Source organism: Leopardus geoffroyi, chromosome D1 (assembly GCF_018350155.1).
Source record: "Leopardus geoffroyi isolate Oge1 chromosome D1, O.geoffroyi_Oge1_pat1.0, whole genome shotgun sequence".
In the NCBI taxonomy this organism is placed as follows: Eukaryota; Metazoa; Chordata; class Mammalia; order Carnivora; family Felidae; genus Leopardus; species Leopardus geoffroyi.
In genome coordinates, this window is record NC_059329.1 from 100513565 (window position 1) to 100585653 (window position 72089).

At 38.2% G+C, this 72089-nt stretch overlaps 3 protein-coding genes and 2 pseudogenes across 3 annotated transcripts; 4 read left to right on the forward strand and 1 right to left on the reverse strand.

Annotated features, from left to right (window-relative positions):
- The first annotated feature begins 17849 nt into the window (after positions 1-17849).
- Positions 17850-18797, forward strand: LOC123602620 (olfactory receptor 4A47-like). Its single transcript, XM_045487078.1, has one exon. It carries the CDS (start codon positions 17850-17852, stop codon positions 18774-18776), a length of 927 nt encoding a protein of 308 aa, XP_045343034.1. The 3' UTR covers positions 18777-18797.
- A 908-nt stretch (positions 18798-19705) lies between these two features.
- On the forward strand, positions 19706-20728 carry LOC123600494 (annotated as a pseudogene).
- A 17793-nt stretch (positions 20729-38521) lies between these two features.
- LOC123600495 (olfactory receptor 4A47-like) lies at positions 38522-39466 on the reverse strand. The gene has a single exon (XM_045482533.1). The coding sequence runs from the start codon at positions 39449-39451 to the stop codon at positions 38522-38524; it is 930 nt and encodes a 309-aa protein (XP_045338489.1). The 5' UTR covers positions 39452-39466.
- A 7267-nt stretch (positions 39467-46733) lies between these two features.
- Positions 46734-52419, forward strand: LOC123600496 (annotated as a pseudogene).
- A 12174-nt stretch (positions 52420-64593) lies between these two features.
- On the forward strand, positions 64594-65523 carry LOC123600497 (olfactory receptor 4A47-like). Its single transcript, XM_045482534.1, has one exon. The coding sequence runs from the start codon at positions 64594-64596 to the stop codon at positions 65521-65523; it is 930 nt and encodes a 309-aa protein (XP_045338490.1).
- Positions 65524-72089: the final 6566 nt, after the last annotated feature.

A 72089-nucleotide genomic window follows, 5' to 3' on the forward strand; every position in this document is an offset into this window, starting at 1 on the left:
AAATGTTGCCTGGCACTTTTGCTGTAAGAAAACCATCTCTCTGAGGAAGTACATGACTTAAGTCTTTGCTGAGCATCCATGTGGCCATCTGCAAACCCCGGCACCATGACATCATCACGAGTGACAGGGATATGACTTCCTCTTTCAGGTGACATGTAGTAGAGGCTTTGTCCTTACAACCATTTAGGTCCTCTTCATGGTGTGGCTGCATGCAGGTGGCTCCAATGTCATAGACTATTCGTGTGTGATATAAACCCTTTGTTGAAACTTGTCTGCATGGACACAATTATACCCTTGGTCTTTTTTGTTGCTGTCATCAGTGGGTTCATCTGCTTGTTAAAATTTTCCTCCTGAACGTCTTCTTGGTGGTCATTATATGCTTCCTGAGGACTGGTAGCTTGGAGGGAAGACAGAACTGTGTCCATTTGTGTCTCTCATGTCACTGTGGTGGTCTTAGTATTGTGTTCTGCATATTTATATATTTGTACCCAATCACCATCTTTTCCACTGATTAAGTCGTGGCTGTGTTGTATACCATGGTGACGCCATGGTGACTCCCTTGTTAAACTTCTTAAATGTGTGTACTCAGAAATTTGGAGGTGAAAAATGCCTTGAGGAAGTTCTCGTGGAAAAAAGTAACTTTGAGAGATATCCATAACTTCATAAAATATGTTTGTCTTTTTAATGGAAGAAGAGATAAAAAGGTAATTTCTATGGTGCAGAGACACATGAACGCTATTTGTTATAAGTGTGTTTGTTGTAACATACAGACACTATGAATAAAGATCCAGGTAGGGAATTATATATCATTTAAAAAATATCCTATTTAGGTTTATGTATGTCTAATTGATTGTCAAAGTTCAATGTACTGTGAGAATTTAAAGTTAGAGTTCTTGGGGTGCATGGGTGGCTCCGTCGGTTAAGTGCCAACTTTGGCTCAGGTCGTGATCTTGCAGTTCATGATTTAGAGCCTTGCATCGGGCTCTGTGCTGGTATCTCAGACCCTGGAGCCTACTTCAGATTCTGTGTCTCCCTCTCTCTCTGCTCCTTCCTCACTTGTGCTCTCTCAAAAATAAATAAACATTAAAAAAATTAAAAAAAAAGTTAGAGTTCTTATAAAATGCAGATTATCAGGACACAACTCTGGAGATTTTAATTTAGTAGTTTTGTTTTTGGATGACATATCTACTTTTAGACAAATTACCCAGGTGTATTTTTGTATACACTCTAGGTATTGTGCTATAATTTATGTTCACATCATGAACCTAGTTCTTTAAACAATTTTTATATATATAACAATATATATATATATATATATAACAATTTATATATATATATATATATATATATATATATATATATATAACAATTTTAAATTCCAGTGTTAAGACACAGTGTTATATTAGTTTCAGGTGTATAATGTTGTGGTTCAACAATTGTATACATTACTCAATGCTTGTCACGATAAGTGTACTCTTTTTTTTTTTTTTTTCAACGTTTATTTATTTTTGGGACAGAGAGAGACAGAGCATGAACGGGGGAGGGGCAGAGAGAGAGGGAGACACAGAATCGGAAACAGGCTCCAGGCTCTGAGCCATCAGCCCAGAGCCCAACGCGGGGCTTGAACTCATGGACCGTGAGATCGTGACCTGGCTGAAGTCGGACGCTTAACCGACTGCGCCACCCAGGCGCCCCTCGATAAGTGTACTCTTAATCCCCTTCACCTGTTTCACCCCTTGTCCCACTCACCTCTCCTCTGGTAACCATCATTTCTCTGTATTAAAGAGTCCATCTTTTTTATCTCTTTTTTCCCATTACTCATTTATTTTCTTTCTCGAATTCCACATATAAGTGAAATCATATGGTTTTTGTCTTTCTCTGACTAACTTATACCACCTAGCATTATACCCTCTAACACACATACCATCTATGTGTTGCAAATGGCAAGATCTCATTCTTTTTTTATGACTGAATAATATTCCATTGTATACACATACCACATGTGTATCCATTCATATGTCAATGGACACTTCCATAATTTGGCTATTGTAAATAATGCTGCAATAAACACAGGGGTAAATACATCATTGCAAATTAGTGTTTTTGTGTTCTTCATGTAAATACCCAGTAGTGGAAATAGTACTGGGTCATATGGCAATTCTATTTTTAATTTTTTGAGGAGCCTCTATACTGTTTTCCAGAGTGGCTGCACCAGTTTGCATTCTCACCAACAGTGCACAGCATTCCCTTTTCTCCACATCCTTGCCAATGCTTGTTTCTTTTGTTTTGATTTTAGCCATTCCGATAGGTGTGAGGTTATATCTCTTCGTGGTTTCGATTTGCATTGGCCTGATGATAAGTGATGTTTAGCATCTTGTCATGTGTCTATTGGCCATCTGGATGTCTTCTTTGGACAAATGTCTGTTCATGTCTTCTGCCTATTTTTATTTGGATTATTTGTTTTTTGGGTGTTGGGTTGTGTAAGCGCTTTATATATTTTGGATACTAACCTGTTATTGGATATGTCATTTGCAAGTATCTTTTCTCATTCGGAGGTTGTCTTTTAGTTTTGTTGATCATTTATTTCTCTGTGCACAAGAGTTTTATTTTGATATTGTCCCACTAGTTGATTTTTGCTTGTTTCCCTTGCCTCAGGAGACATATGTAGAAAATGTTGCTACAGTCAATGCCAGAAAAATTACTGCCATTGCTCTCTTCTAGGGTGTTTTTTGGTTTCAGGCCTCACATTTATATCTTTAACCCATTTTGAGTTTATTTTTGTGTATGGTGTAAGAAAGTGGTCTGGTTTCATTCTTTTGCATGTAGTTTCTGCTGAGTTTCTAGCACCATTGTTGAAGAGACTCTCTTTTTTCCATTGCATATTCTTGCCTCCTTTCTTGTAGATTAATTGCCCAAATAATCATGGGTTTATTTCTGGGCTCTTTATTATGTTCTATTGATGTATGGTTGGTTGTGTGTGTGTGTGTGTGTGTGTGTGTGTGTGTGTGTGTGTGTGCCAGTATTAAACTGTTTTCATTGCTACAGCTTTGTAGTGTATCTTCATATCTGGGCTTGTGATACATCCGGGTTTGTCCCTTTTTTTTCAAGATTGCTTTTGCTAATGTGGGTCTCTTGTGGTTCTGTACAAGACTTGTTCTAGTTCTATGAAAAGTGCTGTTGGTATTTTGATACCGATTGTATTAAATGTGTAGGTTGCTTTGGGTAGTATGGACATTTAAACAATATTTCTTCTCCCCATCCATGAGCATGAAATATCTTAACATTTCTTCAATTTTTTTCATCAGTATTATGTAGTTTTAAGAGTACAGGTCTTTTACCTCCCTGGTTGAGTTTATCCCTAGGTATTTTATTATTTTTGATGCAGTTGTAAATGGGGCCGTTTCCTTAATTTCTATTTCTGCTACTTCATTATTAGTGTATAGAAATGCAACCAGTTCCTGTACATTGATTTTGTATCCTGCAACTTTAGTGAATTAGTTTATTAGTTCTAGTAGTTTTTTTAGTGGAGTCTTAAGGGTTTTCATATGTATGATGACATATCATCTGCAAATAGCGAAAGTTTTACTTCTTCCTTACCAATTTGGATCCTTTTTTTTTCTTTTTGTTTTTGACTTCTGTGCCTGTGACTTTCAGTGCTATATTGAATACAAGTGGTGAGAGTGGACATCCTTGTCTTGTTCATGATCTTAGGGGATAAGCTCTCCATTTTTCACCATAGGGTATGATGTTAGCTGTGGATTTTTCATGTAAGGCCTTTATTATGTTAAGGTATGCTCCCTTTAAATATACTTTGTTGAGGGTTTTTATCATGAATGAATGTGGCACTTTGTCAAATGCTTTTTCTGCATCTATTTAAATGATCACATGGTTTTTATCCTTTCTCCTGTTGTGATGTGTTGTGGATTGATTTATGAATGTTGAACCACTTGATCATACAGAATGATTTTCTAAGTGATTTATTTATTTATTTAATTATTGTTAGATCAGGATTGCTAATATTTTGTTGAAGATTTTTGCATCTATGGTTATCAGGGATATTGAACTGCAGATATGTTTTTTATAGTGTCTTTATCTGGTTGTGGTATGAGGGTAATGCTGGCCTCATAGAATGAATTTGAAAGCTGTCGTTCTTTTTCTGTTTTTTGGAGTCGTTTGAGAAAAATAAGTATTAACTTTTCTTTAAAAAATTTTTTTTAATGTTTATTCATTTTTGAGAGAAAGACAGAAGGCGAATGGGTGAGGGGCAGAGAGAGATCGGGAGAAACAGAATCTGAAACAGGCTCCAGGCTGAGAACTGTCAGCACAGAGCCTGACCCAGCGTTCAAACTTAGGAAGTGCGAAACCCTGACCTGGGCCGAATCAGATGCCTAATGGACTGAGCCATCCAGGAGCCCCTGTATTAACTCTTCTTTAAAGGTTTGATAGAATTCACCTGTGAAGTCACCTGGTCCTGGACTTTTGTTTGTTGGGAGTGTTTTGATTACTGATTCAACTTCACTGCTTGTAATTAGTCTGTTCAAATTTTCTATTTCCTCCTGATTTGGTTGTGGGAGGTTATATGTGTCTAGGGATTTATCCACTTTTTCTAGGTTGTCCAATTTGTTGGCATATAATTTTTCATAATATTCTCTTATAATCCTTTGTATTTCTGTGCTGTTGGTTATCATTTGTCTGCTTTCATTTCTGACAGTAGGTACTTATTGCCATTTTGTCACTTGTTTTGTGATTGTTTTTGTAATTCTTCTCTGTTCCTTTCTTCTGCTCTCTTCTGTCATGGTTTGTTGGCTTTCTTTAGTGATGTACTTGGATTTCCCTCTCTTTATTTTTTCCATCTTTATTACCAGTTTTAGATGTGTGTTTATCATTAGGTTTATATATAACATTTAGGCTTCTAGCTGTCTATATTAAGTTAATGGTCACTTAAGTTTTAACCCTTTGTAGAAAACTAAATTTTTATTCCCCTCCCAGCCATGTTTTAGGTATATGCTGTCATGCTTTAATCCTTTTTTTTTGTGTGTGAATCCATTCACTGATTTTTACAGGTATACTTAATTTACTGCTTATGGAAGTTACCTTAGTTTATAAATTTAGCTTTAAAACTGTGGCATGTATACCTAACAGATTTACGATTTAACCATTTTTAAGTTCACAGTTTGGTGGCATTAAGTTAATTCACTTTGATGAATGATGTTATAACAACATCAACACCATTCGACTCCAGTACTCTTCATCTTCCCAAACGGAAACTGGACACCTGTTAAATATTAATTTGCCATTACCCTTCCCTGAGTCCTAGGCATCCGCCATTCTACATTCTGTTAATTTGATGCCGTAAGTAACACATGTAAGTGGAAGCATACAATATTTGTCCTTTTGTGACTGCCTTATTTCACTTAGAATAATGTATTGTAGGTTAACGAATGTTTTGGCATGTGTCAGAATTTCCCTCATACTTAAGGCTGAATAATATTTCACTGTGTCCATATGTCTCATTTTTTTGATACGTGTTATCTATCTGTGGATTCTTTGGTTGCTTCTCCTTACTGATTGTTGTGAATACCACCATGGAGATGAGTAGAAATATTTGTTTGAATTCCTGATTTCCATTATTTTGGATATATACCTAAAAGTAAAATTGCTAGATCATAAAATTAATCTTTAAGTTTTTGAGTAACTACAATAACATTTTCCATAGGAGCCACATCATTTGACATTCTCACCAGTAATGCACAATTATGCCATGTTCTCCATAGTCTCTCTTACATTTGTGTGGTGTGTGTTTGTGTGTGTGTGTGTGTCTGTATCTCTTAATAGTTACCTTAATGGGTCTGAAGTGGTATTTCATTATGACTTTGAAATGCATTTCCTAATGATTAGTGACGCTGAGATCTTTTCATGTGCTTACAGGTATATCTTTATATATCTTTTTATGAGAAATGTCTATTCAAGTCCTTCATTTTTAATCAAGTTGTTTCTTTCATTGTGTTTTTAGATGTAGAAGTTCTTTATGTACTCTGGATATTAGTATCTAATCAAATATATTATTTGCAAATATTTTCTCCAATTCTGTCAATTACCTTTTTTCTCTGTTGGTGTTGCTTGATGCACAAAAGTGCATAATATGGATAAAGTACAATTTATCTATTCCTTTTTGGCCTGTGCTTTTGGTATCATACTCAAGAAATTACTGTCAAATCCAATGCCATGGTTATTATTCTATGTTTTTTAAGAACAGTGGTATAGTCTTAGCTAGGTCTTAAGTCTTTGGTCCATTTTGAGTTAAATTTTATATATGGTATATATTAGGATTCAAATTCATGACTATGTGGATATGAAGTGTCACAGCACCATTTTTTGAACTGTCTTTAACCCATGAATACTCTTGACCCCCTTGTTGAAAATCATTTGAATATGTATGCAAAGCTTTATTTCTAGGCTCTGTGTTTTATTCATTAGTTTATCTGTTTTTATGTGAACACCATATTGTTTTGATTATGATAACATTGTATTAAGTTTAGAGACAGGAGAATTTTCTGACTTTGTTCTTTTTGTTTCATTTTGCTTTGTTTTAAATATTAGCTTGGCTGTTTTATTCTCAGTTTATTCTTGGTTCTTAAGAGTCTCTCATGGTTTGCCTCCTTCCCCCTCTGTAACTTTTTTTACCCCCTTCCTCTCCCCCATGGTCTTCTGGTAAGTTTCTCAGGATCCACATAAGAGTGAAAACATATGGTATCTGTCTCTCTCAGTATGACTTATTTCGCTTAGCATAACACTCTCCAGTTCTATCCACGTTGCTACAAAAGGCCATATTTTATTCTTTCTCAATACCAAGTAGTATTCCATTGTATATATAAACCACATCTTCTTTATCCATTTGTCAGTTGATGGACATTTAGGCTCTTTCCATAAATTGGCTATTGTTGAAAGTGCTGCTATAAACATTGGGGTACAAGTGCCCCTATGCATCAGCACTCCTGTATCCTTGGGTAAATTCCTAGCAGTGCTATTGCTGGGTCATAGGGTAGGTCTATTTTTAATTTTTTGAGGAACCTCCACGCTGTTTTCCAGAGTGGCTGCACCAGTTTGCATTCCCACCAAGAGTGCAAGAGGGTTCCCGTTTCTCCACATCCTCTCCAGCATCTGTAGTCTCCTGATTTGTTCATTTTAGCCACTCTGACTGGCATGAGGTGATATCTCAGTGTGGTTTTGATTTGTATTTCCATGATGAGGAGCGATGTCAAGTATCTTTTCATGTGCCTGTTGGCCATCTGGATGTTTTCTTTAGAAAAGTGTCCATTCATGTCTTCTGCCTATTTCTTCACTGGATTAGTTGTTTTTCGGGTGTGGGGTTTGGTGAGTTTTTTATAGATTTTGGATACTAGCCCTTTATCCGATATGTCATTTGCAAATATCTTTTCCCATTCCATTGGTTGGCTTTTAGTTTTGTTGATTGTTTCCTTTGCAGTGCAGAAGCTTTTTATCTTCATGAGGTCCCAATAGTTCATTTTTGCTTTTAATTCCCTTGCCTTTGGAGATGTGTCAAGTAAGAAATTGCTGCAGCTGCGGTCAAAGAGGTTTTTTCCTGATTTCTCCTCTAGGGTTTTGATGGTTTCCTGTCTCACATTCAGGTCCTTCAGCAATTTTGAGTTTATTTTTGTGAATGGTGTAAGAAAGTGGTCTAGTTTCATCCTTCTGCATGTTGCTGTCCAGTTCTCCCAGCACCATTTGTTAAAGAGACTGTCTTTTTTCCATTGGACATTCTTTCCTGCTTTGTCAAAGATTAGTTGGCCATACTTGTGTGGGTCCAATTCTGGAGTCTCTATTCTATTCCACTAGTCTGTGTGTGTCTGTTTTTGTGCCAATACCATGCTGTCTTGATGATGACAGCTTCGTAGTAGAGGCTAAAGTCTGGGATTGTGATGCCTCCCACTTTGGTCTTCCTCTTTAATATTACTTGGCTATTTTGGGTCTTTTGTGGTTCCATATGAATTTTAGGATTGCTTGTTCTAGCTTTGAGAAGAATGCTGGTGCAATTTTGATTGGGATTGCATTGAATGTGTAGATAACTTTGGGTAGTATTGACATTTTAACAATATTTATTCTTCTAATCCATGAGCACAGAATGTTTTTCCATTTCTTTGTATCTTCTTCAATTTCTTTCATAAGCTTTCTATAGTTTCCAGTATACAGATCTTTTACATCCTTGGTTAGGTTTATTCCTAGGTACTTTATGATTCTTGGTGCAATTGTGAATAGGATCAGTTTCTTTATTTGTCTTTCTGTTGCTTCATTATTAGTGTATAAGAATGCAACTGATTTCTGTACATTGATTTTGTATCCTGCGACTTTGCCGAATTCATGTATCAATTCTAGCAGACTTTTGGTGGAGTCTATCGGATTTTCCATGTATAATATCATGTCATCTGCAAAAAGTGAAAGCTTGACTTCATCTTTGCCAATTTTGATGCCTTTGATTTCCTTTTGTTGTCTGATTGCTGATGCTAGAACTTCCAACATTATGTTAAACAACAGCGGTGAGAGTGGACATCCCTCTTGTGTTCCTGTTCTCAGGGGGAAAGCTCTCAGTTTTTCCCCATTGAGGATGATATGAGCTGTGGGCTCTTCTTAAATGGCTTTTATGATGTTTAAGTATATTCCTTCTATCCTGACTTTCTTGAGGGTTTTTATTAAGAAAGGATGCTGAATTTTGTCAAATGCTTTTTCTGCATCGATTGACAGGATCATAGGGCTCTATTCTTTTATTAATGTGATGTATCACATTGATTGATTTGCGAATATTGAACCAGCCCTGCAGCCCAGGAATGAATCCCACTTGATCACGGTGAATAATTCTTTTTGTATGCTGTTGAATTCGATTTGCTAGTATCTTGTTGAGAACTTTTGCATCCATATTCATCTTTTTTTGCATGCATCATATTTTGGCGGGGGGTGGGGGGTGGGATTCAGGATTGTTTTTATTTTCAGAGCCTGCAACAGTTGGTCAGCAATGCTAGCTAAGCTGGTACAATCTGAAGACCATCCCACCTCCCTTTCCAGGCATTCAACCAACATAATCCCTATAAACAAGATTAGAGACCAACTGAGATGTGTCTCAATGTGTGGTGAGAGAGGGAAGAGGCCTTCCTCTCTCCTCTCGTTCCCCTCCTCCCCACTTACTTTTCTAACAAGATTGTTTTTTGGCCAAATGCAACTCAAACCCAGAACAGCAACCAGCCATCTCCATTACAACTGCTTCCCTCCCCACTTCCAGAGCAGGAAGCGAGGAGAGGAGACTGGCACTTGTGTGTAAGAAAAACCTGGCTATGCCCAACAGAGCAGAGATGGTGAGGAGGCTGGTGCCTGTGGGTGGGCATAAGCAGGAACCAAATAGGCCTGTCCAGCATCCACCAACTCAGCCCCAGCTCCTTGGATAGGAGGTGTTCCTTTGAGACCCCCATTTCCATGGGGTTAGATGAGGGGGCAACTAGTGATGAGCCATCACTCCCTGTCCCTCAAATTCCAACATGATAAACTCAGAGTTTTACCTTCAAAATCCACCACGCTGCCTCCTGAGAAACACATTCTATATGGTCATCTGTATGCCAGCACCCATATCCCTCTCCTAATGCCCAGGGCTTCCAACCCATCTTTTCATCCTTGGGTGGCCCAGCCAACACTGATTTGATATTCTTTGACTCATAAAATGACTATTTTTAGAAAATTAAAAGCTATTCAAGAGTATCAGTAATAGAAGACACTTGGTGGTTTTTTTTTGTTTGTTTGTTTTGTTTTTGTTTTTTGATTTTTTGGTAGGTGGAAGTTTTAATAAGCAGTAGCACATGCAAAGTTTAGTTAGATTGGCTGCAAGAGGAGTAGATGAGTAGATCTTTGGATCCTCTCACCAAAATCTTAAAGTTTACATAGCACATGACTGGGCTCAGTCATGCACACCATCCAGATGACCTCAAATACACTTTATTCTCCAAGGCTATGGCCCTTGAACTAGCTCCCACCATAGGATTGGTGTAGAATGTACTTTCCAAAGACAAAAAGGGTGAGGAGTCTCTAAATGTCCAATTGTAGCTCACAGGTCAACCAATAGTCCTGTCCTCTTAATGACCTCCTCCAACAAGCGCTATGCTTTTTTTTAGCAGAACCTTTGCAGGCCAGAAGTCATGGTATGACATATTCAAAATGCTGAGTCCTTCCAATCAGCTGGAATTATAGTTTGGAGTTTTAAACGTTGACAGACTTGGCTGGCATAAAGGCCCAACTCCTGGAGGGAAAATAGCAAACAACTTGGGGCAGACATGTGGAAACAGCAATCAAGATCGGAGGATCCAAGATGGCGGAACAGCATGGAAGTTTTTTTTGTGTCTCGCGTCCATGAAATACAGCCAGACCAACACTAAACCATCCTACACACCTAGAAAACTGATTGGAGGATTAACACAACAATATGCACAACCTGAACCACAGAATTCAGCAGGCACCTGGTGCGGAGAAGTGAACTTGGGGAGAGAAAAGCCTGCGGCGGGCAGGGAGCCACTTTTGCAGGGGGAGAGAGGATATAACTCGATATTGGCCTGTAGTTCTCTTTTTTTGCTGGGTCTCTGTCTGGTTTAGGAATCAAAGTAATGCTGGTTTCATAGAATGAGTCTGGAAGTTTTCCTTCCCTGTTTTTTGAACAGCTTGAGAAGGATCGTTATTATCTCTGCTTTAAATGTCTGGTAGAATTCCCCAGGGAAGCCATCTGGTCCTGGACTCTTATTTGTTGGGAGATTTTTGATAACTGATTCAATTTCTTCACTGGTTATGGGTCTGTTCACGTTTGCTATTTCTTCCTGTTTTGTGTGGGTGCTTGGGACTTTGTCCATTTCTTCCAGGTTGTCCAGTTTGTTGGCATATAATTTTTCATAATATTCCCTGATAATTGCTTGTATTTCTGAGGGATTGGTGGTAATAATTCCATTTTCATTCATGATTTTATCTATTTGGGTCATCTCCTTTTTCTTTTTGAGAAGCCTGGCTAGAGGTTTGTCAATTTTGTTTATTTTTTCAAAAAAACAACTCTTGGTTTCACTGATCTGCTCTACAGTTTTTTTTTTTTAGATTCTATATTGTTTATTTCTGCTCTGATCTTTATTATTTCTCTTCTTCTGCTGGGTTTGGGGTGTCTTTGATGTTCTGCTTCTATTTCCTTTAGGTGTCCTGTTAGATTTTGTATTTGGGATTTTTCTTGTTTCTTGAGATAGGCCTGGATTGCAATGTATTTTCCTCTCAGGACTGCCTTCGCTGCATCCCAAAGAATTTGGATTGTTGTATTTTCATTTTCATTTGTTTCTGTATATTTTTAAATTTCTTCTCTAATTGCCTGGTTGACCCACTCATTCTTTTTTTTTTTTTTTTTTTTCAACGTTTATTTATTTTTGAGACAGAGAGAGACAGAGCATGAACAGAGGAGGGGCAGAGAGAGAGGGAGACACAGAATTGGAAACAGGCTCCAGGCTCTGAGCTGTCAGCCCAGAGCCCGACGCGGGGCTCGAACTCACGGACCGCGAGATCGTGACCTGGCTGAAGTCGGACGCTCAACCGACTGCGCCACCCAGGCGCCCCAACCCACTCATTCTTTAGTAGGGTGTTCTTTAACCTCCATGGTTTTGGAGGTTTTCCAGACTTTTTTCTGTGGTTGATTTCAAGTTTCATAGCATTGTAGTCTGAAAGTGTGCATGGTATGATCTCAGTTCTTTTATACTTATGAAGGGCTGCTTTGTGACCCAGTATGTGATCTATTTGGAGAATGTTCCATGTGCACTCGAGAAGAAAGTATATTCTGTTGCTTTGGGATGCAGAGTTCTAAATATATCTGTCAAGTCCATCTGATCCAATGTATCATTCAGGACCCTGGTTTCTTTACTGATCCTGTGTCTAGATGATCTATCCATTGTTGTAAGTGGAGTATTAAAGTCCCCTGCAACTACCACATTCTCATCAATAAGGTTGCTTATGTTTATGAGTAATTGTTTTATATATTTGGGGGCTCCTGTATTCGGCGCATAGACATTTATAATTGTTAGCTCTTCCTGATGGATAGACCCTGTAATTATTATATAATGCCCTTCTTCATCTCTTGTTACAGCCTTTAATTTAATGTCTACTTTGCCTGATGTAAGTATGGCTACTCCAGCTTTCTTTTGACTTCCAGTAGTATGATAGATAGTTCTCCATCCCCTCACTTTCCATCTGAAGGTGTCCTCAGGTCTAAAATGAGTCTCTTGTAGACAGCAAATAGATGGGTCTTATTTTTTTTATCCATTCTGATACCTTATGTCTTTTGGTTGGAGCATTTAGTCCATTTACATTCAGTGTTATTATAGAAAGATACGGGTTTAGAGTCATTGTGATGTCTGTAGGTTTCATGCTTGTAGTGATGTCTCTGGTACTTTGTAGTCCTTGCAACATTTCACTCACAGAGTCCCCCTTAGGATCTCTGTAGGGCTGGTTTAGTGGTGAGGAATTCCTTCAGTTTTTGTCTGTTTGGGAAAACCTTTATCTCTCCTTCTATTCTGAATGACAGACTTGCTGGATAAAGGATTCTCGGCTGCATATTTTTTCTGTTGATCACATTGAAGATTTCCTGCCATTCTTTTCTGGCCTGCCAAGTTTCAGTAGATAGGTCTGCCACTGGTCTTATGGGTCTCCCTTTATAAGTTAGAGCCTGTTTATCTTCAGAGTTTTCTCTTTATCCTTGTATTTTGCCAGTTTCACTATGATATGTCATGCAGAAGATTGATTCAAGTTATGTTTGAAGGGAGTTCTCTGTGCCTCTTGGATTTCAATGCCTTTTCCTTCCCCAGATCAGGGAAGATCTCAGCTCTGATTTGTTCAAGTACACCTTCAGCCCCTTTCTCTCTCTTTTCCTCTTCTGGAATTCCTATTATATGGATATTTTTCCATTGATTGCATCACTTAGTTCTCTAATTCTCCCCTCATACTCCTGGACTTTATTATCTCTGTTTTTCTCAGCTTCCTCTTTTTCCATAATTTTATCTTTTAATTCACCTATTCTCTCCTCTGCCTCTTCACTCTGAGCTGTGGTCGCCTCCATTTTATTTTGCACCTCATTTACAACATTTTTTAGCTCCTCATGACTATTTCTTAGTCACTTGATCTCTGTAGCAATAGATTCTCTGCTGTCCTCTATACTTTTTTCAAGTCCAGCGATTAATTTTATGACTATTATTTTATATTCATTTTCTGCTATATTGCTTAAATCATTTTTGATCAAATCATTAGCTATCGTTACTTCCTGGAGTTTCTTTTGAGGAGAATTCCTCCATTTTGTCATTTTGGATAGTCCCTGGAGTGGCAGGGAACTGCAGGGCTCTTTTCCTGTGCTGTCTGGAGTAAGTTGCGTTGGTGGGCGGGGCTGCAGTCAGACTGATATCTGCCCCCAGCCCACCGCTGGGGCCACAGTCAGACTGGTGGGTACCTTATCTTCCCCTCTCCCAGGGGCAGGACTCACTGTGGAGTGGTGTGGCCCCTGTCTGGGTTACTTGCACACTGCCAGGCTTGTGGTGCTGCTGTGATGTGATCTGGCTAAGGGCATATTAGCTGGGGTGGATCCGCAAGGTGCAAAGGGGTGGGAGGGGTAGGCTCAGCTCGCTTTGTGATTGGTAGTTCCCTGTGGGAAGGGCCCTACAGCACTGGGAGGGAGGCAGACCCATCGGAGGGATGGATCCACAGAAGCACAGCATTGGCTATTTGCACGGTGCAAGTAAGTTCCATGATGGAACTGGTTCCCTTTGGGATTTTGACTGGGGGATGGGAGAGGGAGCTGGTGCTGGCCACTGCCTTTGTTCCCCACCGAGCTGAGCTCTGTCTTCTGGGGCTCAACAACTCTCCCTCCTGGTGTCCTCTTGCCCTCCCACTCTCTGAGCAGAGCTGTTGACTTTTAACATTCCAGATGTTAAGTCCCACTGGCTGTCAGAACTCACGCAGTCTGGCCCCAATGCTTTTGCAAGCCAGACTTGGGGGCTCTGCCTTGCCCAGTGGGCTGCCCCTCCACCGCCCTGGCTCCCCTCTGCCAGTCCATGAAGGACACACCGCTCTCCACCCTTCCTACCCTCTTCCATGGCCCTCTTGTCTACGCTTGGCTCTGGAGAGTCCATTCTGGTAGTCTTCTGGCCATTTTCTGGATTATTTAGGCTGATGTGGGTGGAAGCTAAGCGATCAGCAGGACGAGGTGAGCCCAGCATCCTCCTATGCCTCCATCTTTCTCTCTCTTCAGCATTTTATAGTTTTTAAGTGTACAAAAGTTTTTGCCTCCTTATATAAGTTTATTCTTAAATATTCTTTTTGATGCTGTTGTAAAAGGAATTGTATTTCCTCTCTGAGTTGTTCTTTGGTAGGATAGAATTTCAATGTTTTTTCATGATACAAGTAACTTTGCAACAAATTGGGTATAGAAGGCATGTACATCAACATAATAAAGGCCATATGTGACAGATCCATAGCTAACAGGACACTCAACAGTGAAGTTTGAAAGCTTTCCCACTACAATCAGAAAGTTGATGAGAGTGCCCACACTTACCATTCCTTTTCAAAAGGCCCTGGAATAAAAATCTGTGTGAAGTTTTTACCATTTTCTATACATAGGTCATGCCATCAATGAAGTGAGAACAAATTGCTTATAATTAATGTTTACTTAATTTTACTACCTGTAGGTGTTTCCAATGGTAGCTCCCTTCTGTCCTGTGGATCTCAGCTTAAGCATCATCTTTGAAGAAAGACCTTCCCTGGTCACCTTCTCCATAGTAGAATTCTCCCTGAGTACCCTGTTTGCTGTCTTATTAGCACTGATGAAGACTGTAATTAGTTTCCTAAATTGTCCTATTACGTACTGCCTGATTCTGTTATGAGAATAGAAGGTCCATGCAGGAAGGACCTGTTGCATAATTTGCCCCCCTATTTCATTAATTGCTGTGTCCACTCTCATAGCATGGTTTCTGGAAGTAACCAGGAGCCCCAAATTAAGGAAAATAATAATTGGATAAATAGTTTTTCTGTCTAAATCTGTGAATAAATATCTACAATATCTACCACAGTTCAAGGTAGAATAAATTGAATATTAAATACAAGGAAAGAAAAACTTGCTATGGCAAGTGGGGAAATACATGATAAATTAATCTTCCCTAAAACAAAATGGGCTGAAATTTTATTTTTGACTGGCAGTAGTTTTACAATGGTTCTAAAGCTATTTTTTTTGTTATTATTACATCTTCCTAATTATCTAATTTCGCAAAATAGGATCTTTATATAGATATTTTTGAAAGTTTTTGCAAAAATTCCCAGTGAATTTAATTAAGCAAGAATCAGTCTTGGACACTTCCCAACTCTAGGACTTAATGAAGAATGTGGTTAGAAAGGATAAAATGTCCAATGATCTTTGCCCTACTGGGAAGAAGATACTATACTCTTAAATTGATACACATTTTTAAAGAAGGTTTCCATTAGGATTAAAGAATTGCCTACAGAGAAGTACAAGAATGCTTCTTAAAATATCAAGTCAGCTAATGTGACCAAAGCAACAGTATAAAATGAGGATACCTAAGCCTTTGAATGGTATTTTTCTGTTTAGAAATCAGAGGGAAAGAAGTTACTTGAGAAAAATCTGCCTGGGAAATGACTGGTAGCTATTTTTCTTATGTAAGGATAGGAATTTCTTGTCTTTTTAATAAATTATCCTAATGTGATAAATTTTTGCTTTTCTATATGGCCCTGGGAATTCCAAGGAAACGATCTGCAGTGCAAATAAAATCAACCTTCTGAATATTCAGGAGACCCCATGGAGAAAATGGATAGACAGTCAAATGAAATAAAGTATGTCCTCAAGTAATAATGCAGCTTTTTTGCTTTCTCTTGTCAGATTGGATGACAGATGAAATCCAGGTTGCTGTGAATGAGTAAAAGGTGTTCCTTCAGATTGCAGACTTGCCTTCCCAAGGTAAGACTAATAGTAAATAGTGGAAACCAGCCTTGCGATTGTGTGACTATCTTTAATAAGAAAAAGTGAGAACACTTTGAGTGCAAGCAAACTTTGATTCTAATTCTAGTTTTATCACTTAAAAATGGGTGACCCTGGGAAAATGATTAGATGACCTGAGCCTTAGTCTTTTCACCTATGAAATGGAGATTATAGTTCCTGTTACTGTAAAATGAACTGTGATTCATTAAGTTGTGACTGTGTGATTAGAATCCACTGTAGGTGTTGTGAGCGGTGGAGTGATAGATCAGATTCAGATTTAGAAAGGATCATTTGGTCTGAGTGAGGAGAATAAATTGATGGAGGCCAGAATGAAAGGGGAAGGACCTGGCAGGAGGTTAATGTAGTAGGGTAGAAGTTGTGGGGAGTGGGGGTGGGGGGAGGGAAATGATCTTATTTGTGATATGTGTGTGTATGTGTGTGTGTGTGTGTGTGTGTGTGTGTGTGTGTGTGTACACACACATTTTGTGTTTTGGTTTTAGCGAGAGAGCATAAGTGGAGGAGAGGGGCAGAGGGAGAGAGAGGGAATCTCTATCAGACCCCATGCTCAGTGCTGAGCCCAACTTGTGGCTTGATATCGTGATCCTGGGATCATGACCTGAGCCAAAATCAAGAGGATCAACTGACTGAGCCTCTCAGGTGCCCATAATGTGATATGTTTTAAAGGGCTTCATAAGACTTGTTAAAGGTATCAGTATGTGATACGAGAGCAAGAAAAAGAATTGTGATATTTCTTGTCTGAGCAATGACACGGAAGGTGGTACTATTTAATGAGGTGGGGTACGCCTATATTTATTGCTGAAAATTAAAAATTTAGTTTCATAAGCACTGAACTGATATTAACTTGGAGCTGTCCAAATTTGCAGATGTTACATATATAAAGTTTAAAAATTAAGGGAGAGACACAACACTGAAGTGTTTCCTCATTTATTGGTCAGGAGAAGGAGGCATATCCAAGCAAAAATGCTAAGAAAGAGGTCTCAGTGAAGGAAGAAACAACCCAGGGCAGTGACCTTCCATTCCTAATTTGAACTACTCATTTTGAATATGTCAGTTACCTTAAATGGGTCTCAAGTATTTCACTTTTGGGACTTTATAAACTATGTGCCTTTTCATGAAATTCCCTTGGCTTGTTTTTGTTGTTCTCCCACTTTTCCTTTAAAACTCAGCTAAAGTATTGCTTCCTCTGGGAAGCCTTCTATGATTCCTGTTTGGTTGATAAATTTTTACTCCAGGATCTTCCCATTGTGCAGCCATTTTTATTTTTATTTCTTTAATTTTTTAATGTATGTTTATTTTTGAGAGGGAGAGAGAGAGAGAGAGAGAGAGAGAGAGAGAGAGAGATTGAGAGAGAGTGTAAGCAAACAGGGGAAGGGCAGAGAGAGAGAGGGAGAGACAGAATCTGAAGCAGGGTCCAGGCTCTGAGCCATCAGCACAGAGCCCAGTGCAGGGCTAAAACCCGCAAACCGTGAGATCATGACCTGAGCTGAAGTTGGACACTTAGCCAACTGAGCCACCCAGGCACCCCTGTTCAGCTATTTTTATAATGGCACTTATTACCTTGTGATTATTATGTATGATATCACTGAGTATAGGAAACCATAGCTTATTCAACTTGGAAATCACAACATTGGTGAAGCATGTGACACAAACAACTATTTCCACATTCTTTTAATTGTTTGAATGAATAAAAGATTGATCTTCTAATGCATTTAAAAGTTTCCCCCCTTGTTTTGTAGATCACCTGCTTCTAATATGAGAAGTCAGTTCCTATGCAGACTAGATGGAACCAAGGAGCAATGTCACTTACTTTTTCCTCTTGGGTCTCACACAGGATCCAAAGGGACAGAAGGTCCTTTTGGTTATGTTCTTACACTTCTATATTTTGACCATGGTGGGCAATTTGCTCATTGTCATGACTATAACTGTCAGTAGGACCCTGGACTCACCTATGTACTTTTTTCTTGCTAGCTTATCGTTTATGGATGTCATTTACTCCTCTACTATTTCCCCTAGATTGATTTCAGACTTGTTGTTTGGGAAAAACACCATATCCTTTCCATCTTGTATGACCCAGCTGTTTACAGAGCACTTTTTTGGTGGATCAGAGGTCTTCCTTCTGCTGGTGATGGCCTATGACCGCTATGTGGCCATCTGTAAGCCCTTGCATTATTTGGTTATCATGAGACAGTGGGTGTGTGTTGTACTCCTGGTAGGGTCCTGGGTTGGAGGTTTTCTGCATTCAGCCATTCAAGTTAGCACTATTTATAGACTCCCATTCTGTGGTCCCAATGTCATTGATCATTTTTTGTGTGACATGTACCCCTTACTGAAACTGGTCTGTACTGACACCCATGTTATTGGCCTGTTAGTGGTGGCCAACGGAGGACTGATCTGCACAATTGTGTTTGTGCTCTTGCTCATCTCTTATGGTGTCATCTTGCACTCTCTAAAGAACCTTAGTCCGGAAGGGAGGCGGAAAGCCCTCCAGACCTGTGGTTCCCACATCACTGTGGTGGTCTTCTTCTTTGTGCCCTGTATTTTCATGTACGTGAGACCTGCTAAGACCTTCCCTATTGACAAATCATTGAGTGTGTTCTATACAGTCATAACCCCCATGCTGAACCCCCTGATCTACACTCTGAGAAATTCTGAGATGACGAATGCTATGAGGAAGCTCTGGAAGAGAAATATATCTCTTAGTAGATAAGTATATAACCCACCATGAAGAGACTTATTTTTCATTGGACCCCCTTTTTGAAGAATGCAGAAGTCTTAAAATGATTCTGATTTCCCTTTTTTCAAAGAACTTAAGTTAATTATAATTAAAGAAAGAACTGGATGATTGTGCTATAATAACAGTTTCCCTTGTTGCTAGAATGTAAGGTCCATAACATCTTGTAGATCTCTTCACTTAGAAATGTGTAATGCCTTTCTAGTAAAGAATCAATAATAGGTAATGAATAGTGAGGGATTATTTATATGATTACACTAATTCTTAATTAAAAAAATTTAAAAACATTTTTTTCTGAGACAGTATTATTTTTAGTAAGACTCTGTTAGTTAACTTCATTCTTTTTATATTATTTAAAACATTAATTCCGTATAGACTTTTCTTTATTAATTTTTGGTTGCCTTATATAAAATATTGGTTAATACTTTTAGTTTACATAAGAAAAATTGAAGTGTAATAGGTAGTAAATAGTAGTAATGAAAACCTTACAAAATGAGATAAAGTGTAGAATAAATTTCCTATTTATCTCTCGAATAGTTTCCAATCCTTTTCCCCAGAGGCAGTTTCTTTAGACTCATTAGGTAATAATCTTTACAAATGCACGTGTATTTAAATGTTTATATGCGAGTTTTTCTCTGTGTATGTAAATATTTCCTTTACTGTAGAATTTCTTTTTATAAATAAACTTTTAAGTTTGTAATAGTTTTATTGATTTATTTTTAGTGTTGTAATTGAAGTATAGTTGACATAGAATATTACACTAGTTTCAGGCGTATAACATTATGATTCAAGAATTATGTACAGTATGGCAGTGGGTGGGTTTGGGGAGGAAGGGAGGTGTTGAGCATTCCCTTGGAGAGCCCTCATTTTTGCAGGCCCCCAGGCTTGGGGCGCCTCTGTTTCCCATGGCAGGGCGCCTGGCTTTCACTTGGCATTGTTGCACCCACACCGTAGGGTGGTGTGGAGATGATGGGCCACAGACCCGCTGGCTTGACCCTGGGACCTTGACTGAGCTTCCAAGGCCCTCCTGATGGGTTAGGAACTGGGCCAGGTGTTGGGCCGGGCGCTAGGGTGTGGGGGATGCCCCGGTGCCTCCTACTGTGTGAGTTCTATCGGGGGATGGAGTACTGTGGACCTCAAGGAGGTGTATGGCTGGTGCCCCAAGGCAACTTGGAGACCTCCCTTGGAGCCGGTCGCAAGCAGGGAGCCCAGGTGGAGAGCCAACTCTGAGGGCGTCTTTCCAGAGCAGTGCGCTACCCCGCCTGTGGCCCTGAAGCTTGACCAGGAAAAGCGGGAGCAAAACCCCGAGGAATCCCAGGAGGAAAGACCTGGAACAGTTCGCCAAGCTCCTGAAGCGGAAGAGGATCACTCTGGGATATACTCAGGCCGCAAAAGACCCTCTGCCATTTCTAGGCTCTGCCGCTCAGTTTCCAGAATGTGTATACGCCATGGCGCTGCTGCAGAATTGGGTGGAGGAAGCTGACAACCAGGAAATCTACAGCAGACTTGCAAAGCAGGGACCCTGCGCACGCCCCAGAGAGCAGGGGAGCAAGTATGGAGGAGAGAGTGAGAGGAAGCCTGGAGGACACGTTCCTGCAGTGCTGGAAACCCAGCCAGCAGCACAGTGGCCACAGGGCCCAGCAGCTCGGGCTACAGCAGGATGTGGTCCCCGTGTGGTTCTGCAACCATGGCCAGAAAGGCAACAGATCAAGCAGTGACTGTTTCCAACGAGACACCGCTGAGGCTGCTGGGTCCCCTTTTTCAGGGGCACCAGGATCCTTTCTTCTGGCACCAGGACCCCATTTTGGTACTCCAGGCTCTGGGGGGCCCCCCTTCACTACACTGTACTCCCTGGTCTCCTTCCCTGAAGGTGAAGCCTTTCCCTGGGGTCTGTCACCACTCTGGGCTCTCCCATGCATTCAAACTGATGCTGGCCCTTCCCAGGAATGGGGAGCAGAGGAAGGGGGAGAGCTATGGAAAGAGAGCCAGAGCCTTGGGATAAAGTTCTTCACTAAGAACAGATTTGGGAACACAAAGGGTGTGGGGGCAGGGAGTTGGGGGAGACTAGCTGGAGTGAAGGGGAAGTTCAAGGATACTCTTGTTTTTAATCCCCACATCACTCACCACTTTGTTCTTAAAGAAGCCTGGGACACAGTGGAAGAAAAGTGGATGTTATGAAATGCCCATGTAAAAGTGTAACTTCCATCTCTTACCCTCCGGTGCTACTACAGTATTATTGACTGTACTTCCTACGCTGTACTGTTCATTCTTGTGAGCTACTTATTTTATTATGGCCACTTTGTACCTTTTATCCCCTTCACCCATTGTGCCTATCCCTCCACCCTTCTCAGCTCTGGCAACCACCAGTTTGTTCTCTGTATTTATGAGTCTGTTTTTGTTTTTTGTGTTTGTTTTGTTGATTAAATTCTACACGTAAGTGAAATCATATGCAACATCTTGAAGATGTTCCACACCAGTCCATATAAATCCCTTAGTTTTTCTTGTACTCCATATTACTCACTTATAAGTATATATGAAAATAAACGTATTCATTCCTGTTCATGTCATTACCAACCTTTGTCTATGACACAGAGTTATTTTTTTGTTTATTTATTTTGAGAGAGAGACAGAAAGCATGAGCAGAGGAGGGTCAGAGAGAGAGACACAGAATCCGAAGCAGGCTTCAGGCTCTGAACTGTCAGCAGAGAGCCCGGTGTGGGACTCAAACCCATGACCTGTGAGATCATGACCTGAGCCGAAGTCAGACGCTTAACCAACTGAGCCACTCAGTTGCCCCCAGAGAATTTTATAATAGTTATTTTTTGGTAAATCTAAGCAGGTATGAGTTTGTATGAGAGGAATTGTTAGTATACATATTTGAATCAATGGTCATATAGTTAATTGTCAACATTCATAGTTATTGCCCAGCTGTCAACCTTGAGAGGGTACAAACAGCCTGCTGCTCCCAGTCTATGAGCATTCTTCTGTCCACTTCAACAACCAGTCCCTGATAAGGATTCATGGCATAAGGCAACCTGAATGCATTGCAGTCATTCTCGTATCATTGAGTTTGACTATCTTTCCCTTTGTTTAATATGATTTCTCTCTTTTTCTGTGAATCCTCTTAATGTCTTTTATCTATTTCTTATAATTGCTGATCTTCTCCATACTGATGTTAGTGTGTACACTGAGGAAATGCTCTCTCTTACTGTTGTTTACGTAATTGTTATTTTTCTGACTTGTGATATGGTTTCGACACTTGTATAATATGTAGAATGCCTTTGGCTGTAAGAAATGTTTTTATTCATTTAATACTTATTTTTAATTTTTATATCTTAAAAAGACTTTCCTTACTTCGATTATATCAAAATATTCTCCAACAAATTTTTGGCACTTAATTAAGTATTTTTGAGGCTGTATATCTTACATTAAGGCTTTTGCTCCTTCTTGAATTTATTTAGATGTGGTCATTAAAGAGGTATGGATTTAATTGGTTTTGTAAATTGCAGGGTTTTAAAAATAGTTATGTCATTTCCTTTTTGCCATTGACTTGAAATCCTATTATGTTCTAAAGTCCCATATACACTTGGATTCCACTTAAGACTCCGAGTGCTGAGAACTGTTATCCCTGAGCAGGCCTTGACATTTAACAGGTCATCTCTCCTGCCCTTGGGTACTGCTTCCGTTTTCCGCCTGTGTGACTTATCCCTTCTAGAAGTCTGCTGTTCTTCCTCCATGACCCGTAAAATGCTGCCTGGCACTTTTGCTGTAAGAAAACCATCTCTCTGAGGAAGTACATGACTTAAGTCTTTGCTGAGCATCCATATGGCCGTCTGCAAACCCCGGCACCATGACATCATGAAGAGTGACAGGGATATGGTTTCCTCTTTCAGGTGGCATGTGCTAGAGACTTTGTCCCAGCAGCCATTCAGGTCCTCTTCACAGTGTGACTGTGTGTGTGTGGCCCCAATGTCATGGACCATTTGTGTGTGATGTAAACCCATTTTTGAAAGTTGTCTGCATGGACCCAATCATACTCTTGGTCTCTTTGTTGCTGTCGACAGTGGGTTCGTTGACCTGTTAACATTTTCTTCTTGATGGTCTCATAGGTGGTCATCTTCTACTATTCTCTGAGGACCTATATCTTTGAGGGGAGACACAAAGCTGTGTCCAACTGTGTCTCTCACACCACTGTGGTGTTCTTAGTATTGTGTCTGCATGTTTATATATTTGTAACCAATCACCACCTTCTCCACTGATCAAGTTGTGGCTATGTTGTATACCACAGTAACTCCATTGTTAACTTCTTAAACCCGAGCACTCAGGAATCTGGAGGTAAAAAATGCCATGAGGAAGTTCTGGGGGAAAAAAGTAACTTTGAGGGATATCCCTACCTTAATAAAATAAATTTGTCTTTTAAATGGAAAAGGGAAAAGAAGATAATTTCTGTGGTGCAGAGGCACATGAACACTATTTGTCCCAAGTCTGTTTATTTTGTTATATAGGTACTGTGAGGAAAGGTCCAGGCAGGAAATTATTTGTCACTGTAAAAATATCCTATTTAGATTTATGAATTGTCCAATGGATTGTAGAAGTTCAATGTACTGTCAGAATTAGAGTTCTTACAAAATGCAGATTATCAGGACAGAGCTCTGGAGATTTAAATGTATTAGCTTTGTTGTTGAGTGACATACAGACTTTCTAAAGAAGTGTATGTAAAGCCAATGAGTTCTGCATGTATTCTTGCTATTGTGCTGTACTTTGTGTTGACATCATGCACCTTTTAATGAAGTCAACTTAGTTTTTACATTTAGTTTTTTAAAAAATTTTTTAGATGTTTATTTATTTTGAAGGAGAGAGAGAAAGTGAGCAGCAGAGAGGCAGAGAGAGAGGGAGACAGAATCTGAAGCAGGCTCCAGGCTCTGAGCTGTCAGCACAGATCCCGATGCGGGGCTTGAACTCAACGAGCTGTGAGATCATGACCTGAGCTGAAGTCAGACACTTAACTGACTGAGCCACCCAGGTGCCCCTTTACATTTAGTTTTTAACTGTAGTAAAATACAAATAACATAACTTGCAGTTTTAGCCATTTGTAAGTGCATAGTTCAGTGACATTGAGTTAATTCACATTGTCATGATGGTTAATTAAGTGAATTCATGTTTGTTATGCTAATACCAGCATTATTCATCTCCAAAGCTTTTTCATGTTCCCAAATGCAAATTCCACTCATTAAGCTTGAATTCCACATTCCCTCTCTCTGGGCATTAGGCAAATACCATTTTATTTTCGTCCTGTATGAGTTTGGCTACTTTAAGTACCCTACCTGTGTGGGATCATATAATATTTGTCTTCTTGTGATAGTCTTATTTCACTTAGTGTAGTGAATTGTAGGTTGATGTATGTTTTAGCATGTGTCAGAATTTCCTTCATTTTTAAGAGTGAATAATAATCTGTTGGGTGCATATACTTCCTTCTATTCGTACTTTTACCTGTCAGTAGACACCTTGGTTATTTGTTTCTGGTTATTGTGAATTATACTTCCATGAATATGGTTATAGAAATATCTTTCTGAGACTGTGATTTCCATGACTTTGACAAAGTCAAATTATGGATTATTTTTTGCTTAATTTTTTAGGAACTACCATAACATTTTATATAGCAGCTACATCAGTTTACATTCCCACCAGAATGCACGGTTGTTCCCACGTCTCCACTTTCTTACACGTGTTGTTATCATTACATTTTGTGGTAATAGCTCTCTTGTTAGATGTGAGATGGTATTGCACTATGGTTTTTAAGTGCATTTCCTAGGGAAAATGATTAGTACATTGAGTATCTTTTCATACGCTTGTAGGGCACACATGCATTTTCTTTGGAGAAATGTCTATTGAAGTCCTTTGCTCATTTTTAATCAGGTTAGTGTTTGTGTGTGTGTGTGTGTGTGTGTGTGTGTGTGTGCGTGTGTATGTGTTTGAGATGTAGAGGTTCTTTATATATTCTTGACATTAATACCTTACTAAATATATCATTTGCAAATATTTTCTTTCATTTGTTGCATGCCTTTTCTCTCTGTTGATAGTGTCCTTTGGTGTACAAAAGTTCTTAAATTTGATAAAATAATTTATTTAGTTTTTCCTTTTCTTACCTGTGGTTTTGGGGTCATACCCAAAAAATCATTGTCAAGCCCAAGGTTGTGAACATTTCTTTCGTGTTTTCTTCTAAGAGTTTAGTAGTTCTAGTGATAGTTGAGGTATTTGATCCATTTTGAGTTAATTTTTGTACATGCTATGTTAAGGATTCAGTTTCATCCCTTTGTGTGGATATCCAGTTTCACAGCACCATTTTTTGAACTACCTGCCTTTTCCTCATGAATGTTACCTGTTGACAGTCATTTGAACACGTATGCAAAGGTTTATTTCTAGGTTCTGTATTGTGTGCCATTGTTATGTCCATCTTTATGCTAATATCATGTAGTTTTTATTTGATTATGTAGCTATATAGTAACTTTTAGAACCAGGAAGTCCTCCAACTGTTTGTTTGCTTGTTTCCCAAGATTGTTTTGGCTGCTTGGAGTACATTGAGTTTCCACCAGAATCTTAGGATGGATTTATCTATTTCAGCAACAAACATTTTTTTTTTTTTTTTGGATTTTGATAGGGATTGCATTGAATCTGTAGATCACTTTAGGTAACATTGACATGTTTTTTTTTTTTTTTTTTTTTTTTTTTTTTTTTTTTTTTAATTTTTTTTTTCAACGTTTATTTATTTTGGGGACAGAGAGAGACAGAGCATGAACGGGGGAGGGGCAGAGAGAGAGGGAGACACAGAATCGGAAACAGGCTCCAGGCTCTGAGCCATCAGCCCAGAGCCTGACGCGGGGCTCGAACTCACGGACCGCGAGATCGTGACCTGGCTGAAGTCGGACGCTTAACCGACTGCGCCACCCAGGTGCCCCTGACATGTTTTTTTTTTAAATGTTTATTTATTTTGAGAAAAGAGAGAATCAGGGGCGTGGCAGAAAGAGAGGGAGAGAGAGAATACCAAGCAGGCTCTGCATCGACAGCCCTGATGTGAGGTTTGATTCCATAAAGCATGAGCTTATGACTTGAGCTGAAACCAAGAGTTGGACACTTAACTGACTGAGCCACCCAGGTGCCCAAGGCAGCACTGACATCTTAATAACATGAATTATATGATTTCAGGAATGTGTTCCCTTTTATTTGTGTTTTTCAGTAGATTGTTCAGCAACACTTTGTTGTTTTTCAGTGAAGAAGACTTTCTCCTCCTTGTTTAAGTTTATCCTAAGTATTTTGTTCGTTTGGTGCTGTTGTAAATGGAATTGTTTTCTTCATCCTCTCTGGCTTGTTCATTGGTAGCACAGACATTCAATATCTTTTCATGATTAAAAAAAAAAAACCTCTCAGGGAGTTAAGATGGTGGAGTCGTAGGAGGATCCTACACTTGCCTTGTCCCTCAAACACAGGTAGATAAATATCAAATCGTTCTGAACACCCAGGAAATCAATGTGAGGCCTGAGAGGACAAACTGTGCAAGTAGAGGGAGTAAAGAGGCCACATTGAGGAAGGTAGGAAGAGTGGAGATGTGATTTGAGGTAGAAAAGAATGGCCAGTGCTACAGGGTGGAGGGAGCCCTGATCAGGGAGAGAGGGGAGAGAGAGAGAGGGAGGGAGAGAATGAGAGGCGGAATGGAGTGCAGGGCATCTCACAAGGAAAACACTTCCCCAAAACCACTGTTGGGGAAAATGAGAGGAACTATTTATCAGAACTTTTTACAAGCAGTGGAGCTCAATGTTTTAGAAGTCTGTGCTATTGCTCCACTAAGGTGGAGCTGGGTGGGCATATAGGTGCTCCAATGGGTAAGGAGGACAGAGGCCCAGGAGTGGACAGCATGGTATGAGGATCCCCTGGGTCACATTGGGAGAGATAGTTCCCCTTATTGGAGTGTATTTGGGAGAGGTGGCACTGCCTCTCCAGGGACAAAAGAGCCAGTGGGCACCACTGAGCTGCCCTGTTCATTGGCCTACAAACAGAGATGCCTACTGAGGGAAGCTAACCTGGATGCTAGTTTTTTTTTTTTCTGAGCTTTACCATAAAGTCCACCTCCTGCACATTTGGTGCAACTGCCCTTCTGGGACAAAGTGTCCCAGCCCCAGCCTGGCATGATCCTGTTCCAGAGGAGCACTGCACAACAGGCTGGGTAGATAGCTCAGACATAGGGGGAAGGCAGGCATCTGAGGGAAGCCTGGGACAAACAAGAAGAGATTGTTTGCTCATCTGTTAGGGCTTCCTGTACAGCGAGGGGTAGGAACTCCCCTCTCCCTCAGTACAGAGAGACTTCAGTGAACAGCACAGTGCCCACAGTGGAGGCTTAAGCCGCCTACACCAAGCCTCGAAACCTGTGTCCTGCAGGTGCTTCTGAACTAGGAAAAGTGTGCCTGAGAGTCAGAGCAGTAGCAGGCCCTTCCCTGAGAAGACCAACCCAAACCCCTTGCATGCACCAAATTTACAGACCACAGAGTGCTGCAAAGCTTCAGTTCTAGGGGAAATAGGATCTAGCCTCTTTTAACAAGCAGACCAAAACAAACCTTGTTAAAACTCACCACACAGTGGATACATCCAAACATATGCCACTGCAGGCAAGAAGAAAGTCTTCAGAGGACTAACCTGAGGGAAAGAGCAGCCAAAACACAACAGTAGAATGCACACAGCGTATGCCAGAAACACTTCCTGAAGTCCTGGGCTCTGGACAGTATATGACCTATTCTTAATATAGCCATTATCCTCAGGAGCAGGAAACAGAACAGGCTTTCCTAGCACACAGAAGACAGAGACATAAACAAAATGCCAAAATGGAGGAATCCATCCTGACAGAAAGAACAAGAGGAGGTCATGGACAGGGATCTAATTAAAACAGATATAATATATGCCTGATCCAGAATTTAAAACAACGATCATAAGGTTACTAGCCGGGCTTGAGGAAAGCATAGAAGACACCAAGGAGACCATTACCACAGAGCTAGAAGTCTTAAAATTAGTCAGGCTGATAGTAAAAAAATGCTATAACTGAGATGCAAAACTAGCTGGAGGCAACGATGACGAGGATGGAAGAAGCAGAGGAATGAATTAGTGATATAGAAGATAGAATTATGGAAAATAATGAAGCTGAAAAGAAAGGGGAGGAAAAACATTGGATCATCAATGTAGACTTAGGAAACTCAGTGACTCCATAAATCATAATAATGTTTGTGTCATAGTAGTCTCCAAAGAAGAGAAGAAAAAGGTACAGAAGGTGTTTTTGAGCAAAGTATAGCTGAAAACTTACTTAATCCGGGGAAGGAAACAGACATTCAAATCCAGGAGGCACAGAAAACTCCCTTCAAGATCAACAAAAACAGGCCAATACCAAGACATATTGTAGTAAAATGTGCAAAATACAAAGATAAGGAAACAATTCTGAAAGCAGCAAGGCTAAAAAGTCCCTAACCTACAAAGGAAGATAAATAAGGTTAGCAGCAAATCTCTCTACAGAAACTTGGCAGGACAGAAATGAGTGGCATGATATATTCAACATGCTGAATGGGAAACATATAGAGCCAAGAATACTTTATCTAGCAACGCTCTCATTCAGAATAGAGAGCTAAAGAGTTTCCCAAACAAAAACGAAAGGATTTTGTGACCACTAAACCAGTCCTGCAGAAATATTAAAGGGGACCCTTTGAGTGGGAGAGAAAGATCAATAGGAACAAAGACTAGAAGGAACAGAGAAAATCTCCAGAAACACTAACTTTACAGGTAATACAATGGCACTAAGTTCATATCTATCAAAAATCACTCTAAATGTAAATGGACTAAATGTTCCAATCAAAAGATATAGGGTATAAGAATGGATAAAAAACTGTCTACATGCTGCCTACAAAGGTGCATTTTAGACCTAAACACACTTGCAGATTGAAAGTGAGGAGTTGGAGAACAATTTATTATGCTAATGTACATCAAAAGAAAGCCAGAGCAGCCTTACTTATGTCAGACAAACTAGATTTTAAGTCAAAGATTGTAACAATAAATGAAGAAGGACACTTTTTCAAGATAAAAGGAACTATCTGACAATAAGATCTAACAATTGTAAATATTTATGCACCCACATGGAAGAAGATAAATATATAAAAAAATTTAAGAACATATATAAAGAAACTAATTGATAATAAAACAGTAAGAGTAGGGACTTGAACACCCCACTGATAACAATGGACAGATTAAGCAGAAAATCAAGGAAATAATGGCTTTAAGTGACCACATGGACTTAACAGATATATTTAGAACATTTCATCCTAAAGAAGTAGAATACACATTTTTTTCAAGTGCAAATGGAACATTTTCCAGAATAGATCACATACTGGTTCACAAGTCAGGCCTCAACAAGTACAAATAATTGAGATCATACCATGCATATTTTCAGACCACAATGAAATGAAACTTGAAGTCAACCAAAAGACAAAATTTGGAAAGACCTCAAATACATGAAGGTTAAAGACATTCTACTAAACAATGAATGGGTTAACCAGGAAATTAAAGAAGTAAATACATGTAAGAAAATGAAAATGAAAATGAAACATGATAGTCCAAAACTGTTAGGATGCAGTGAACATGGTCATAGGGGGGCAGTATATAGCTATCCAGGCCTACCTCAAGATGCAAGAAAGATCTCAAAAACACAACCTAACCTTACACCTGAAAGAGACAGAAAAGGAACAGCAAATAAAGCCCAAGGCCAGCAGAGGTAGGGAAATAATAAAGATTAGAGCAGAAATAAATGATATACTAACAACCGCCCCCCCCCCCCAGTAGAACAGATCAATGAAAATAGGATATAACAAAAACAAACAAAACAGTATCACACATCAACAACACTAAGAACTGGTTCCTAGAAAGAGTTAACAAAATTGATAAACCCCTAGCCAGACTTCTCAGAAATAAAAGACAAAGGTCCCAAGTTGATAAAATCATGAATGAACAAGGAGGGATCACAACCAATATCACAGAAATACAAACAATTAGAAAAGATTTCTATGCCAAAAAACTGGGCAATCTGGAAGAAACAGACAAATTCAGAAACTCATAAACTAGCAAAACTGAAACAGGAAGAAATAGAAAATTTGAACAAAACCCTAACCAGCAAAGAAATGGAATCAGCAATCAAAAATCTCCCAACAAAAAAAGTCCGGGGCTTTTTTTGCCAGCAAAATTCTACCAGACATTTAAAAAGAGTTAATACCTATTCTTCTCAAACTTTTCCAAAACAGAAATAGAAGGAAAACTTCCAAATTCATTTTACAAGGCCAGCATTACTTTGATTCCAAAATCAGGCAAAGACCCTACTAAAAAGGAGAATGACAAGCCAATATCCCTGATGAACATGGATGCAAAAATTCTCAACAAGGTATTAGCAAATTGAATACAACAGTACATTAAAGGAATTATTACTCACCACAACCAAGTGGGATTTATTCCTGGACTACAACACAAATCAGTGTGATCCACCATATTAATAAAAGAAAGGATAGGAACCATATGATCCTGTCAATAGATGCAGAAAAAGTATGTGACAAAATATGGCATCATTCTTGATAAAAGTCCTCAACAAAGTAGGGATCAATGGAACAATCGATTTTATCTTATTCATTCACACAGTTAAAATAATGTGGAAATAGTTGTTTGTGTCATATGTTTCACAGACTTTGTGATTTCCAAGTTTAATAAGCTATGGTTTCCTATGCTCAGTGATATCATAAATAATAATCATGAAGGTAATAAGTGTCATTAAAAATAGATGCACAATGCAAAGGTTGGTGTAGGAATATATCAATGAAACAGGAATCAAAGCAGGCTTCCCAGATGAAGCAATATCTTAACTGAGTTTTAAAGGAAAAGTGAAAGGACAACAAAAGAGGACAAGGGAATTCCATGGAAAGTTACACAGTTTATAAAGTCCCAAAAGTGAAATACTTGAGAGCCATTTAACGTAACTGATATATTCAAAGTGAGTAGATCAAATTAGGAATGGAAGGTCACTCCTGGATTGTCTCTTCCCTCACTGAGACCGCTTTATTAGGATCTTTGGTTGGATATGCCTCCTTTTCCTGACTGATAAATGCCAACAAATGAGGAAACACTCCAGTGTTGTATCACTCTCTTAATTTTTAAACTTCATATATACAACATATCCAAATTCAGAAATCTCCAATTAGATACCAATTCAGTGCTTATGAAACTAATATTAATTTTCATCAATAAACATACATGTTCCCCACATCATTAAATGGTACCACCTCCATGTCATTGCTCAGATAAGAAATATCACAGTGTCCTTCATGCTTTTCTTGTTCTCTTATCACATGTTAATATCTTTAACACCCTTATTAACCCCCTTTAAAATATATCACATTGGTCTACCTGGGTGGCTCTGTCACTTGAGTGTCTGACTCTTGATTTCAGCTCAGATCATGATCCCATGATCATGTGATTGACCCCTGTCAGATTCCTCACTCAGCATGGAGCTTGCTAGAGATTCTCTCTTTCTCCTTCTGCCCCACTCCCCCACTTGTTTACTGTATCTCTCTTTAATAAATTAAATTAAAAACACAAAATGAAATATTTCACAAATTTTATCACTTCCCTCCCCTCCTCCCTTTCTCTGGCTCACTGCATTAGCCTCTTGCATGTTACTCCCTTTTCATTCTGGTCTCCATCAATTTGTTCTGATGCAGCTTAAAAATGATCCATTTTAAATCTGATTCTGATCACTGCTCACAACACTTATATGGATTCCAATCGCATAGTCACCACTTAATAAATCACAGTTCATCTTACAATAACAGGAACTATAATCTCCATTTCATAGGTGAACAGATTGAGGCTAAGGACTTCTAATTAATTTTCCCAAGGTCACACATTTGTAAGTGATAAAACCAGAATTGGAATCAAAGTTTGCTTTCTCTCAAAGTGATCTCACTTTTATTTAATAAAGGGAGTCACACAGGGGAGCCTGGATGGCTAAGTTGGTTAAGCATCCCACTTTGCCTCAGGTCATGATCTTGTAGTTTGTGAGTTCAATCCCCGTGTCAGGCTCTGTGCTGACAGCTCAGAGACTGGAGCCTGTTTCAGATTCTGTTTCTCCCTCTCTCTCTCTGCCCCTCTCCCACTGATTCTCATTCTCTCTCTCTCTCTCTCTCTCTCTCTCTCTGTCAAAAAGAAATAAACATTAAAAATTTTTAAAAGGGTGGGGGAGTCACACAATTGCAAAGACTGGTTTCCACTATCTACTTTTAGTCTTACCTTGTAAAAGCAAGTTCACAATCTGAAGGAATGCTTTTTACTCATTTACAGCCAGCTGGATTTCCTCTGTCATCCAGTTTGACAGGAAAGGGCAAAAAGCTGCATTGTTACCTGAGGACATATTTTATTTCATTCACCTGTCTATCCATTTTTTCCATGGAGTCTTATCTTTATTCAGAAGGTTGCTTTTATTTGCACTGTCGATTACTTCCTAGGAATTCCATGGTCCACACAGAAAAACAAAAATTCATCACATTAGGATAATTTATCAAAAAAAGAAAGGAATTGCTATTCTTACATATGAAAAGTGGCAGCCAGTCATTTCTCGGGTAGACTTTTCTCAAGTTACTTCTTTCCTACCAATTTCTAAATAGAAAAATGTCAATCAACTGCTTAGTGGTCCTCTTTCTATACTGTTGGTTTGGTCAGATTAGCTGACTTGATATTTTAGGAGACATTCTTGGGGTTCCAGGTTGGCTCAGTCAGTTAAGCAACTAACTCTTGATTTTAGCTCAGGTCATAATCTTGCGTTTGTTGAGTTCGAGCCACATATCAGACTGTGTGCTGATGGTGCAGAGACTGCTTGGGATTCTTGCTCTCCCCCTCTCTCTGCCCCTCCCATGATTTCTCTCTCTCTTTCTCGAAAAAGAAGTAAAAAATACTTCAAATGAATTTTTTAATAAAAAAAAAAGACATTCTTGTGCTCTTCCTTTGGTAATGCATTAAGCCTAACAGAAATCTCCTTAAAAATGTGTATCAGTTGTTAAAAGCATAGTATCTTCTTCCCCATATGGGCAAAGATCACCGGACATTTTATCTCTTCTAACCATATTCCTCATTAATAATTAGGAAGTGTCCAAGATGGATTCTTGCTTATTAAATTCACTGGGAATTTCCAGAAAAAATATTTAAAAATATCTATATAACATTACTACTAGGCCAAATCAGATAAATAGGGTCAGAAAGATATGACATAAACAAAAAAAAATAGCATTAGAACCATTATAAAACTACTGTCAAAGCACACTGGGTGGAGGGCCCAAAACATCACTATGAGTAAGGAGATAAAGCAACCAGAGTCATGAAATCAGCACATAGCACTCTCCAAAAAACACCTCCTGAAGGGCCAGGCCCTGGACACTATGTGACCCTTCTTTAATTTAGTAGTGTTCGCAGGTTCAGGACACATAGCAAGCTTTTAAAACACATAAGGGATAGAAAACTAGCCAAAATGATGAAATGGAAGAATTCTCCTCAAAAGAAATTCCAGGAAGAAATGACAGCTAAAGAATTGACCAAAACAGATATGAACAATACATCTGATCAAGAATTTAGAATAATAGTCATAAGATTAATTGCTGGGCTTGAAAAAAATAGAAGACAGCAGAGAATCTATTGCTACAGAGATCAAAGAACTAAAAAATAGTCATGATGAATTAAGAAATGTTGTAAATGAGGTGCAAAAGAAACCAGATGTGGTGACAATGAGGACTGAAGAGGAAGAGGGGAGAATAAGTGAAATAGAAGATAAAATTATGGAAAAAGATGAAGCTGGGAAAAAGATAAAAAAAATTCTCGACCATGAAGGGATAATTAAAGACCTAAGTGATTCAATGAAACATAAAAATATCTGTATCATAGGAGTTCCAGAGGAAGAAGAGAAAGAAAGGAGCAGAAGGTGTTCTTGAACAAATCATAGCTGAGAACATCCCCAATCTGGGGAAGGAAACACACATTGAAATCTAGGAGGCACAGAGAAATCCCTTCAGATGTAACATGAATTGATATTCTGCATGACATATCATAGTGAAACTAGAAAAATGCAAACATAAAGAGAGAATTCTGAAAGCAGCTAGGGACAAATGGGCCTTAACCTACAAGTGTAGACACATAAGGGTAGTAGAAGACCTATCTACTGAAACTTGGCAGGCCAGAAGGGGGTAGTGGGAAATATTCAATGTGTTCAATAGGAAAAATATGCAGCCAAGAATCCTTTATCCAGCAAGGTTGTCATTCAGAATAGAAGGAGAGATAAGAGAAGGAGAGAGAAAGATTTTCCCAGACACACAAAAACTGAAGTTCATAACCACTAAGCTAGTCCTACAAGAGATCCTAAGGGGGACTCCATGAGTAGAATGTTGCAAAGACTACAAAAGACCAGAGACATCACCATAACCATGAAACCTACAGATAACACAATGACACTAAATCCATATCTTTCAATAATAATGCTGAACGTAAATGGAATAATGGTTCCAATCAAAAGACATAGGGTATCAGAATGGATTAAAAAAAACACATTCCATCTATTTGTTGTCTACAAGAGACCCATTTTAGACCTAGGACACCTTCAGATTGAAAGTGATGGGATGGCGAACCATCTATCATGCTACTGGAAGTCAAAACAAAGCTGGACGAGCCATATTTATACCAGACAAACTAGATTTTAAACTAAAGGCTGTGACAAGAGATGAAGAAAGGCATTATATCATACTTATGGGGTCTATCCATCAAGAAGAACTAACAATAATAAATGTTTATGCACCCAATTTGAGAGCACTCAAATATATAAAACAATCACAAACATAAGCAATCTTATTGATAAGAATGTGGCAATTGCAGGAGACTTTAATATTCCAATTAGCAATGGACAGATCCTCTAGGCACAGAATCAATCAAGAAACAAGGGCTCGGAATGATACACTGAACCAGATGGATTTGAGAGATATATTCAGAACTTTTCATCCAAAAGCAGCAGAATACACATTCTCCTTGAGTGCACATGGAATATTCTCCAAGATAGACCACATGTTGGGTCACAAAACAACCAACAACCCTCAATAAATATAAAAGAATTGAGACCATACCATGCACTTTCAGATCACAGTGCTATGAAACCTGTTATCAACCACAGGAAAAAGTTTGGAAAACCTCCAAATGCTTGAAGGTTAAAGAACATCCTACTAATTAATGAATGGGCCAACCAGGCAATTAAAGAAGAAATTTAAAAATACATGGAAACAAATGAAAATGAAACCACAGTCTAAACCCTTTGGGATGCAGCAAAGTCAGCCCAAAGAGGAAAATACATTGCAATCCAGGACTATCTCAAGAAACAAGAAATATCCAAAATACAAAATCTAACAGCACACCTAAAGGAAATAGAAGCATAACAGCAAAGAAACCCCAAGGCCAGCAGAAGAAGAGAAATAATAAAGACTAGAGCAGAAATAAACAATATAGAATCCAAAAAAAAAGTAGAAGAGATCAATGAAACTAAGAGCTGATTTTTTGAAAAGATGAACAAAACCTCTAGTCAGACTTCTCAAAAAGAAGAGAGAGGATCCAAATAGATAAAATTACCAATGAAATTGGACTTATCACAACCAACCCCTCAGAAATACAAACCATTATCAGAGAATACTATGAAAAATTATATGTCAATAAATTGGACAACCTAGAAGACATGGAAAAATTCCTAGATACCTATACTACCAAAACTTAAATGGGAAGAAATAGAAAATTTGAACAGACCCAGAACTAGAGAAGAAATTGAATCAGTTATCAAAAATCTCCCAAGAAATAAGAGTCCTGGGCCAGATGGCTTCGCAGGGGAATTCTACCAGACATTGAAAGCAGAGTTAATACCTATCCTTCTCAACTTGTTCCAAAAAAGAAACAGAAAGAAAGCTTCCGGACTCATTCTATGAAGCCAGCATTACCTTGATTCCCAAACCAAACAGAGTCCCCACTAAAAAGGAGAATTACAGGCCAATATCCCTGATGAAAATGGATGCAAAAATTCTCAACAAGATACTAGCAAATCGAATTCAACAGCATATCACCGTGATCAAGTGGGATTCATTCCTGGGGTGCAGGACTGGTTCAATATTTGCAAATCAATCAATGTGATACATCACATTAATAAAAGGATAAGAACCATATGATCCTGTCAATAGATGCAGAAAAAGTATCTGACAAAATTCAGCATCCTTTCTTAATAAAAACCCTCGAGAAAGTCGGGATCGAAAGAACATACTGAAATATCATAAAAGCCATTTATGAAAAGCCCACAGATAATATCATCCTCAGTGAGGAAAAACTGGGAGCTTACCCCTGAGATCAGGAAGATGACAGGGATGCCCACTCTCACCACTGTTGATTAACTTAGTGTTGGAAGACCTAGCATCAGTAATCAGGCAACAAAATGAAATAAAATGCATCCAAATTGGCAAAGAAGAAATCAAACTTTCACTTTTCGCCAACGACATGACACTCTACATGGAAAACCCGAAAGACTCCACCGAAAGGCCCGTAGAGCTGATGCATGAACTCAGCAAAGTCACAGGACAATATAAATGTACAGAAATCGGTTGCATTTCTATATACCAATAATGAAGCAACAGAAAGAGAAATCAAGAAATCAATCTGACTTACAATTGACCAAAAACCATAAAGTACCTAGCAATAAACCTAACCAAAGATGTAAAAGTTCTGTATGCTGAAAAGTATAGAAAACTTATGAAGGAAGTTGAAAAAGACACAGAGAAATGGAAAAAAATACTATGCTCATGGATTGGAAGAATAAATATCATTAAAATGTCAATATTACCCAAAGCAATCTACACATTCAGTGTAATCCCAATCAAAATTCCACTGGCATTCTTCTCAAAGCTAGAACAAACAATCCTAAAATTTGTATGAAACCACAAAAGACCCCGAATAGCCAAAGTAATGTTGAAAAAGAAAACCAAAGTAGGAGGCATCACAATCCTGGACTTTAGCCTCGACTACAAAGCTGTAATCATCAAGACAGCATGATATTGGCACAAAAAGAGGCACATAAACCAATGGAGTAGAATGGAGACTCCAGAAATAGACCCACAAATGTATGGCCAACTAATCTTTGACAAAGCAGGAAAGAGTATCTAATGTAAAAAGACAGTCTCTCTAGCAAAGGGTGCTGGGAGAACTGGACAGGAACATGCAGAAGAATGAACTAGACCACTTTCTTACACCAAACACAAAAATAAACTCAAAATGGATGAAAGACCTAAATGTGAGACAAGAAACCATCAAAACTCTAGAGAAGAAAACAGGCAACAACCTCCTTGACTCAACCACAGCAATTTCTTGTTTGACATGTCTCCAAATGCAAGGGAATTAAAAGCAAAAATGAAGTACTGGGACATCATCAAGATAAAAAGCTTCTGCACTGCAAAGGAAACAATCAACTAAACTAAAAGGCAACCAACAGAATGGGAAGAGGTATTTGCAAATAACATATCAGATAAAGGATCAGTATCCAAAATCTATAAAGAACTCACCAAACTCAACACCCAAAATATAATCCAGTGAAGAAATGGGCCGAAGACATGAATAGACACTTTTCCAAAGAAGACAGCCAGATGGCCAACAGACACATGAAAAGATGCTCAACATCATTCATAATCAAGGAAATACAAATCAAAACCACACTGAGACAGCACCTCACACTGGTCAGAGTGGCTATTAGCCTTAAGAAACATATAAAGTGAATTCCTCTGGGGAAAGAGGAATAGAGGCCGTGTTGAGAGATGAGTAGGTAATTTATTCACATTTTATCCCATTATGTAAGGTGTTCTCTTTTACTATTCATTATTATCCATTACACATCAATTTTTCTTATAAAAACAAAAGTGTTACACAAAATATTTTGCAGATAGGGCAACAGAAATTTACTGAACAAGACAGTCTATACATCATTAACATTATAATTAGTATAATAAAAATAATTACCTGAAATAACAAGAATATAACTAAAATATTACTAAGTATCAAAAAAATTAAAAAACATAAATTGCTTGAAAATTAGAGTAATCATATAAAAATGTACTAAATAATCATGTACTGTTGACACCTTGCTATGAAGGTATTGCACCTTTCTAAATGAAGCAATCTCCAAGGGATAATGGACTATAGATTCTACCAGGGAGGGAAATTGTTATTAAAGCACAATTATCCAGTTCATCCTTTAAAAATAATTAAGTTCTTTGAACAAGGGAACTCAGAATCATTTTATTTTTAAAAAAAATTTTTTTTCCAACGTTTATTTATTTTTGAGACAGAGAGAGACAGAGCATGAACGGGGGAGGGGCAGAGAGAGAGGGAGACACAGAATCGGAAACAGGCTCCAGGCTCTGAGCCATCAGCCCAGAGCCTGACGCGGGGCTCGAACTTACGGACCGCGAGATCGTGACCTGGCTGAAGTCGGACGCTTAACCGACTGCGCCACCCAGGCGCCCCTCAGAATCATTTTAAAAAGACATCTGCATTCTTATAAAATGGCATCCAATGTCAGATAATTCTCTTCATGGTGGATAATGAACTTACACACCAACAGATAACACATTTCTCATCCAGAGCTTCTTCATAGCATTCGTCATCTCAGAATTTCTCAGAGTGTAGATCAGGGGGTTCAGCATGGGGGTTATGACTGTATAGAACACACTCACTGATTTGTCAATAGGGAAGGTCTTAGCAGGTCTCACGTACATGAAAATACAGGGCACAAAGAAGAAGACCACCACAGTGATGTGGGAACCACAGGTCTGGAGGGCTTTCCGCCTCCCTTCCGGACTAAGGTTCTTTAGAGAGTGCAAGATGACACCATAAGAGATGAGCAAGAGCACAAACACAATTGTGCACATCATCCCTCCATTGGCCACCACTAACAGGCCAATGACATATGTGTCAGTACAGGCAAGTCTCAGTAAGGGGTACATTTCACAGGTGAAATGATCAATGACATTGGGACCACAGAATGGGAGACTATAAATCGTGCTAACTTGAATGGCTGAATGCAGAAAACCTCCAACCCAGGACCCTACCAGGAGCACAACACACACCCACTGTCTCATGATAACCAAATAATGCAAGGGCTTACAGATGGCCACATAGCGGTCATAGGCCATCACCAGCAGAAGAAAGACTTCTGATCCACCAAAAAAGTGCTCTACAAATAGCTGGGTCATACAAGATTGGAAGGATATGGTGTTTTCCCCAAAGAACAAGTCCAAAATCAATCTGGGGGAAATGCAAGACGAATAAGTGACATCCATAAAAGACAAGTTAGCAAGAAACAAGTACATAGGGGAGCCCAGCGTCTTACTGACAGCTATAGTCACCACAATGAGCAGGTTGCCCACCACCGTCAAAATATAGAAGAGCAAGAATATAACAAACAGAAACTTCTGTTCCTTTGCATCCTGTGTGAGGCCCAGGAGGACAAAGAAAGTTACATTGTTCTTTGATTCCATCCAGTCTGCATAGGACCTGATTCACATATTAGATGTAGGTTTCCTAGAAAACAAGGAGGGAAACTTAAATGCATAATAAGATTACTCTTTTACTGATTCATCAATTTAAAAAAAGTAGAAGACTACCTGTTTGTGTGGAGTATTTCACTGGTGCTGTGATTCCCAAGTTAAATAAGCCATGGTTTCCTACACTCTGAAAGAGCATACATAATGATTGCCAATGTAATAAGTGACACACAGTGTAGGAATATATCAGTCAAAGAGCAATCAGTGAAGACATCCCAGAGGAAGCAATGCTTTGGCTGAGTTATCTAAAGCAAAAGTGGAAGGACAAAAAAAGAGGACAAGAGAATTCCACGGAAAGGTGCACAGTTCATAATGTCACAAGACTGAAATACTTGAGAACCATGTAAGGTAACTGGCATAGTCAAAGTGAGGGGATCAAATTCAGAATGGAAGGTCACTGTCCTAGAGAGTCTCATCCCTCTTTATTAGGGTCTTTGGTTGGATATCCCCCTTTTTCTGACCAATAAATGTGAAAGCATTCCACCCTTATGTCTCCCCTTAATTTTTAAACTTCACATATGCAACATCTCTAACTCTGGACATCTCCAATAGGATATCAATTCTGTACTTATAGAACTAAATTTTTCATTTTTCACCATAAATCTAGTGTTCCACAATTCATTAAATGTCATTGCTCAGACAAGAAATATCAGTGTGCCTTTATGTCTTTCTTATCTTCATGTCACATATTGATACCTTTAACAAATGCCATTAATGCCCTTTAAAACATATCACAAATTTGATCATTTCCCTTCCCTCCCCGCTTCTCCTGACCCACTCCATTGGCTTCCTGCCACATCCCTCCCCTTGTACTCTGGCCTCCATCAGTACATTCTGCTCATGCAGCCCAATTGATCCTTTTTAAATCTGATTCTGATCTATCACTCCACTGCTCACAATGTCTACAGTGGATACCAATCACACACTCACAACTCAATGAATCACAGTTCCTGTGACCATAAGATGAGCTATAATTCCCAGTTCACGGGTGAACAAACTGAGGCTCAGATCACCTAGTTAATTTTCCCAAGGTCAGCCATTTTTAAATGATTAAACCAGAATCGGAGTCAAAGTTTGCTTCATCTAAAGATGATCTCACTTTTATATAATAAAGAGAGTCACACAATTGCAAAGGCTGGTTTCCAGGACTTACTTTTAGTCTTAACTTGTGAAAGCAGGTCTACAATCTGAAGGAACGCTTTCTACTCATTCCCAGCAACCTGGATTTCTTCTGTCATCCAGTTTGACAAGAGAGGGCAAAAGCTGCCTTATTACTTGAGGATATATTTTATTTCATTCGGCTGTCTATCCGTTTTCTCCATAAGGTCTCCTGGTTATTCAGAAGGTTGCTTTTAGATTTTAGATCACTTCCTAGGAATTCCATGGTCCACAGAGAAAACAAAAATTTATCACATTAGGATACTATATCAAAAAGGTAGTGAACTAACTATCCTTACATAAGAAAATTAGTCACCGGCCATCTCCCATTTTTCTCAAGCAACTTCTTTGCCTCTAATTTCTAAATACAAAAATACCATTCAACAGCTTAGTCATCCTCACTCTATGGTGTTGGTTTGGTCAGATTAGCTGACTTGATATTTTAAAGAGACATGCCTGAGCTTCTCCTTAGGTAATGCTTTAAGCCTAATAGAAACGTCCTCAAAAATGTGGATCAGTTGTTAAGAGCATAGCCTCTTCTTCCCCATGCAGGCAACCATCACTGGACATTTTATTCCTTCTAACCACATTCCTCATTAAGTCCTACAATTGGAAAGCTGCCAACACTGATTCTTGCTTAATTAAATTCACTGGGAATTTCCACAAAATTTAAAAAAAATACCTATAGAAAGATACTAGTAGGCCAAATCACACAATGAGGGTCAGAAACATGCGACATAAACAAAACAAAACAAAAGAAAACAAAACAAAACAGCTTTAGAATCATTGGAAGACTACTGCCAGTCAAGAATAAAATTTCAAGCCAGTCATTTTGTTTTAGGAAAGGTTAATTTATCATATATTTCCCCACTTGCCATAGCAAGTTTTTCTTGCCATTAATATTCAACTTATGCTGCCTTGAAGTGTGGTTAGATGCCGTAGATATTTATTCACAGATTTAGACATAAGGACTATTTATTCAATTAGTAATTTTTTTTTCAGGTTGGACCTCCTATTTATTGCTAGGAACCATGCTGTAAGTGAGGGCACAGCAATTAATGAAATACGGGAAAGAATTATGCAACAGGTCCTTCCTGCTAGGACCTTACATTCTTATAGCAGAGTCAGGAAGTGAATAAGGGGACAATTTAGTAAGCTAATTAAAGTTTTCATCAGTGCTAATAAGAGACCAAACAGGGTACTCAGGGAGAATTCTATTATGGAGAAGGTGACCAGGGGAAGGCCTTTGTTCAAATTGAATGATTGATCTGAGATCCACAGGATAGAAAATGGCTACCATCAGAAAAATTGTTACAAGCAGTAAAATTAAGAAACATTACAAGCAATCTGTTCTCACTTTACTGATGGCATGACCTATAAGTAGAAATGCTGACAATTTCACCAGGGATTTTTAGTCCAGTGCTATTTTGAAAAGGACAGGTGAGCGTGGGCGCTCTGATCTTCTTGATTGTAGTGGGAAAGCTTTCAACCTTGCCCTGGTGAGTGTGATGTTACCGTGGATTGCTCATATATGGCCTCAATTATGTTGAGGTACATTCCTTCTCTCTCTTTTTTAAGTTTATTTATTTATTTTGAGAGAGACAGAGGGGTAGGAGAGTCAGACAGAGGGAGAGACAGAACCCCAAACAGGCTCCACACTGTCAGTGCACAGCATGACGTGGGCCTGGAGCCCACAAACTGTGAGATCGTAACCTAAACCAAGATCAAGAGTCAGACACTAAATGGACTGAGCCACCCAGATGCCCCAAGGTACATCCCTTCCATATACAACTTGTTGAGATGCTTATTTTATCATGAAAGATAATGAATATCTGTGCTACCAATGAGCAACCCACAGAGGATTAAGGAAACAATTCCTTTTAGCGCAGCATCAAAAAGAACAAAGTACTTAAGAATAAACTTAAACAAGGAAGTAAAAGTCTTTATACGGAAAACTAAAAAATGCTGCTGAAAGCTATTCTAGAAGACAGAAATAAATGGAAGAGTTTCATGAACTGATACAGTTCATATTAAGATGTCAATGCACCTAAAGTAATCTACAGATTCAATGCAATCCCGATAAAAATCCAAAAAATACATTTTTTGCTGAAAGAGATAAATCCATCCTAAAATTCAGGTGGAAACTCAAGGCACTCCAAGCAGCCAGAATAACCTTGGAGAACAAACAAACAAACAAACGTTTGGAGGACTTCCTGGTTCTAAAACTTACTACAAAGCTACAACAAACAAAACAGAATGATATTGGCATAAATAGGGACATAACAATGGAAGAAAATACAGAGCCTGGAGAGAAACCTTTGCATATGTGATCAAATGATTTTCAACGGGTGACAAGAACATTCTTGGGGAGAGGACAGGTGGTTCAAAACATGGTGTGGTGAAACTGGATATGCACATGCAAAAGAATGAAACAGAACCCTTCATGTACACCATTTACAAAAATTGACTCAAAAGGGATCAAAGACCTCAATTGTCAGCTAGAACTAAGAAACTTTTAGAAGAAAACATGACAGAAAAGCTCATAACTTTGGATTTGGCAATGATTATTTGGGTACAACACAAAAACCACAGGCAAGAAAAGAAAAAACACAGAAATTACTTGATCAAATTTAAGAAATTTTGTACATCACAGGACACTATCAACAGAGAGATAAGGCATCCCACAAACAGCAGACAATATTTTCAAAGGATATAGTTGATGATGTGTTAATATCCAGAATATATAACAAATTTCTACATCTCATTAACACAGAAAAACACCATTGTGATAAAAAATGGGCAAAGGACTCTAAAAAATGGGCAAAGGACTCTATGAAATTAGAAGACAACCACAAGAAAAATTTGGTCAGCCCTCAAACACATGGAAGTTAAAGAAAATCATACTAAAGAATGAATGGTTACCTAGAAAATGAAAGAAGAAATAAATATATGGAAGCAAGTGAAAATGAAAACATGAAAGTCCAAAACCTTTGGGATTTAGCAAAGGCAGTCCTAAGAGGGAAGTATACTGCAATCTAGGCCTTTCTCAAGAAGCAAGAGAGGTCCCAAATACACAACCTAATGTTACACCTAAAGGAGCTAAAAAGGGAACACCAGATAATCCTAAAGCCAGCCGAAGGGAAATAATAAAGAGTAGAGCAGAAATAAATGATATACTAACAACACCCCCCCCCCCCCCAGTAGAACAGATCAATGAATATAGGACCTGGTTCTTTGAAGGAATTAATAAAACTGATAAGCCCTTAGCCAGACTTTCAAAAGAAAAGAGAAAGTACCCCCCAGAAATAAAGTCATGAATGAAAGAGGAGAGATCACAACCAACACTTCAGAAATATAAACAATTATAAAAGAATATTATGAAAAATCATATGCCAACAAAGTCAGCAGTCTGGAAGAAAAGGATAAATTCCTAGAAACATATAAACTACCAAAACTGAAACAGGAAGAAATGGAAAATTTGAACAAACCAATAACTGGCAAAGAAATGGAAACAGTATTGAAAAAATCTCCCAACAACAACAAAAAAATCCAGGGCTAGGTAGCTTGCCAGAAAAATTCTACCAGACATTTAATTTTTTTTAAATGTTTGTTCATTGTTGAAAGACAGAGACAGAGCATAAGCAGGGGTGGGGCAGAAATAGAGGGAGATACAGAATCTGAAGCAGGCTCCAGGCTCTGAGCTGTCAGCAGAGAGTCTGATTTGGGACTTGAACTCATGAACTCTGAGATCATGACCTTGTGGGACCCAAGGAATTTAACAAAAATCCCCTACCCCTGGACAAGCAGAGCAGGACTAACTCCATTTTGTGTTACACCCAGCGTCTCATGTATAACCCCCACATGACCTGCTTATCGCTTAAGACACTCCCCCACCCTAGTCAAGCCGCTGAGCACACCCTTACTGGAAACCAGCTGAAATAGGAATGCGGAACCCCTAACCACCAAAGAATGTAAACCCCACCTTTTGCCCCCCAAACTTGCGCGCCAATTCTGACCAGAGTGATAGGCTAGTTCAAACAGTTACTATAGGGTAAACTGTAGTTCAATTGGCTACCTGCGTGTGGACTGACATGACTATGCAACTTTCTGTGTGTGTTACAATCTCATTGGCCACTGGCCCCTATAAAACTGTTACACCTTTTTTTTTTTTATAATATATGAAATTTATTGTCAAATTGGTTTCCATACAACACCCAGTGCTCATCCCAAAAGGTGCCCTCCTCAATACCCATCACCCACCCTCCCCTCCCTCCCACCCCCCATCAACCCTAGTTACTGTTACACCTTTTAACCTAGGCGTCCAAGTCCCTGCTCCGCTGTGTCGGGTATACTTGGGCCCAAGCTCCAGCTTGCAAATAAACGCTTGTGCGTTTGCATCGGTATCGGCTCCTTGGTGGTCTCTCGGATTTGAAATTGGGGGCATTACACACCTGAGCTGAAGTTGGATGCGTAAACTACTGAGCCACCCAAGTGCCCTCTGCCAGACATTTAAAGAAGTTAATATCTATTCTCAAATTGTTCTTCAAAAGAGAAATGGAAGGCAAACTTACAAACTCATTTTACGAGACCAGCATTACCTCGAATCTAAAACCAGGCAAAGACCCCACTGAAGAGAATGATAGGGCAATATCCCTGATGAACATGGATACAAAAATTCTCAACAAGCAAATAGAAACCAACAGTACATTAAAGGAATTATTCATCACAATCAAGTGGGATTTATTCCTGGGCTGCAAGGGTGGTTTGCAAATCAATGAATGCAATACACCATATTAATAAAAGAAATGGTAAGAACCATATGATCTTGTCGATAGATGCAGAAAAAAAATTTGACAAAATACAGTATCCATTCTTGATAAAAACCCTCAACAATGTAGGGATAGATGGAACATAGCTCCCAATTAAGGCCATCAACAATAGACCCACAGCTTATATTATCCTTAATGGGGAAAAACTGAGAGCCTCTAAGGTTGTGAACAAGCGATTTCCACCCTCACCACTGTTATTTAGTATAGTAATAGAAGTCCTAGCCTCAGCAATCAGATAGCAAAAAGGAAATAAAAGGCATCCAAATTGACAAGGAAGAAGTCAAGCCTTCACTATTCCCAGATGACACGATACTCTCTATAAACCTGAAAGAATCCACCAAACAATTGCCAGAACTGATACATGAATTCAGCAAAGTTGCAGGATACAAAATCAACGTGTAGAAATCTGTTGCTTTTCTATTTATTCATAATGAAGCAGCAGAAAGAAATAAATTAAGGAATCCATCCCATTTACAATTGCACCAAAACCCACAACTTACCTAAGAATAAATGTAAACAAAGAGGAGAAAGATGTCTACTCTGAAAATTATTACAATACCAATACTGATGCAAGTAATTGAATAGAAAGAAATGGAAAAAAATTTCCATGCTCATGGATTGGAAGAACAAATACTGTTAAAAATGTCCATACTACCAGGGGCACCTGGGTGGCTCAGTGGGTTAAGCGTCCGACTTCAGCTCAGGTCATGATCTCACAGTTCATGAGTTGGAGCCCTGTGTCAGGCTCTGTGCTGACAGCTTGGAGCCTGGAGCCTGCTTCAGATTCTGTGTCTCCCTCTCTCTGCCCCTCCACCCAACTTGTGTGCACTCTCTCTCTCTCTCTCTTTCTCTCTCCCTCTCTTGCAAAAATAAAGAAACATTTAAAAATATATTAAAAAATGTCCATACTACCCAAAGCAATATATGGATTTAATGCAATCCCTATCAAGTACCACCAGCATTTTTCACAACCTAAAACAAACAATCCTAAAATCTGTATGGCACCACAAAAGACACCAAATAGCCAAAGCAATCTTGAAAATGAAGAAAGCTGGAGGCATCACAATTCCAGACTTCAAGTTGTATTACAAAGCTGTAGTGATCAAGACAGTATGGTACTAGCTCAAAAACAGACATCTAGATCAATGGGACAAAATAGAAAATCCAGAAATGGACCCACAACTATATGGTCAACTAATCTTCAACAAAGCAAATTGAAAATGGAAAAGATGGAAAAAGTCCTCTTCAATAGAGTATTGGGGAAACTGGACAACAAAATGCAGAAGGATGAAATTGGACCACTTTCTTACACCATGTACAAAAATAAATTCAAAATGGATGAAAGACCTAAGTGTGAGACAGGAAACCATCAAAATCCTAGAGGGGAACACAGGCAGTAACCTCTTTGACCTCGACCATACCATGTCTTCTTACTGACATGTCACTGCTGGCAAGGGAAACAGAAGCAAGATGAACTATTGGGTCTTCATCAAGATAAAAAGCTTCTGCACAGCAAAAGAAACCATCAACAAAACTAAAATCCAACTTAAAGAATTGAGAAGATATTTGAAATGACATATCTGATAAAGGGTTAGTATCTAAAATTTATAAGGAAATTATCAATCTCAACATCCCCCGAATAATCCAGTTAAGAAATGGGCAGTGAGATGTGAATAGACATTTCTCCAAAGACTTCTAGATGGCTAGCAGATGCATGAACAGGTGTTCAACATCACTCATCATCAGGGAAATACAAATGAAAGCCATAATGAGATACCACCTCACACCTGTCAGAATGGCTAACATTAACAACACAAGAAACAACAGATGTTGGTAAGGATGCAGAAATATACTGCTGGTGGGAATGCAAACTGGTGCAACCACTCTGGGAAACAGTATGGAGGTTTCTCAAAAAATTAAAAGCAGAACTACCCTATGACCCAGGAATTGCACTACTAGGTGTTTACCCAAAGGATATAAAAATAGTGATGCAAATGGGCACGTGCATCCTGATGTTTATAGAAGCACTACCAACAATAGCCAAATTGTGGAAAAAGCCCAAACATCCATTGACTGATGAATCGATAAAGAAGATTGGCATATACAATGGAATATTACTCAGCCATGAAAAATAATAAAATCTTGCCATTTACAACAATGTGGTTGGAGAGAGAGTATATTATGCTAAGTGAAATAAGTCAGAAAGACAATACCATATGATTTCACTGATGTGGAATTTAAGAAGCAAAACAGGTGAACATAGGGGAAGGGAAAAAAAGTAAGGGAGGCAAACCATAAGAAACTCTTAACTATAGAGAACAGACTGAAGGTTGCTGGTGGGGAGGTGGTCGGGGAATGGATTAAATGGTGATGGGCATTAAGAAGGCCCTTTGTGATGAGCATTGGGTGTTGTATGTAAAGGATGAATCACTAAATTCTACACTTGAAACTAAGATTACCTTATATGTTTACTAAAATTTAAATAAAAACTTAAATAAATAAATGAAAAATTAAAAAAATAAGAAAGTCGAGGGGCACTTGGGTGGCTTAGTCAGTTGAGTGTCCGACTTCGGCTCTGGTCAGGATCTCACGGTCTATAGGTTTTAGCCCCACATTGGACTTTGTGCTGACAGCTCAGAGCCTGGAACCTGCTTCAGATTTTGTGTCTCCCTCTCTCTCTGCCCCTCCCCTGCTCATGCTCTCTTTCTCTCTCAAAAATAAATAAACATAAAAAAATGAAAAAAAAGAAAGTTGAATTTACATAAGAAAAACAGTCCACTGAAGAAGGAACAAATTAAATAAAATGAAATGTTTTATTTATCATTAAAAAATAAATAAATTTAAACTTCCAAGAAGTTGCAAACATAATATAGAATTCTCACATAGCTTTCACCAGTAGCACAATAAATTAGATGCTCAGTAAACATACTAAAATGTAAGATAAAAATCATTTACTAGAATGAAATTTTTAAAAAACTCTCTTATTGGGGAGGCAAACCATAAGAGACTCTTAAATACAGAGAAGAAAATGAGGGTTGTTGGAGGGTAAATGTGTGGGGGACAGGTTATGGGTGGCGGGCATTAAGGAGGGCACTTTTCCAGATGAACACTGGGTGTCATATGTAAGAGATGAATCACTGGGTTCTACTCCTGAAGTGAAGACTACACTCCATGTTAACTAACCTGAATTTTAAAAAAAATCTCAAAAAATTGGGTATAGAAGGAATGTAACTCAACATAATAAAGGCCATATATGACAGATCCACAGCTAATAACACTCGAGTCAAGGTTGAAAGCTTTCCCACTACTATCAGGCACAATATGAGAGTGCCCACACTTACCACTCCTTTTCAAAAGGGCACTGAAATAAAAATTCCTGTGTAACTTTAGCATTTTCTACATATAGGGCATGCCATCAGTGAAGTGAGAACAGATTGCTTAATTTTACTACCTGTAACAATTTTTCTGGTGGTAGCCACTTTCTATCCTGTGGAAGAAAAGCCTTCCCTGGTTATCTTCTCCATAGGAGAATTCTCCCTGAGTACCCTGTTTGCTCTCTTATTAGCACTGATGAAGACTGTAATTAACGCACTAAATTGTTCTCTTATATACTGCCTCCCTCTACCATGAGAATATAAAGTCCGTGCAGGACCATGCAGGAAGGACTATTTGCATAATTTTTTCCTATTTCATAAATTGCTGTATTCTCACTCGCAGCACAGTTCCTGACAGTAAATAAGCCCTCCAAATTAAAAAAAAATGTAATTGAATAAAGAGTTATTATGTTGAAATCTGCAAAAAAATAAAATGCCCAACCCTACTTCAAGGAAGCATAAATTGAGTATTAATAAAAGGGAAGAGAAACTTGCTATGGGAAGTGGAGAAATACATGAAAAATAATCTTTCTAAAACAAAATGACTGGGCTGAAATTTTATTCTTAACTGGCAGTAGCCTTACAATGGTTCTAAAGCTATTTTTTTTATGTCACATATTTCTGACACTAATTATGTGATTTGGCCTAATAGTATCTTTACATAGATATTTTTGAAAAATTTTGTGAAAATTCCCAGTGAATTTATAAGCAAGAATTGGTCCTGGACATTTTCCAATTGTAGGACTTAATGAAGAATGTGGTTAGAAGGGATAAAATGTCCAGTGATATTTGCCCGTATGGGGAAGAAGAGGCTATGCTCTTAACAACTGATACACATTTTTAGGAGGTTTCTGTTAGGCTTAAAGCATTACCTAAGGAGAAGCCCAATGATGTCTCTTAAAGTATCAAGTCTGCTAATCTGACCAAACCAATAGAATGAGGATGCCTAAGCCACTGGATGGTATTTTTCTATTTAGAAATTAGTAGGAAAAAAGTTACTTGAGAAAAATCTCCCTGGGAGATGGCTGGTGGCTATTTTCCTTATGTAAGGATAGGAGTTAATCTTGTCTTTTTGATATATTATCCTAATGTGATAAATGTTTGTTTTCTGCGTGGACCATGGAATTGCTAGGAAGTCATCTACGGTATTAATAAAAGCAACCTTCTGAATAACCAGGAGAAACTCTGGCGAAAATGGATAGACAGTCGAATGAAAAAAAATACGTCCTCAAGCAATAATGTAGCTTTTGCCCTCTTGCCAAACTGGACGACAGAGTCAAATGTGTTCCTTCAGATTGTGGACATGCCTCTATAAGGTAAGACTAACAGTAAATAGTGGAAACCAGCCTTTGCAACTGTGTAACTATCTTTATTATGTAAAAGTGAGATCACTTTGAAAGAAAGCCAACTTTGATTCCAATTCTAGTTTTATCACTTAAAAATGGTTGACCTTGGGAAAATTAATTAGATGTTCTGAGTCTCAGTTGGTTCAGCAGTGAAATGAGGATTATAATTCCCTTTACTGTAAGATGAACTGTGATTCATTAAGTTCTGAGTGTGTGATTGGAAGCAACTGTGGGCATTGTGAGCAGTGGAGTGATAGATGAGAATCATATTTAAAAAGAATCCATTTTAAGTTTCATCAGGAGAACAAATTGATGGAGACCAGAATGAAAGAGGAGGAACGTGGTAGGAGGCTAGTGCAGTGGGCCAGAGGAAGTGGGGAGGGGAGGGGAATGATTAAATTTGTGATAAATTTTAAAGGGAATAAATATCATTTGTTAAAGGTATTAATATGTGACATGACCGCAAGACTTCATGAAGGACACTGTGATTATTTCTTGTCTGAGCAATGATGTGGAAGGTGGTACCATTTAATGATGTGGGAAGCATCTATGTTTATTGTGCAAGAAAAAATTAGTTTTATAAGTCCTAATTGATATCCAATGGAGATTTCTGAAGTTGGAGATGTTGCATATATGAAGTTTAACAATTAAGGGAGAGACACAATAGTGGAATGCTTCCCCATTTATTGATCAGGGAAAGGAGGCATATCCAACCAAAGATCCTAATAAAGAGGTCTCAGTGGGGGAAGAGACAACCTAGGGAAGTGACCTTCTGTTCCTAATTTGATCTACTCACTTTGAATGTGTCAGTTACCTTAAATGGGTCTCAAGTATTTCACCTTTGGGACTTTATAAACTGTGCATCTTTCCATGAAATTCCCTTTCCCTCTTCTCTTGTTCTTCCACTCTTCCTTTAAAACTCAGGTGAAGCATTGCTTCCTTTGGGAAACTTTTTTGATTCCCGTTTGGTAGATATATTCCTACCCTGGACATTTCGTGTTCTGTATTTTTATAATGGCACCTATTATATTGGTGATTATTATGTATGATATCACTGAGTGTAGGAAACCGTGGCTTATTCAACTTGAAATCCTAATGTCTATGACACATGTCACACATGTGAGACAAATAGGTACTCCTTCTACATTCTTTTAATTGAATGAACCAGTAATCTTATAATGCATTTATATTCCTTGTTTTGTAGATCAGCTGCTTCTAATATGAGAAGCCAGCTTCTATGCAGACTAGATGGAACCAAGGAGCAATGTCACTTATTTTATCCTCTTGGGTCTCACACAGGATCCAAAGGAACAGAAGGTCCTTTTGGTTGTGTTCTCACTCTTCTATATTTTCACTGTGGTGGGCAACCTCCTCATTTTGGCAACTGTAACTGTCAGTAAGACCCTGAACTCACCTATGTACTTGCTTCTTGCTAACTTACCTTTTATGGATGTCATTTACTCCTCTTCTATTTCCCTCAGATTGATTTCAGATTTGATATGTGGGGAAAATACCAGGTCATTTCAACACTGTATGACCCAGCTGTTTACAGAGCAGCTTTTTGGTGGATCAGAGATCATTCTTCTCTTGGTGATGGTTTATGACCTCTATGTGGCCATCTGTAAACCCCTGCATTATTTGTGTATCATGAGGCAAAGGGTGTGTGTTGTGCTCCTGGTAGGGTCCTGGGTTGGAGGTTTTCTGCATTCAGTAATTCAAGTTAGCACTATTTATGGGCTCCCATTCTGTGGTCCCAATTCATTGATCATTTTTTGTGTGACATGTACCCCTTACTGAAACTGGTCTATACTGACGCCCATATCATTGGCCTGTTAGTGGTGGGCGATGAAGGACTGATCTGCACAATTGCGTTTGTGCTCTTGCTCATCTCTTATGGTGTCATCTTGCACTCTCTAAAGAACCTTAGTCCGGAAGGGAGGCGGAAAGCCCTCCAGACCTGTGGTTCCCACATCACTGTGGTGGTCTTCTTCTTTGTGCCCTGTATTTTCATGTACGTGAGACCTGCTAAGACCTTCCCTATTGACAAATCAGTGAGTGTGTTTTATACAGTTATAACCCCCATGCTGAGCCCCCTGATCTACACTCTGAGAAATTCTGAGATGACGAATGCTATGAGGAAGCTCTGGAGGAAGAATGTCACATCAAGTAGTAAAGGAGTGCATTTTCTACCATGAAGAGAATTACTTGACATTGGCCTGCATTTTCTAAGAATGCAGAAGACTCCTTAAAATGATCCTGACTGTCTTTGTGTCAAGTTTTAAGTTAATTATAAAGAACGAACTGGATGATTATGCTTTAATAACAGCTTCCCTTCCAGTAGAATGTAAGGTCGATAATACCTTGTGGATCAGTTCATTTAGAAAAGTGTAATTCCTTTACATAAAAGGAGTCAACATTCCAAAGGCAAGGGAATTAAAAGCAAAAATAAAGTATTGGGAGCTCATCAAGATAAAAAGCTTCTGCACAGCGAAGGAAACAATCAGCAAACCTAAAGGCAACTGACAGAATGGGAGAGGATATTTGCAAATGACTTATCAGATAAAGTGTTAGTATCCAAAATCTATAAGGAACTTATCAAACTCAACACCCAAAAAACAAATAATACAGTGAAGAAATGGGCAAAAGACATGAATAGACACTTCTCCAAGGAAGACATCCAGATGGCCAACCGACACATGAAAAAAGGCTCCACATCACTCATCATCAGGGAAATACAAATCAAAACCACAATGAGATACCACCTTACACCTGTCAGAATGGCGAACATTAACAATTCAGGCAACAACAGATGTTGGCCAGGATGCGGAGAAAGAGGATCTCTTATGCATTATTGGTGGCAATGCCAGCTGGTGCAGCCACTCTGGAAAACAGTATGGAGGTTCCTCAAAAAATTAAAAATAGAACTACCCTTTGACCCAGCAATTGCACTACTAGGCATTTATCCACAGGATACAGGTGTGCTGTTTCAAAGGGACACATGCACCCCCATGTTTACAGCAGCACTGTCAACAACAGCCAAAGTATGGAAGGAGCCCAAATGTCCATCAATGGATGAACAGATAAAGAAGATGTGGTGTATATATATACAATGGAGTATTCCTCAGCAATCAAAAAGATTGAAATCTTGCCATTTGCAACTACGTGGATGGAACTGGAGGGTATTATGCTAAGTGAAATCAGTCAGTCAGAGAAAGACAAAAATCATATGACTTCACTCATATGAGGACTTGAAGAGACAAAATAGATGAACATAAGGGAAGGGAAACAAAAATAATATAAAAACAGGTAGGGGGACAAAACAGAAGAGACTCATAAATATGGAAAACAAATTGAGGGTTGCTAGAGGGGTCGTGGGAGGGGGAGGGGTTAAATGGGTAAGGGGCATTAAGGAACCTACTCCTGAATCATTGTTGCACTATATGCTAACTCATTTGGATGTAAATTTAAAAAAATAAAAAATAAAATAAAAAAAAAGGCCACTGATGGAATGGGAAAAGATATTTGCAAGTGACATCTCGGATAAAGGGCTAGTATCCAAAATCTATAAAGAGCTCACCAAAGTCCACACCTGAAAAACAAATAATCCAGTGAAGAAATGGGCAGAAGACATGAATAGATACTTTTCTAAAGAAGACATTCAGATGGCCAACAGGCACATGAAAAGATGCTCAACGTCACTCCTCATCAGGGAAATACAAATCAAAACCACACTCACATATCACCTCACATCGGTCAGAGTGGCTATAATGATCAAATCAGGAGACTATAGATGCTGGCGAGGATGTGGAGAAACAGGAACCCTCTTGCACTGTTGATGGGAATGCAAACTGGTGCAGCCGCTCTGGAAAACAGTGTGGAGGTTCCTCAAAAAATTAAAAATAGATTTACCCTATGACCCAGCAATAGCACTGCTAGGAATTTACCCAAGGATACAGGAGTGCTGATGCATAGGGGCACTTTTACCCCAATGTTTATAGCAGCACTTTCAACAATAGCCAAATTATGGAAAGAGCCTAAATGTCCATCAACTGACAAATGGATAAAGAAGATGTGGTTTATATATACAATGGAATACTACTTGGCAATGAGAAACAATGAAATATGGCCCTTTGTAGCAACGTGGATGGATCTGGAGAGTGTTATGCTAAGTGATATAAGTCAGGCAGAGATAGATACCATATGTTTTCACTCATATGTGGATCCTGAGAAACTCAACAGGAGACCGGGGGGAGGGGAAGGGGGGAAAAAGTTACAGAGAGGGAAGGAGGCAAAACATAAGAGACTCTTAAATACTGTGAACCAACTGAGTTGATGGGGGGTGGCGAGGGGAAAGTGGGTGATGGGCATTGAGGAGAGCACCTGTTGGGATGAGCACTGGGTGTTGTATGGAAACCAATTTGACAATAAATTTCATATTTAAAAAAAGGAGTCAACAATAGGTAATGAATTAATGAAGAAATTTTTAAATGATTACACTTTTTTATCAACATGTTTTTTTCCTGATACCTAGTATTATTTTTAGTTAGATTCTTATCATTTAAGGAAATTCTTTTTATTTTACTATTTATAATATTTAATGATGTATAGATGGTCTTGCTAAGTAAATATCTGTGGCCTTTTATGTAAAACACTTTGACATTTGTTTTTATAAGAAAAATTGATGTGTAATGGATAGTAATAAATAATTATAGAGAAAAACTTATATAATGGAATAAAATGAGAATAAATTACCTACTCATCTCTCAGCACGGTCTCTAGTCCTCTTCCTCAGAGGGCGTCATTTAATCTGTTTCTTAAGACTCCTGTGATAATAACGACATTTGTATTCAAGTATATGTAATGTTAATTTTTCTCTGTGTATTTAACTTTTGCTCCTATTATACAACTTCTTTCTTTAAAATAAACTTTTAAGTTTAGGATAGTTTTGTTTATTTTTGATATTTCAATTGAAAATTGTTGCCATACAATATTATCCTAGTTTCTGGTACACAACATAGCGACTTAACAATCATGTACATTAAGAAATGATCATATCATGATATGTGTAACTTCTGTTACCATAAAAAGTTGCTATAAACATGTTCACTCTGTTCCCTATGCTGTACTTTTCATTCTTGTGACGTAACTGAAACTTTGTACCTTTCGTCCCTTTCACCCATGTCACCTATCCCTCCAACCTCCGCAGCTCTGGCAACCCCCAGTTTGTTCTCTGATGAGTCCTTTTCTGTTTTTGTCCATGTGTTCTTTCTTTACTTCCACATATAAGTGAAATCATTTGCACCATCTTGAAGATACCGCATACCAGTCCGGAGAGATCTCTTAGTTTTTCTTGTACTCCATATTACTCCCTTATAAAATCAATAAAAATGTATATAAAATAAATGTGTCCTTTTCTATTCATGTTATTACTAACCTTTTTCTATGACAAAGAAGTTTATAATAATGACATGCTTGTGAATGTGTGCAAGTATGAGTTCCTCGGAGTGGAATTGTTGATGTATGTATTTGGAACAGTGATCAGATAGTTTAATGTCGATATTCATAGTTATCACCAAACTGCCAACCTAGAGTTTGTACTAGTAGCTACACTGATGCTCACCGTCTGTGAGAATGCTTCAGTCCACATTCTCAACCACCCATACCTGATATGGATTTATGGCATAAACAGTCCGATTAAATTGCAATCTTTTTCATATTATTGAGTTTACCTATTCACATGTTGGATATGATTTGTATTTCTTTTTCTGTGAATTGTCTATTCATGCCTTTACCTATTTCTTCAGTCGTTGCTCTTTTCCATACATATTTTGATGATTGGTTACATCCTAAAGAAATGATCCTTTTAGTATTGTGTATGTAACTATTATTGTTCTGTCTTGTGATGTATTTTTATCTTTTGTACACTATAAGGAACACTTTCGGTGTGCAAAAAATTTTTCATTTAGTGTGTAATTTTTTATAGGGAATTCACAGGTGTTCCTTGCTATTTATTTATTTATTTATTTATTTATTTATAATATAATTTATTGTCTAGTTGGCTAACATACAGTGTGTAAAGTGTGCTCCTGGTTTTTGGGGTAGATTCCCGTGGCTTATTGCTTACCTACAACACCCAGTGCTCATCCCAAGAAGTGCCCTCCTCAATGCCCATCACCTATTTTCCCCTCTCCCTTACCCCCTCAGCCACCCTCAGTTTGTTCTCTGTATTTAAGAGTCCTTTATGGTATACCTCCCTCCCTCTCTGTTTGTAACTACTTTATTCCCCTTCCCTTCCCCCATGGTCTTCTGTTAAGTTTCCCAAGATCCACGTATGAGTGAAAACATATGATATCTGTCCTTCTCTGACTAACCTATTTCACTCAGTATAATATCTTCCAGTTCCATCCACGTTGCTGCAAATGGCATCACATATATTCTTTGGAGCAAGGTCTCTTAAAGTTCCTTCCTCTTTGGTTTTTAATAAAAAAGAAGTTTTTGTCCCCCGTCCCCCCTTTTTAAATTTAAATTTTAGTTAACATACAGTGCAATATTGGTTTCAGGAGTAGAAATCAGTCATTCATCACTTACATACAACATGCAGTGTTCATCATAACAAGTGCCCTCCTTAGTCCCCTCACCCATGTAAGCCATCTCCCACCTGCTTCCCTTTGTCAACCCATAGTTTTTTCCCCCTCTATCATTAAGAGTCTCTTGTGATTTGTTTCCCTCTCTTCTCTTATCCATATGGTCATCTGTTTGGTTTCTTCCCATATGGTCATCTGTTTGGTTTCTTAAATTTCACATATAAGTGAAATCCTATGGTATTTGTCTTTCTCACATTGACTTATGTCGCTTAGCATAATACATTCTAGTTCCATCCACATTATTTGGATGGCAAGATTTCATTTGTTTTGATGGCTGAGTAATACTCCATCATATATCACATCTTTATCCATTCATCAGTCGATGGACATTTGGACTCTCTCCATAGTTTGGTTATTGTTGATAATGCTGCTATAACATTGGGGTGCTTGTACCCCTTTGAATCTGTATTTTGTATCCTGTGGGTAGATATCTAATAGTGTATTAGGTCACTTGGTCATAATGTAGTTTTATTTTTGCTTTCTTGAAGAACCTCCATACTTTTCTCCAGGGTGAGCACACCAGTTTGCATTCCCACCAACAGTATAAGAGGATTCTCCTTTCTCCACATCCTTGTCAACACCTGGTGTTTCTTGTGTTGTTAATTTTAGCCATTCTGACAGGTGTGAGGTGTTATCTCATCGTGGTTTCGATTTGTATTTCCTTGATGATGAGTGATGTTAAGCATCTGTTCATGCATCTGCTAGCCATCTAGAAGTCTTCGTTAGAGAAATATCTATTCATGTCTTCTGCTCATTTCTTAACTGGGTTATTTGTTTGTTGGGTGTTGAGTTTGAGAAGTTCTTTATAGATTTTGGATACCAACCCTTTATCAGGTATGTCATTTGCAAATATCTTCTCCCATTCTGTAGGTTGCCCTTAGTTTTGTTGATTGTTTCCTTCACTGTGCAGATGTATATATTGATACAGTCTCAGTAGTTCATGTTTATTTTTGTTTCCTTGCCTTCGATGACGTGTCTAGTAACAAGCTATTGTGGCCAAAGTCAAACAGGATATTGCCTTGTTCTCCTCTAAGATTTTGATGGTTTTCTGTCTCACAGTTAGGTCTTTCATCCATTTCAAATTTAGTTTTGTGTATGATGTAAGAAAGTGGCCTAATTTCATTCTTCTGTATATCACTGTCCAGTTTTCCCAACACCATTTGTTGAAGAGACTGTCTTTTTTCCATTGGATATTCTTTCCTGCTTTGTCAAAGACTAGTTGACCATATAGTTGCGGGTCCATTTCTCCGTTTTCTTTTTAGTTCCATTGATAATGTGTCTATATCACATTTGTCTTTTTTTTAAAACTGTCTCGATGACTACAGTGTTGTAATATAGCTTGAATTCTGGAATGGTGATGCCTCCAGTTTTGTTTCTCTTTTTCATGATTGCTTTGGCTACTTGGGGTCTTTTGTGGTTCCATACAAATTTTAGGATTGTTTGTTATAGCTCTTTGAAAAATGCTGGTGTTACTGATAGGGATTGCATTAAATGTGTAGATTTCTTTGGGTAGTATATTTTAACAATGCTTGTTCTTCCCATCCATAACCATGGAATGCTTTTCCATTTCTTTGTGTCCTCTTCAATGTCTTTCATCAATGTTCTACAGTTTTCAGAATATAGATCTTCTTCTATTTATTAATGGTTATTTATTTGGGAGAGAGAGAGAGAGAGAACGAACAAACACTGGCGAGGGGCAGAGAAAGAGAATCCCAAGCAGGGTCCATGTTATCAGTGCAGAACCCGACAGGTTCTTGATTCCACAAACTGTTTGATGATGATCTAAGCCCAAATCAAGAGTCAGACCAGTTGAGCCACCCAGGTGCCGCCAGAGTAGAGATCTTTCACTTCTTTACTTAGGTTTATTCGTAGGTATCATATTGTTTTTGGTACCCTTGTAAATGGGATTGATTCCTTCACTTCCTTTTCTGCTGCTTCCTTATTGGTGTATAGAGGTGCAACAGATTTCTGCATGTTGATTTTATATCCTGTGACTTTGATGAATTCATGTATTAGTTCTAGCAATTTTTTTGGCGCAGTCTTTTGGGTTTTCTACATAGAAAAGCTGTGTAGAAAATAGTGTCATCTGCATGTTGTCTGCAAATAATGAAATTTTGACTTCTTCCTTGCTGATCGGATACCTTTTGTTGTTGTTCTTACTGCTGCTGCTGCTGCTGCTGTTGTCTGATTGCTGAGGCTAAGACTTCCAGTACTAGGTTAAATACCAATGTTGAGAGTGGATATTTTTGTCTTATTCGTGACCATAGGGGAAAGGCTCTCAGTTTTTCCCCATTGAGGATGATATTAGCTGTGGGTCTTTTGTATGTGGCCTTTATGATGTTAAGATATGTTCCATCGATCCCTACTTTGTTGAGGACTTCCATCAAGAATGGATGCCATATTTTGTCACATACTTTTTCTGCATCTATTGACAGGATCATATGGTTCCTATCCTTTCTTTTATTAATATGGTGGATCACACTGATTTGTGTTGTAGTCCAGGAATAAATCCCACTTGATCGTGGTGAGTAATAATTCCTTTAATGTACTGTTGTATTCAATTTGCTAATACCTTGTTGAGAATTTTTGCATCCATGTTCATCAGGGATATTGGCTTGTCGTTCTCCTTTTTAGTAGCGTCTTTGTCTGATTTTGGAATCAAAGTAATGCTGGCCTTGTAAAATGAACTTGGAAGTTTTCTTTCTATTTCTGTTTTGGAAAAGTTTGAGAAGAATAGGTATTAACTCTTTTTAAATGTCTGGTAGAATTTTGCTGGCAAAAAAAGCCCCGGACTTTTTTTGTTGGGAGATTTTTGATTGCTGATTCCATTTCTTTGCTGGTTAGGGTTTTGTTCAAATTTTCTATTTCTTCCTGTTTCAGTTTTGCTAGTTTATGAGTTTCTGAATTTGTCCGTTTCTTCCAGATTGCCCAGTTTTTTGGCATAGTATTCTTTCCCAATTGTTTGTATTTCTGTGATCTTGGTTGTGATCCCTCCTTGTTCATTCATGATTTTATCTACTTGGGACCTTTCTCTTTTACTTTTGAGAAGTCTGCTAGGGGTTCATCAATTTTGTGACTCTTTCTAGGAACCAGTTCTTAGTGTTGTTGATGTATGGTGCTGTTTTGTTTGTTTGTTTTTGTTATATCATTTATTTCTGCTCTGCTCTTTATTATTTCCCTTTGCTGGCTTTAGGTTTTATCTGCTGTTCCCTTTTTAGCTCCTTTAGGTGTAACATTAGGTTGTGTATTTGGGACCTCTCTTGCTTCTTGAGAAAGGCCTAGATTGCAGTATACTTCCCTCTTAGGACTGCCTTTGCTAATCCCAAAGGTTTTGGATTTTCATGTTTTCATTTTCACTTGCTTCCATATATTTTTTTTTCTTCTTTAATTTTCTAGGTAACCATTCATTCTTTAGTATGATTTTCTTTAACTTCCATGTGTTTGAGGGCTGACCAAATTTTTCTTGTGGTTGTCTTCTAATTTCATAGCATCCTTTGTCCATTTTTTATCACGATGGTGTTTTTCTATGTTAATGAGATGTAGAAATTTGTTATATATTCTGGATATTAACACATCATCAACTATATCCTTTGAAAATATTGTCTACTGTTTGTGGGATGCCTTATCTCTCTGTTGATAGTGTCCTGTGATGTACAAAATTTCTTAAATTTGATCAAGTAATTTCTGTGTTTTTTCTTTTCTTGCCTGTGGTTTTCATGTTGTACCCAAATAATCAATGCCAAATCCAAAGTTATGAACTTTTTTGTCATGTTTTCTTATAAGAGTTTCATAGTTGTAGCTGACAATTGAGGTCTTTGATCCCTTTTGAGTCAATTTTTGTAAATGGTGTACATGAAGCGTTCTGTTTCATTCTTTTGCATGTGCATATCCAGTTTCACCACCCCATGTTTTGAACCACCTGTCCTCTCCCCAAGAATGTTCTTGTCACCCGTTGAAAATCATTTGATCACATATGCAAAGGTTTCTCTCCAGGCTCTGTATTTTCTTCCATTGTTATGTCCCTATTTATGCCAATATCATTCTGTTTTGTTTGTTGTAGCTTTGTAGTAAGTTTTAGAACCAGGAAGTCCTCCAACCGTTTGTTTGTTTGTTTGTTTGTTCTCCAAGGTTATTCTGGCTGCTTGGAGTGCCTTGAGTTTCGACCTGAATTTTAGGATGGATTTATCTCTTTCAGCAAAAAATGTATTTTTTGGATTTTTATCGGGATTGCATTGAATCTGTAGATTATTTTAGGTGCATTGACATCTTAATATGAACTGTATCAGTTCATGAAACTCTTCCATTTATTTGTGTCTTCTAGAATAGCTTTCAGCAGCATTTTTTAGTTTTCCGTATAAAGACTTTTACTTCCTTGTTTAAGTTTATTCTTAAGTACTTTGTTCTTTTTGATGCTGCGCTAAAAGGAATTGTTTCCTTAATCCTCTGTGGGTTGCTCATTGGTAGCACAGATATTCATTATCTTTCATGATAAAATAAGCATCTCAACAAGTTGTATATGGAAGGGATGTACCTTGGGGCATCTGGGTGGCTCAGTCCATTTAGTGTCTGACTCTTGATCTTGGTTTAGGTTACGATCTCACAGTTTGTGGGCTCCAGACCCACGTCATGCTGTGCACTGACAGTGTGGAGCCTGTTTGGGGTTCTGTCTCTCCCTCTGTCTGACTCTCCCACCCCTCTGTCTCTCTCAAAATAAATAAATAAACTTAAAAAAGAGAGAGAAGGAATGTACCTCAACATAATTGAGGCCATATATGAGCAATCCACGGTAACATCACACTCACCAGGGCAAGGTTGAAAGCTTTCCCACTACAATCAAGAAGATCAGAGTGCCCACGCTCACCTGTCCTTTTCAAAATAGCACTGGACTAAAAATCCCTGTGAAATTGTCAGCATTTCTACTTATAGGTCATGCCATCAGTAAAGTGAGAACAGATTGCTTGTAATGTTTCTTAATTTTACTGCTTGTAACAATTTTTCTGATGGTAGCCATTTTCTATCCTGTGGATCTCAGATCAATCATTCAATTTGAACAAAGGCCTTCCCCTGGTCACCTTCTCCATAATAGAATTCTCCCTGAGTACCCTGTTTGGTCTCTTATTAGCACTGATGAAAACTTTAATTAGCTTACTAAATTGTCCCCTTATTCACTTCCTGACTCTGCTATGAGAATGTAAGGTCCTAGCAGGAAGGACCTGTTGCATAATTCTTTCCCGTATTTCATTAATTGCTGTGCCCTCACTTACAGCATGGTTCCTAGCAATAAATAGGAGGTCCAACCTGAAAAAAAATTACTAATTGAATAAATAGTCCTTATGTCTAAATCTGTGAATAAATATCTACAGCATCTAACCACACTTCAAGGCAGCATAAGTTGAATATTAATGGCAAGAAAAACTTGCTATGGCAAGTGGGGAAATATATGATAAATTAACCTTTCCTAAAACAAAATGACTGGCTTGAAATTTTATTCTTGACTGGCAGTAGTCTTCCAATGATTCTAAAGCTGTTTTGTTTTGTTTTCTTTTGTTTTGTTTTGTTTATGTCGCATGTTTCTGACCCTCATTATGTGATTTGGCCTACTAGTATCTTTCTATAGGTATTTTTTTAAGTTTTTGTGGAAATTCCCAGTGAATTTAATTAAGCAAGAATCAGTGTTGGCAGCTTTCCAATTGTAGGACTTAATGAGGAATGTGGTTAGAAGGAATAAAATGTCCAGTGATGGTTGCCTGCATGGGGAAGAAGAGGCTATGCTCTTAACAACTGATCCACATTTTTGAGGACGTTTCTGTTAGGCTTAAAGCATTACCTAAGGAGAAGCCCAAGCATGTCTCTTTAAAATATCAAGTCGCTCCGACTTCAGCCAGGTCACGATCTCGCTGTCCGTGAGTTCGAGCCCCGCGTCAAGCTATGGGCTGATGGCTCAGAGCCTGGAGCCTGTTTCCGATTCTGTGTCTCCCTCTCTCTCTACCCCTCCCCCGTTCATGCTTTGTCTCTCTCTGTCCCAAAAATAAATAAACGTTGAAAAAAAATTTTTTTTTTAAATATCAAGTTGCTAATCTGACCAAACCAACACCATAGAATGAGGATGACAAGCTGTTGAATGGTATTTTTGTATTTAGAAATTAGAGGCAAAGAAGTTGCTTGAGAAAAATGGGAGATGGCTGGTGGCTATTTTTCTTATGTAAGGATAGTTAGTTCACTACCTTTTTGATATAGTATCCTAATGTGATAAATTTTTGTTTTCTCTGTGGACCATGGAATTCCTAGGAAGTGATCTAAAATCTAAAAGCAACCTTCTGAATAACCAGGAGACCTTATGGAGAAAACGGATAGACAGCCGAATGAAATAAAATATATCCTCAAGTAATAAGGCAGCTTTTGCCCTCTCTTGTCAAACTGGATGACAGAAGAAATCCAGGTTGCTGGGAATGAGTAGAAAGCGTTCCTTCAGATTGTAGACCTGCTTTCACAAGTTAAGACTAAAAGTAAGTCCTGGAAACCAGCCTTTGCAATTGTGTGACTCTCTTTATTATATAAAAGTGAGATCATCTTTAGATGAAGCAAACTTTGACTCCGATTCTGGTTTAATCATTTAAAAATGGCTGACCTTGGGAAAATTAACTAGGTGATCTGAGCCTCAGTTTGTTCACCCGTGAACTGGGAATTATAGCTCATCTTATGGTCACAGGAACTGTGATTCATTGAGTTGTGAGTGTGTGATTGGTATCCACTGTAGACATTGTGAGCAGTGGAGTGATAGATCAGAATCAGATTTAAAAAGGATCAATTGGGCTGCATGAGCAGAATGTACTGATGGAGGCCAGAGTACAAGGGGAGGGATGTGGCAGGAAGCCAATGGAGTGGGTCAGGAGAAGCGGGGAGGGAAGGGAAATGATCAAATTTGTGATATGTTTTAAAGGGCATTAATGGCATTTGTTAAAGGTATCAATATGTGACATGAAGATAAGAAAGACATAAAGGCACTGTGATATTTCTTGTCTGAGCAATGACATTTAATGAATTGTGGAACACTAGATTTATGGTGAAAAATGAAAAATTTAGTTTTATAAATACAGAATTGATATCCTATTGGAGATGTCCAAAGTTAGAGATGTTGCATATGTGAAGTTTAAAAATTAAGGGGAGACATAAGGGTGGAATGCTTTCACATTTATTGGTCAGAAAAAGGGGGATATCCAACCAAAGACCCTAATAAAGAGGGATGAGACACTCTAGGGCTGTGACCTTCCATTCCGAATTTGATCCCCTCACTTTGAATATGCCAGTTACCTTACATGGTTCTCAAGTATTTCAGTCTTGTGACATTATGAACTGTGCACCTTTCCGTGGAATTCTCTTATCCTCTTTTTCTGTCCTCCCACTTTTGCTTTAGATAACTCAGCTAAAGCATTGTTTCTTCTGGGATGTCTTCACTGATTGCTCTTTGATTGATATATTCCTACACTGTGTGTCACTTATTACATTGGCGATCATTATGTATGCTCTTTCAGAGTGTAGGAAACCATGGGTTATTTAACTTGGGAATCACAGCACCATTGAAATACTCCACACAAACAGGTAGTCTTCTACTTTTTTTAAATTGATGAATCAGTAAAAGAGTAATCTTATTATGCATCTAAGTTTCCCTCCTTGTTTTCTAGGAAACCTACATCTAATATGTGAATCAGGTCCTATACAGACTGGATGGAATCAAAGAACAATGTAACTTTCTTTGTCCTCCTGGGCCTCACACAGGATGGAAAGGAACAGAAGTTTCTGTTTGTTATATTCTTGCTCTTCTATATTTTGACGGTGGTGGGCAACCTGCTCATTGTGGTGACTATAGCTGTCAGTAAGACCCTAGGCTCCCCTATGTACTTGTTTCTTGCTAACTTATCTTTTATGGATGTCACTTATTCGTCTTGCATTTCCCCCAGATTGATTTCGGACTTGTTCTTTGGGGAAAATACCATATCCTTCCAATCTTGTATGACCCAGCTATTTACAGAGCACCTTTTCGGTGGATCAGAGGTCATTCTTCTGCTGGTGATGGCTTATGACCGCTATGTGGCCATCTGTAAGCCTTTGCGTTATTTGGTTGTCATGAGGCAAGAGGTGTGTGTTGTGCTCCTGGTAGGGTCCTGGGTTGGAGGTTTTCTGCATTCAGCCATTCAAGTTAGCACGATTTATAGTCTCCCATTCTGTGGTCCCAATGTCATTGATCATTTCATCTGTGAAATGTACCCCTTACTGAGACTTGCCTGTACTGACACATATGTCATTGGCCTGTTAGTGGTGGCCAACGGAGGGATGATGTGCACAATTGTGTTTGTGCTCTTGCTCATCTCTTATGGTGTCATCTTGCACTCTCTAAAGAACCTTAGTCCGGAAGGGAGGCGGAAAGCCCTCCAGACCTGTGGTTCCCACATCACTGTGGTGGTCTTCTTCTTTGTGCCCTGTATTTTCATGTACGTGAGACCTGCTAAGACCTTCCCCGTTGACAAATCATTGAGTGTGTTTTTTACAGTTATAACCCCCATGCTGAACCCCCTGATCTATACTCTGAGAAATTCTGAGATGACAAATGCGATGAAGAAGCTCTGGATGAGAAATGTCGTATCTGTTGGTATATAAGTGCTCTATCCACCATGAAGAGAATTATTTGACATTGGATGCCATTTTATAAGAATGCAGATATTTTGTTAAAATGATTCTGAGTTCCCTTGTTCAAAGAACTTAATTATTTTTAAAGTATGAACTGGATAATTGTGCTTTAATAACAATTTCCCTCCCTGGTAGAATCTATAGTCCATTATCCCTTGGAGATTGCTTCATTTAGAAAGGTGCAAAACCTTCATAGCAAGGTGTCAACAATAGGTAATTATTTAGGAAATTTTCATGGTTAATTTTCAAGCAATTTATGTTTTTTAATTTTTTTGATACTTAGTAATATTTTACTTATATTCTTGTTATTTCAGGTAATTCTTTTTATTATACTAATTATAATGTTAATGATGCATAGACTGTCTTGTTCAGTAAATTTCTGTTGCCTTATCTGCAAAATATTTTGTGTAACACTTTTATTTTTACAAGAAAAATTGATGTGTAATGGATAATAATGAATAGTAAAAGAGAACACTTTACATAATGGGATAAAATGTGAATAAATTACCTACTCATCTCTCAACACGGTCTCTATTCCTCTTTCCCCAAAGGAACTCACTTAATCTATTTCTTAAGCCTCTTGAGGTATTAACATCATTTGTATTTATGTATGCAAATTTTTCTCTGTGTATTTAAATATTTGTTTTTATTATCAAATTTTTAAAAACTAAACTTTTAAGTTTAGGATAGTTTTATTTATTTTTTATTTTTCAGTTGAAAAATTGTCCTACAATATTATCCTAGTTTCGGGTACACAACATAGCAACTGAACTATCATGTACGTTAAGAAATGCTCATTATGATCATTGTAGCTTCCATCTGTTAAGATAAAAAGTTGCTACAACATATTGGATGTGTTCCCTATGCTATACTTTTCATTCTTGTGATGTATTTATTTTATAAGTGAAACTCTGTACCCTTTATCTCCTTCACCCATTTTGCCTATCCCTCCATCTCCCTCAACTCTGGCAACTGCCAGTTTGTTCTCTGTATGCGTGAGTTGGTTCCTGGTTTTTGTTTTTGTTTTTGTTTTTGTTTTTTAAATTCCACGTATAAGTGAAATCATTTGCAACATCTTGAAGATATTGCATACTAGTCCATAGAGATCTCTTAGTTTTTCTTGTACTGCACATTACTTATTAACATATACTAAAATAAATATATCCATTCCTGTTCATGTTTTTACTAACCTTTTTTTTTTGACAAAGAATTTTGCTATAATTGTATGCTTGTGAATAAGTGCAAGTATGAGTTCCTAGGAGTGGAATTGTTGAGATATGTATTTGAAACAATGATCACATAGTTAAATGTCGATGTTCATAGGTATCGCCAAAGTGCCGTCCTAGAGATTGCCCCAGTAGCTACACTGATGCTCACCGTCTGTGAGGGTACTTCAGTCCACATTCTCAACCACCTGTAGCTGACGAATATTTGTGGCATAGAACAATCTGACTAAATTGTAGCTTTCTTATTGTTTAGTTTATCTTTCCAGATGTTGAATATGGTTTGTATTTCTTTTTCTGGGAATCATCTATTAATACCTTTACCTATTTCATTCAATTGTTGCTCATTTCCAAACTGATTATTATTGATTACATTCTAAGAAAGGATCCCTTTTACTATTGTGAATGTAAGTATTATCTTTCTGACCACTGGTGTGTTTTTAACTTTTGTATACTCTGTAGAATGCTTTTGGTGTGTAATGATGTTTTCTTTAAAAACATTTTTTTAATGTTTTCTTATTTGTGAGAGAGAGAGACAGAGACAGAGCTTGAGCAGGGGAGGGGAAGAGAGAGAGGGAGACAGAATCCGAAGCAGGCTCCAGGCTGTGAGCTGTCGGCGCAGAGCACAGTGTGGGGCTCAAATTCACTAGCTGTGAGATCATGACCTGGGCCAAAGTCGGATGCTTAACTGACTGAGCCACTCAGGTGCCCAATGTTTTCTTTTAAATCCAATAAGGATTTTTTTTAAAGACTCTTTGTTCATACCAAAATATTCTTCAACTATATTTGAGCACTTAATTTTTAAAGTAGTTTTGAGGTTATGTATCATGCATTAGAACTTTTGCTGCATTTGGAATTTATTTTCATCTATGAGTTGAAAAGAGATAGAATTTTAGTGGATTTTCTAAAATTTAAGATTTTTTTTTATAGTTGCATATTTTTCTTTTTGCCATTGACTTGAAATCCTGATATTATATTCCTAAGCCCCATATATGTTTGTATCCAATTCAAGAATCAATTCTGTTTCATTGATCTCTTTATTCATGTCCCAGTTGATATGAAATATAGTTGCTTTGATACAATGACACATTTTGATATGTGATGAGACCAGCAGTCCCTCCTTAATATGCTTTTTCAGAATTATGTCTAGTTTTGCATATTTACATTTCCAAATCAAGTTTAAAATGAAATAGTAAGTTTACATTTAAATAAGATAATACAAGTTTAACATTACAATAAGTTTACAATGAAGTTAAACAGGTTTAAAATAGCATAGTTATAAAACAAAAGTCAGTTATGATTTTCAAGAAGATTCAATTAGAGAAGATTAAGGAAATTTACCTCTTCCGAGCGCTGAGAACTGTTATCCCCTACCGGGTCTTGACATTTAACATTGGGTACTGCTTCCATTTTCCACCTGTATGACATATCCCTTCTAGAAGTCTGCTGTTAATCCTCCATGACCCCTGAAATGCTGCCTAGCACTTTTCTGTAAGAAAACCATCTCTTTGAGGAAGTATATGACTTATTTCTTTGCTGAGCATCCATATGGCCATCTGCAAACCCCAGCACCATGACATCATCACGAGTGACAGGGATATGGCTTCCTCTTTCAGGTGGCATGTGCTAGAGACTTTGTCCCAGCAGCCATTTAGGTCCTCTTCACAGTGTAGCTGTGTGTGTGTGGCCCCAATGTCATAGACCATTTGTGTGTGATGTAAACCCGTTTTTGAAAGTTGTCTGCATGGACCCAATCATACCCTTGGTCTCTTTGTTGCTGTCGACAGTGGGTTCATTGACCTGTTAACATTTTCTTCTTGATGGTCTCATAGGTGGTCATCTTCTACTACTCTTGCTCCCTGAAGACCTATAGCTTCAAGAGGAGACACAAAGCCATGTCCACCTGTGTCCCTCACGTCACTGTGGTGGTCTTAGTATTGTGTCCGTATATTTATATATTTGCACCCAATCACCACCTTTCCACTGATCAAGTTGTGGCTGGGTTGTATACCACAGTAACCCCCTTGTTAAACTTCTTAAACCTGTGCATTCAGAAATTTGGAGGTGAAAAATGCCGTGAGGAAGTTCTGGAGGAAAAAAGGTAACTGAGAGATATCTGTAACTTTATTAAATGTTGGTCTCTTTAATGGAAAAGGGAAAAGAAGATAATTTCTGTGGTGCAGAGGCACATGAACACTATTTGTCCCAAGTATGTTTATTTTGTTATATAGGTACTGTGAGGAAAGGTCCAGGCAGGAAATTATTTATCATTGTAAAAATAGCGTATTTAGACTTATGTATGTCTAATTGATTGTCAAAGTTTAACGTACTATCCGAATTAGAGTTCTTGTAAATGCAGATTATCAGGACACAGCTCTGGAGATTTTCGTTTACTAGCTTTGTTGTTGAATGACATACTACTTTCTAAAGAGGTGTACGTAAAGCCAAAGAGTTCTGCATGTACTCTTGCTATTGTGCTGTGCTTTGTGTTGACCTGATGCACCTTTTAATGAAGTCAACTTAGTTTTTACACTTAGTTTTTAACTTGTAGTAAAATACAAATAACAAACTTGCAGTTTTAGCCATTTGTAAGTGCATAGTTCAGGGGCGTTGAGTTAATTCACATTGTCATGATAGTTAAGTTAATTCGTCTTGGTTACGCAAACACAAGCACCATTTGTCTCCAAAGCTTTTTCATCTTCCCAGATTGAAATTCCACACTCATTAAACATTAATTCTCTATTTCCCTTTCTCTGGGCCTTAGAAGATACCATTCTACTTACTTTCTGTCTATGAATTTGGCTACTTTAAGCACCATATGTAAGTGGAATCATATGTTAAATTGTCTTTTTGTGACTATCTTTTTTCACTTAATAAGTGAATGTATGTGTTAGCATGTGTCACAATTTCCTTCATTTTTAAGGGTGAATAATAACCCGTTGTGTACATAAACCTTACACTGTTTATACATTTATCTGTCAGTAGACACCTTGGCTGCTTCTACTTTCTGTCTATTATGAATTATAGTGCCATGAATATAGATATAGAAATATCTGTCTGAGACTGTGGTTTCCATGATATTGTGTATATACCCCAATTGTGGATCATATAATAATTTTTTGCTTAATTTTTTTGGAACTACCATAACATTTTCCATAGCAGCTACATCATTTTACATTCCCACCAGAATGCACGGTTGTTCCCATTTCTCCACTTTCTTACATGTGTTGTTATCATTACATTTTGTGGTAATAGCTCTCCCGTTGGATATGAAATGGTATTGCACTATGGTTTTGAAGCGCCTTTCCTAAGAAAAATGATTAATGTAATGTAAGCACATCTTTTCATGTGCTTATAGGGCATTCATGCGTCTCTTCTGGAGAAATGTCTACTGAAGTCCTTTTCTCATTAAAAAAATTTTTTTTAATGTTTATTTATTTACTTTGAGATGGAGAGAGAGCAAGTGGGGGAGGGGCAGAGAGAGGAGGAGAGAGAGAATCCCAAGCATGCTCTGCGCTCTCAGGCGCTGGCACTTTTGCTGTAAGAAAACCATCTCTGTCAGGAAATACACGACTTAAGTCTTTGCTGAGCATCCATGTGGCCATCTGCAAACCCCTGTACTATGACATCATCATGAGTGACAGGGATATGGCTTCCTCTTTCAGGTGGCATGTGTGAGAGGCTTTGTCCTTGCAGCCACTCATGTGAGACTCGAACTCACAAACTGTGATATCATGACCTGAGCCTTAATCAAGAGTTGGATGCTTAGCCTACTGAGGCACCCAGGTGCCCCCCTTTGCTTGTATTTCATCAGGTTCTTTTATTTTTTGAGATGCAGTACTTCTTTATATAGTATTGATATTAATACCTTATCAAATATATCATTTGCAAATATTTTCTCTCCTTTGTGGGATACCTTTTCAGTCTGTTGATAGTGTCTTTTGGTGTATAAAAGTTCTTAAATTTGATAAAGTAATTTATGCATTTTTTCTTTTCTTGCCTGTGGTTTTGGTGTCCTACCCGTGAAATTATTGCCAAACCCAAAGTTATGAATTTTTCTTTCACGTTTTCTTCCAAGAGTCTCATAGTTCTGTCTAGTAGTTGAGGTCTTTGTTCCATTTTAAGTTAATTTTTGTATATGCTGTGCATTAAGGGTTCAGTTTCATTTTTTTTTGTGGATATCCAGTTTCACAGCACCATTTTTTTTAACCACCTGTCCTCTCCCCATGAATGTTCTTGTCACCTGTTGACAATCATTTGAAGACATATGCAAAAGTTTATAGGCTCTGTATTTTATTTCATTGTTATGTCCATCTTTATGCCAACATCATACTGTTTCGATTACTGTAGCTTTGTAATAAATTTTAGAACCAGGAAGTCCTCAACTGTTTGTTTGTTTCCCAAGGTTATCTTGGCTGCATTGAGTTTCCACCAGAATCTTAGGATGGATTTATTTATTTCAACAAAAAACTTTTTTTTTTAAATTTTGGTAGGGATTGCATTCAATATGTAGATTACTTTAGGTAGCGTTAACATCTTAATAACATGAGCCACATCAGTCCTTGCCATTTATTTGTGTCTTCTAGATTATTTTTCAGCAACATTTTGTAGTTTTTCATTGTACAAGACTTTTGCTTCCTTGTTTAAGTTTCTTCTCAAGTACTTTGCTCTCTTTGAAGCTATTGTAAATGGAAGTATTGTCTTAATTCCCTCTATGGGTTGTCATTGGTAGCACAGAAATTCAGCGTCTTTCTGTGAAAACAAAACAAAACAGAACAGAACAACCCAAACCAGAAAACTCCCAACAAATTGGGTGTAGAAGAAATGTACCTCAACATAAGAAAGGCCACGTATGACTGATCCACAGGTAACATCACACTCAACAGGGAAAGGTTGAAAGCTTTCCCAATCAGGAACAAGATGAAAGTGCCCATGATCACCCCTCCTTTTCAACATGGCACTGGGATAAAAGTCCCTGTGACATTTTTAGTGACATGAGGTTATTTTGCTTACTTAATTTTTACTAAATTTTACTATAACAGTTTTTCTGATGGTAGCCACTTTCTATCCTGTGGATCTCAGCTTAAGCATCAACTTTGAAGAAAGGCCTTCCCTGGTCACCTTCTCCATAGTAGAATTCTCTCTGAGTACCCTGTTTGCTCTCTTATTAGCACTGATGAAGACTGTAATTAGCTTACTAAATTGTCCCCTTATTTACTGTCTGACTTTATTATGAGAATATAGGCTTCATTCAGGAAGGACCTTATACATGATATTTCCCATCGTTAATTGCTGGATCCTCACTCTTAGTAC

Bases quoted from the DNA above. Each gene is read 5' to 3' on its own strand.
- LOC123602620 (XM_045487078.1), top strand. From the start codon at position 17,850: ATGGAACCAAGGAGCAATGTCACTTACTTTTTCCTCTTGGGTCTCACA.
- LOC123600497 (XM_045482534.1), top strand. From the start codon at position 64,594: ATGGAATCAAAGAACAATGTAACTTTCTTTGTCCTCCTGGGCCTCACA.
- LOC123600495 (XM_045482533.1), bottom strand. From the start codon at position 39,451: ATGGAATCAAAGAACAATGTAACTTTCTTTGTCCTCCTGGGCCTCACA.